At 38.3% G+C, this 72,089-nt stretch overlaps 3 protein-coding genes across 3 annotated transcripts; 2 read left to right on the top strand and 1 right to left on the bottom strand.

Moving 5' to 3' along the window:
* The first annotated feature begins 3,520 nt into the window (after window positions 1-3,520).
* LOC132604987 (uncharacterized) lies at window positions 3,521-5,844 on the top strand. The gene is made up of 3 exons (XM_060318326.1): window positions 3,521-3,591; window positions 4,186-5,001; window positions 5,645-5,844. The coding sequence occupies exons 1-3, from the start codon at window positions 3,544-3,546 to the stop codon at window positions 5,708-5,710; spliced, it is 930 nt and encodes a 309-aa protein (XP_060174309.1). The 5' UTR covers window positions 3,521-3,543; the 3' UTR covers window positions 5,711-5,844.
* Window positions 5,845-24,268: 18,424 nt separating this feature from the next.
* On the bottom strand, window positions 24,269-44,755 carry LOC132605874 (serine carboxypeptidase-like 51). Its single transcript, XM_060319138.1, has 13 exons — window positions 44,493-44,755; window positions 44,294-44,388; window positions 43,345-43,452; window positions 42,869-43,109; window positions 41,934-41,977; window positions 41,709-41,776; window positions 41,491-41,596; window positions 27,073-27,272; window positions 26,762-26,831; window positions 26,012-26,062; window positions 25,436-25,488; window positions 24,867-24,999; window positions 24,269-24,495 (listed from the first exon to the last, which is right to left on the bottom strand). Exons 1-13 carry the CDS (start codon window positions 44,638-44,640, stop codon window positions 24,424-24,426), a joined length of 1,389 nt encoding a protein of 462 aa, XP_060175121.1. The 5' UTR covers window positions 44,641-44,755; the 3' UTR covers window positions 24,269-24,423.
* Window positions 44,756-50,988: 6,233 nt separating this feature from the next.
* LOC132607658 (uncharacterized) lies at window positions 50,989-52,544 on the top strand. Its single transcript, XM_060321752.1, has 3 exons — window positions 50,989-51,191; window positions 51,338-51,721; window positions 52,451-52,544. The coding sequence occupies exons 1-3, from the start codon at window positions 50,989-50,991 to the stop codon at window positions 52,542-52,544; spliced, it is 681 nt and encodes a 226-aa protein (XP_060177735.1).
* Window positions 52,545-72,089: the final 19,545 nt, after the last annotated feature.

Below are 72,089 nucleotides of genomic sequence, written 5' to 3'. Positions count from 1 at the left end.
GATGTTAACTTTTATTTTTGGTCAACTTTAATGGTCATTCAATCATTTCCTCTCTTTTTTTTTTTTTTTTTAAAATCAAAACGCCAAAAAACAAAACAAAAGGGGAAAAAGTGCAAAAAGAAAATTGCATTTGTATGAATTAGGAAAGACAATTTGAGAATAATTAACGTATGTTTTTATGTTCAAGGTGTGCTAATCGTTTTGACTTGAATTGTTTTGCTAGCTACCTTTATATGTACCATATAGTAAACATGCATAGAATAAGTAATTTTGTGGTAATGACAAAATACCTAATTAACAGTAGGAAATAAATTTTAATTCCATGAAATGTTAAAGAAAAAAATCACAAAATCTGGAGAGAATTAACTTCTATTTTTTCAAGTAATGCATTTTTCTAGAAAGTATATTTATTCTCTTTGCGGTTCAGTATTCTACAAAGATTTATAATTTTTTTGTCAGTTTTATCATCTTATAACCGTTTGTACTTTTGTGGTCGCACTTAAAATTCTTGAAGCAACCTCTCTGCCCCGCGAAGTTAAAGTTAAGGTCTGTGTACATCATATCCTTCCCAGACCCAACATCTGGGATTACAATGGGTATGTTGTTGTTGGTGATATAATAATATGTACGAGACATCTAATGACATCCGGATTTCACTGAACTTTCTATTAATATCTTCATAATTAATTGAATTAGTTATATTATTGATACCAATACTTAAAAGATCATTGCTAGGATAATAGATAAATGAAATGAGAAAAATTAAAATTTTATGATAAATACTTTCCTCTTTCTAAATCTTCTAAACTTATTAGTTGAATATTCATGAAAGAAGATTATCTCAAAACTTTTGATCCTATTATCTCTGGGTGTTGATAGTAATCCGTATTCAGTGTTTATTTTCAACAAGTCATTTGAATAAATTGGAATAGATTCTTTAATAATATTAATAGAGGATACCTAGGGGTATTTATGTAATATGTAAATATTATTCCTATATATATATGAGGTCATGGCACCCATAGAGGGTGAGCAGTATTATTATTTCACATGGTATCAAGAGCCACGTTATTCTAGGGTTATTTTTTTTCTTCTCTTTTCTTCTTCTTTCCGCAGCCCTAGCAGTCCACTGCTTCCGCCCAGTTTCATGGCGTCGTCTGGCCCTTCTTCTTCGACAGTCCCAACCACCGCTGAGTCTGTCCTGTCCACACCACCCTTGTCGTCGGTGTCGCTGCCTGTTCATGGCGCCACCATGTCGCTACCCTTTACAATTGGCAGCCCTCGTGTCTCCTCGTTTCCTATGCGACCAAGTAACGGAGAGCAATACTCGACAACTCTTCCGTGGACTCCAACACGGTCTGTGGCTCCTTCTCCTCTCTTCCAGACCAGCCAGTTTGACCGTGGTCATTCTTATGGCGGTTCGACGTTTGCTGGCCAGCCCGTTCTCGTCTCCCAGCCACTCCCGTCTTCTGGTTTTGGCGGAACCTCTGCTTTTCATCATCATGGACCGTCCCTTGCCTCTCTCGCTGCTAGTCTCGAGCCATCGAAATTTAATGTCAAGAATTTTGTTACTACTATTCTCACTGTTGTTGAGGATTATTTACCATGGCGTACACAATTTGAATCGTTTCTTATTGCTCATGGTCTGCTTGGCATGATTGATGGTTCCATTCTGCAGCCTCCTATTTCTATATTGGACGTTCATCATCGTGAGGTTGGCAATACTGATTATCATTTTGTACGAGAGCGTGTTGCTCATGGTGATCTGGTGGTTCGCTATGTACCAACTCAGCACCAGTTGGCTGATATCTTCACAAAGAACTTATCCAGTCAGCGTTTTGAATATTTACGGTCCAACCTGCGCGTGGTTTCCCCTGCACAGTTTGAGGGGGTGTAATAGAGGATACCTAGGGGTATTTATGTAATATGTAAATATTATTCCTATATATATATGAGGTCATGACACCCATAGAGGGTGAGCAGTATTATTATTTCACAAATATATTCCTATATGATTTTTTCTATTCCATATAATCCAATTTGTTTCTAATAATATATAGCTTTTTATGGGAACCTACCTGTCTAAGATTGTACAAATCAATTACAAATTATAAGTCGATTAATATGTGCAATTGAATAAACTAAATCTAGAAATATAACATGAAAATTTATAATTGAAATTGTATATGTTAAATAACAAACCCTCATAATAATTTTGTGTATATTGTTTTTATTTTTTATTCTTCACTGACTTTCAAGTGCATTGATACAGTTACGACGATTGATATTGCTTCCACAGCCATGAAAATACTCTCCAAAGAAAAGGAAAAAATTGATGTGATGATAGTCAATGCCCATTCGCCTGATTTACTTTATTTTCAACTTTTGCCTCAAGCTGTAGCCTTGGATATTGTTTCACTCGGTAGGTGTTTATTCTAGTACGATTTGATCATTAACAACTGCTGCTATAGTGGGTAAAATTTTTAATTTATATAATACACTATTAAGAAAATTAAGTACAAATTCATCAATAATCTACCGCAAAATAGTCTGTAGCTAAATGGATTCATCGTGAATCTAACTAGTCACATAATATTTATGATATGGCATGAATATCTTTAATGACTTCATTGTTTTAGTGGGTAAAGTCAGTTGTTTTAATGAATATATTACAAAAAGAAGTACTATCTATGTAATTCATCACAAAACAGCCTGTAGCTAACATAATTTTTAAACATCTATAGCTGAATAGGATTAGTGACAGATTTATTTTGTAAGCATTAGAAGTTAGCAGTGGCTAATCCTTTTATTTTTGTAGTGATATGAGAAACAATTATCTTGTATCAATAATATTTATCATGGATAAAGTTCAGTAAAAATATGTGAAATTAACTCTACAATATATATATCAATCCTAACGCTAGCTTCTCAAAATAATTATGCAATTATATGTGATGAACACAATGAATCCTTAGAGAAGAAGGCTTTGGAAGATGGAGCTTACATGTACTTAAAAAAGCCACTTGACAAGGAAATTGTGGAATACTTATGGCAATTTGCAATGAGGAAAAAAATAAAAAGGGAGAAAGCGAGGGAAAGATTAGAAGAAAATGAAGATCATATAAATTTTCAAGAGGCTGAAAACAACATCACATCGAGTGAGAAATACAAGCTGAGGATAAAGAGAGGTAGAAAAAGCGCAAAACAGATTAATGATGGAGAGAGCCATGACAATGCTATTAATAAGACCATTAGGCGAAAGGTGTGCACAGAATGGACTTTGGATCTTCATGCCAGATTCATGGATGCGGTGCAGCAACTTGGTGAAGGAAGTAAGTTTACTTTCACATTTATTTAATCTTCTCTACATTCATTTATATAGAGCGATAGGAACAATGAGAATTCATACTTATGGCTAACGTCAACTTGTTTGGATTTAAGGCACATGTACCTCGACTTGATCTAGGAATATTGTAGTTATTAAATTATTGTTACATTCTTATGGAACATGTATGATGTTACCCGCAAGAGATTCTTGAGGTGATGAATGTGTCTGGTCTTACCAGGATGCAAGTTGCAAGCCATCTTCAGGTACATACTTAGAAACTTTTATGTGGTAATTATGTATAATATGTGTGTGTTTGATTTGGAGACAGATATTTTGCATAAAAATATTTTTTATAAAGTTTTTCTTGTATTTTGTTACTAGAATAAGTTTTGCTTGAACGATTTTTCACCAAATACTTGTAAGAGAAGTCATTTTTCTACTATCTTAATTTTAACGTTATATAAAACAATCATTTATCAGAACAAAAAATTAATTTTATACCACTTCTGCTAGTAAATTTTTGGACATTATTAGCCATCTATAATACTCAAAAGTTTTTTCAAAACACTCACCAATTAAAGAGGATTAATTAGCGATAGACTTTTGTTGCATGCTTAGTGACAAAAGTAATTTGTTGCTAATTTCTATTTTTTGTAGTGACTTTTCAATTAAATAATATTATTATTTATTCATATTGTTACAAAAGATTTTTTATCATTTACCAATTACAAACACCAAAAATATTTTCTATTAAAAATGACTTTCGGTGTTTCAAACACACCTAAATATCAACAAGTTCAGATGATAAATATATCCATGGTCCAACTCTCCTTTCCTTTTTGTCTAACACATCTCAGAAATATCGTAGCAACAATTGGAGAGCTCCAAAAGACCGAAAATCTATTCATAAGCCATCAGGTCAAGGATCCTCAAGTGGTTCTCCACAAAGACGTAGCTTTAGAAGATTTGGGACAATGCCTCGTCTTCAAACAAATGTTCCAAATAGGAAACAACATCAACATAACCCAGATCAAACCCAAAAAGGCCCAGAGTTTTCATTTCCCACAATCAATACCAACAGTATTTTTGCTAGAGGAGATAGTTCAACTCAGCAACAGCTCTATCGCCCACAACTTCAGATTCAACCGCCCCACCTCAACATTGACAACCCATTTTTGTTGGCCCAAAACAATGCTAGTGGTGAGCCACAACAACAGCATGGATCATTATTTGGAATGTCGGGTTCACAAGGACTACAAGACCCAATTATTGGGAGCATTAATTATAGATTTGGGTTGGCGTTTAACATTGAGGATCATCATACTCAAAATGACTACAACTTGGATCTCAATGTGGCCCATGTAGCAACATATTCAGGTAGTACAACAATGTCCGGTACAAGCATTCGAAATGCAACAATTAATGAATTAGGGGCAGTAAATGCTAATTTCCAGCAATATATTGGTGAAGCAAACATGTCTAATTCAAACAATATTATCGCGGCATCACATGCAAGTGATATTGAAGGAAGTGATTCAAATGAGAGGGAAAATTGTGATGCGTATTTCGATTTCAATAATATGGGTTATCTCTTCCAGAATCTTGTACCTCCAAGTGCTAACCTACCTAATGAACATGGCAGTGAATTTAATCAAATTTACTCTAATGATCAGGTTAGTGCTTCTATCTAACTTTACTTATCTCGCAAGGCTACTATATATATATGAATATTAGTTTGATATGATGGAAGTTGCTTTTCCAAAACATATTTTTCAAAAACTGACATATACTATTTTGAAAAATAAAATTGTCCAAAAAAATTAATATTATCTGATGTTTGATTGTAGGATTAAAATTATTAACTGAAAAACAGTTTCATTGATTGATAATAATCTTAGAGACTGTTTGGTTATCAAGATTAGAATATTAATCCCTCTATGAAATTTGGTGTTACCTTTATTTGTGTTTAGTTATTGGTATTAGCTAAAATGAGTATAAATTTTAAGTTAAATTTTTTGTACTATATATTCATATAGAACGCGGGATTAAATCTCATTTTCCAGTGTTTTGCTGGGATTATAATAGTTAGTATCCTTGTTCTGAGCCAAACTAGCCCTTAGCAAATTTGATAAATTAACTTTCGCCTAAAAGTGAAAGAAGTCATTTTCCTCCTTTTGGTGAAAAGTAATTTCCATAAAAGATGTTTTTTTTTACAGCTCAATACTGAATTAATGCTTGGTAATCAACGGTGTATTGAGCTCATATTGAACACACTCGTAATCTCCTATAAATTTAACCTTAAAGCTACATATGCAGGTAGCACCGACAACAAGTGTCCAGTTTCCAGGAATAGCAAATTGTTTTAACAAATTATCAACATGATGATCCAGTGCTATTAGAGAATATCAGCGACAGTGCTCATAAAGGCTTTTTGTAGTGACAAGGTTGTTTTTCAAGTGAAAATTGCCATCTTTCATTTTTCTGGAGACTATTATGTTTAATTTGATTTGGATTGTTGGAACTAATGGTATTTTATTTTATTTTTCCGTTCAGAACTAATGGCTGTTATTTAATTACAAGCTTCCTTTATTTTCTTCACTTGGGATTGTAGTTTCTTTTAGTATCCTATTAATCATCGTGCTATTACAGATTTTTGGTTGACTTATCATATATTTATAGTCTGAGGACTCTTTGTAGAAAATTAAGATATTTTTTGAAATGAAAATTGCGTCTCTTATTTTTTTGGAGACCGTCTAATTTCATTTTTAAACTTTTTATATTACATTGTGGGAGGAGGATAAAAGAGAAAAAGGGAAAGAGAATACTATATATACCTCCTCAAGTGCACCATATTTATAGAGAGCCTAATATGGTTCCGAGCAATCTAGCTAACTATGGGTAGACCAGTGATTCGCACAGTCTAGCTAAAGAGAATGTTGTATTTTGAAACTCTCCTCCATTTTACGCTTCACTCTTTTCTTTTCTTTTTTCTCAAAGACTATTTGAAATTTGGATCACCACGATAAGTTCTCTCGTACAATGAACATTTTGGTATTCTACTTTTGATTTAAGTCACTTTTACTAGTAAAAAAAGGTTCATTTTTGGCTTTAATTAATAGGAAAATAAAGTAGAGTCTGAAAACTCATCTTTATAAATCAAGAACTGCGAGATTAATCCTCATTCTGGGTTAACGGGGGAGTGTGTGTTGGGGGGGGGGGGGGGTAGGGGGTTTGTACCATTCGAGGTTCCCATGTTAGTTCTACAAGAGCCAATTTTGTTTTTGCTAACAAGAAGGGATAATTTAATTCTCAAATTGGATTTTATTTGGAAATAGTTATTGGTTCGGGTTTACCTATAAGATATGCTAATTTAATTTGTCTTCCTCGTAAACCCTACATATAACGTATAAATGTATCATTATGGGTGAATTTTTAATAGAAAAGATGTTCCACCATAATATGACAGCTAACGTTTACAAAGAAAACGTTCTACAATTTCTAGCGGATATCTAGGTTATGGACAAATTAAAGGGAATTCATCCGTTGCATGAGGATTCTCAATGATCGGTGACATGAGTCGTGATTGTTGTAGATTTTCTTCCGTAAAAGGAGAAACTCGTAAGTTTCCTAAACTAATATGTATGCTTAAATACTACACATTTAAAATGAAATGAGTTTGACTAGTTATAGCCAAGTGATATGGATATCGATTCCAACAACAAGAATTCAACATTGTAAATCTGCTTCCGTCAAAGGAGAAACTCGTGAGTTTCCTAAACTAATATGTACGCTTAAATACTACACATTTAAAATGAAATGAGTTTGACTAGTTATAGCCAGGTGATATGGATATCGATTCCAACAACAAGAATTCAACTCCAAATATCATTTTTCTGTATTGGACTTTTGAGGTAACCACAGCTTTACAATCTTAGAGATTGTCCCTAGTACATACCACCAAATTTTCAATTCGTTTATTTTCTAGAGTAAAAAGTCAATTGCACTCTATTCTTTTCATGGTTCATTGAACAGTTCAACCAATCTGATTTTATAAATTTGCGCGGTAAACGGTTCAATCAGTAATCTATGGTTCCACAGCCTATTTCAATAATAAAGTCACGGATGTTAAATATTTGGAAGCAACATTGTTTACCCCGAATTTAGGTAATCAATTGAATTTATAAGTGAGGTATATGATATGTGAATGAACTTTAATCTATTTTGGGTTTATGAGATACAATTATGGATTTGCGTGCTATAGCATGTGTACGTGAATATATACGCTAATGATTTAAATAAAGATATGGATGTTTATGATTAAGCCAACTATGTTAAATGGATAAGCATAAAATGCCACTAATCCGGACCAAAAGAGAGAGAGAGCTTCAATATATTTTCTATTCTAATGTTCTTGATCTCAAAAAAGCTAACCCTTAAAAGTAGGGAAATGCCTCCTATTTATAGTCTTGCCTTATGGGTCTTGCATACAACATAAAGCCTTTTTCAAAATAAAGTAAACCCTAAAAGGATAAGGTTGGGTCGTACAGTTTGACACCCGTACGGTCGTCGGTACAATGTGACAGAATGATGTTGACGCGTGGCGATTTTATAACTGATTAACCGGACCACGATCAACTCGGTCATGCTGAAACCGGACCAACGGCCACGATCAACTCGGTCATGCTGAAACCAGACCAACAGCCACGATCAACTCGGTCATGCTGAAGCCGGACCAACGGCCATGATCAACTCGGTCATGCTGAAACTGGACTGGCTGTGATGCGGAGTTTGGTCCGGTGATACCGGACCAAACAGATTCGTTTCACTTTTCTCAGGTCAACCGCAGCCAGTGCAATATCACCAGTTCTAAGGGAAGACTTGGTGATCATGCCTGTCTCTTCTTATCTCCGGTCCCCGGTCTCACCGGTCTTGCTTATATCCGGTTTTTATCGTATACATATAGTCCCCACACTTCCCGGACCGTAGTTTTACCGGAGTAACGATAAGTGGATGAATCAACAAACCGATGGTGCCATAAGCCTGTTCTTATCTTTAAATTTTTGGCGGGAACAGTTGTGTCACGTCCCTCAGCCGTCAGCCATGTGTCTCAGCCCGAGTGGTCGACTTTGGCAACCGCCGTAACGCACATCTCTTCAACTCACGTCTCATTAATTGTGGGACACGTGTCACCCTCCGGTTGGCTGGCTTCTATAACCGTTTTAGTCCCCCATGCCTATATAAGGCTTTTAACCCTCTCACTTTGCTATTTTGAAAATCTCTCAACTGCCTCTTCACTCTTATTATTTTTTGTAACTTGTTCCTTCTCTCTCATTCGAGTTCACCGAACCTCCTTTTTTATTATCTAATTAAAAGGTCTGCCAACACCGAAACGACCTCCCAGGATGTTCCCTCGGTTTCCTCTCAAGGGGCTGAGCCAACTTCACAACCCAGGGGCAAGACCATCATTGAGCCCACTGCTTTGGACATAGTATCGTCCAAACCCAATTATAACAAAGAGTTCGAAGTTGAGAAACCTTCTCCGATTGCGGATAGAGGGTTCGATGTAAGGCGATAACCATCGTCCATTACCGAGGATAAACTCGACCAAGTCCGGGCTGACTGCGGATGGGATAACCATCCGGTGCAAGTGTTTGCACCCGGGCCCGACGAATCGATCACCGATTACAGGAAGGGCTTCCTGTATGTTTATACCTATCCCTTTACACTCAAGTTCGACCCCTCAATCGACTCGGTTATATTGGATATGTGCCGGACATATAATGTGACCCTGGCCCGATAGTCTGGAGGACTGTGGCCTGCCTCCGGTTGTTGGCCAATGATGTAAAAAGAGAGTTTACGATGGCTCACTTCAACCGTTTATATTCTCCGAAGTTTTTCCGAGGGGGTGTGATCAAGCTCGCCAAACGAAGCCGAAATCCGATCTTTTCGAAGATGGACGAAGACAGGGACCGAGGTTGGCTAGAGCGCTACGTCTGGGTGAGGACCGCGGACATTATTTCAACCGACTATATGCCCTTTCCGGAGAGGTGGAATGATAATCGTAAGTTCCTCAGTTCCTTCTTCAATAATTACCCTTGAACGCTTTGTTAAACACGTGCCCCCTCGTATTAAGATGGTTTCTCCCCTTCTTTATATCAGCCATGGCATGGATACCTCCGGCTGTCCGGAACATGAATGAATGGGTTGGAGCTCTCCTCGATCAGCACACCCATGGAGAACTGACATGGGGAATCCTATCGCGTGGCCGATGGATCGCCCAAAACCACGGTAATATTTTGCTTGATTTGGAAAACATTGTATCCTCATCTTTTTCTTTTCCCTTTTATAACATTTTCGGTATTTAGGTTTACCCAAGGGCTCGGTTGACCCAAGACCGGAGCCAGCAGCCGAACCCGCTGCGCCGACACCCAAATTTGATTCAGCGGGTACATCTCGTATTATTGCTGCTGCCAACAAAAGGAAGAGAAACCCTTCGGACAAAGGGCAGAAATCGAAAAAGAGGGCAAGAAGCGTCGTTCGGACTCTAAGAGACGAAACAGAGCCCGATTTCCTTATTTGGAGGGTCGGTGTGACTCCCTCCATTGAATGTATGCCGGAGGAGGATACAACCCTTCCACCGTTTCCTTCAGCCGGGGAAGAACCGTCAGCTCCGGCATTGCACACAGGTGGGGATGAAGTTCTTTACCCGACTCTTCTAAGGTCAATTGAATATGTTGACATTTCAGGTGATGCTTCATCCGAGGAGACCCCCCTGCAAAGGACCAGAAGATCCGGGAATGCACCAACTGCCGAGGCCGAACAGAGGGCTGAGCCGGTCCCCTAGATCGAGGTTTCATTGGATACCCGGTTCAACACCTGCTGGGGACCCAACTACAACACCCGAGGCACCCGCTTCTATCGAGGCTGCCGGAGCTGTTCCAGCTTCTCCTGCTCCTGCTCCAAGGTCGGACAACCTCGATGATATGTTCTTGGATACCCCTCCTGCAACCGGGGAAGCTGCCGGTTTCGGACATCTCCCTATCCCTCGAGTCACGAGGGAAGCCAGCCGGGCCACCGATACTGGTTCGAGAGATAGCCTGGTGCGTATCTTCTCGGCCTCGAGTGTGGAACCTAGAAGGACCAGATCGGTCATGGTCACCGTCCCTGAGGATTGTATCTTTTTGTCTCGTCCGGTGGGAGTAGCAAGCTATCTGAGGCCCCTCGTCTCGGACTCAGATAAGCAGAAGATAACCGGAGTCCCCTGGCAGAGTCTCATTAACGAGGGCATGCACGCGGGCAATCGAGTTAGCTTATCAGCCTATCCTTGCATAATTCAATGTGAATTTTAGCTTCTCGTTTATCCAAGTTTAACTTCTCGTTTCTTTTACAGAGTGTGGTGCTTGTCAATAAAGCTTTCATCCGTGCTCAGCAAGAAATTGACGACCTTAAGGGCTAGCTGGATGCCCAGGGTCGAGAAACGGAGAAGTTCCAGCACCTTTTGCAAGTGAAGGAGAATGAATTGAATCGAGCTGTTGCCCTTTCCAACCTCCAATCCGAGCTCGAAACAGCGAAGGCCGAAAACCTTCGGTTGAATTGGCCAGGATGGTCGAGAAGAACCGGCTTCTGGAAGCGGACAAGGTCGGCTTTAGCCAAGATAATGCTCGTTTTTCTTCGAGGCTTGGTGAACTCGAAATCATTATCTCTCAACTCCGGGGGGAGCTTGACTTGGTCAAGACTGATGCCGTGAACATGGCCGAGAGGCATCGACTGCTTGAATCCGAGAGTGCTAAGTATAAGGAGAGGATGAGGGTATTCGAGCAAAAAGCTGAGGATAGGGCCCGGATATGCGACGAGCTAAAAACCGAACTCAAGGAGACAGCCGAGGCTAATGACATTCTCAAAGCCGAGCTCGAGTCGGCCACTCAAATCCAAAGAATCCTCGATGAAGAGAGAGATGAATTAGTGGCCAAGCTGGCCCAGGCTGAGGCAAATTTAGCAGAAGCCCTTAGGAGTGTGGAGGCTGCCGAGGCTCATATCACGATTGCGGTGGAGTATGAACGGTGGACATCCCGGAGGGCCACCCTTGAGCAAGCCAAGCATGGTTTTGCGAATCTCCCGGCCCTAATACTCGAAGCTAAAAGGATCGAGGAAGAAGCCAAGAGAGCCCTCGATACTGACTCCGAAGATTCCGAGCGGACAGTATCCGAGCATTCTGGATCCAGCCGCACCGGATAGATCAGGGCCTGCACTTAGCCTTTATTTTGTCTTTGCCTTTTTGGCTTGATTTTTGTTTTTCAACATCGTAGGAATTTCAGGTGTAAAAAACCTCCATATATGAAATGTGCATTTTCCGTTCCGATTCTCTTTATTATTTTGCTTGAATGCTTATTATGACTTTTGCCCGAATTGTCGGTCCGATTTAAGGACAAGCAGAGACTCGAAGTCATTTTTTTGGACTGTGCCTGAATATTGGCTTTTCTCTTCATCCGATACGTTTTGTCCTGGAATTTGATCGAGTGGTTTGCCCGTGGGACTTATTTATGCTTTGTGAGTTCAGACGTCTCCGAATCACGTTAGGCATTTTTAGGGCCGATATTTTTTTAGCCTTACCAATTTTTAATACAGCAGTCCCCATTTGGGGTGTTTACAAGATTTTGGATCGGTTTAATATGACCTTGTTGCCTTTGTCGAATTTCGACTATAATCCCCGGTATAGGGTATTTAATTAAAAATGATGCCGAATTTCGGTGGTAATCACCAGGATAGGACATTTTAACAAGAAGACACAACCGCAATAATTTTTTAATGATCTTAATATTGCAAGTATTTGCATGCACATGATATGAAGACTTCGTCCTTTTCCTTCTGTTTTTGCTATAGCAAGTACTAAGTGGACACTATTCGTTCTGATCGTTTGGTCATTACATCGAAACCTAATACAGAAGGCCTGGCTTTAGGAGAAGATGGGAAATACAAAAATCTTGAGGATTTTTCTGGGGTAGCATCTATTAGCGTTCACTTGCTTTGTTGAGCTCCTTCGTTTTGGACTAACCGGGTAAACCTCGATGTGGGCATAGTAGTCCCCTAGTGCTTATCCGAGCTGCGAGATCGGGTAAGCACTATCAAGTCCCCACTCGTAGGGTGTGGCCCCGAGTTTCAGGGCATTTGTCCTCGTCTTTATCTAGTAACACGTTGTACTTGTTGCCTCATTAAAAACCTTATCGGAAAACCCATTTTGGGACAAAACCGTACTAAGGAAAAGAGTGCAACACGTGTTTTCAGACCTAGCACCTAACTTTATCCGGTACTCGACTTCCTGCAAAAAAGAAAAGGTTAATAAATAAACACAAAGTGTCCATACCTTAGCAGTAGTATCTCTTCAAATGAGCCACATTCCAATTATTGCGCAACCGTTGCCCGTCCATGGATTCCAGCTGATACGATCCTTTGCCCGTTACCTTAGTTATCTTGTACGGCCCTTCCCAGTTCGGACCCAGTTTTCCATCATTGGGATTCTTGGTGTTCAAGGTAACTTTCCGAAGCACCAAGTCCCCAACTTGGAAATGTCGAAAATTGGCCCTCTGGTTGTAGTACCTTTCCATTCTCTGCTTCTGGGCTGCAATATGGACCAATGCGTTTTCGCGAAGTTCATCCGTGAGATCGAGTTTTACGGCCATGGCCTCCTCGTTTGACTCCTCGGTGGTGTACCTGAATCGGAGACTCGGTTCACCAACTTCTACGGGAATGAGGGCTTCGGCCCCGTAGACCAACGAGAAAGGTGTTTCTCCCGTGCTTGATTTCAATGTGGTTCTGTAAGCCCACAATACCTCCGGTAGTACTTCCCTCCAGTGATGCTTTGATGTTTCAAGTCTTTTCATCAGATTTTGAATTATTGTTTTATTCGTGGATTCCGCCTGTCCGTTCGCACTCGGGTGATACTGAGTTGATACGATTTTCTTGATCTTCAACCTTTCGAGAAAATTATTAACTTTGCCGCCAACGAACTGAGGACCGTTATCACAAGTTATCTCGGCCGGGATGCCGAAACGACAAATAATGTGGTCCCATATGAAGTCAATAACTTCCTTTTCTCTAATCTTTTCGAAGGCCTGCGCGTCAACCCATTTGGAGAAATAGTCAGTCATAAACAAAATAAAACGGGCCTTACCTGGTAGCCATGGCAATGGACCAACAATGTCCATTCCCCACTTCATGAAGGGCCAAGGTGATATCACCGAGTGCAGCAACTCCCCGGGCTAATGAATCATCGGAGCATGTCTTTGACACCCGTCACATTTCCGAACAAAATTCTTCGAATCTTCCTCCATCCAGTTCCAGTAGTAACTGGCTCTGATAATTTTGTGGACTAAGGCTTCAGCACCGGAGTGATTGCCGCAGGTCCCGTCGTGTACTTCTTTCATCACATACTCGGTTTCTCCGGGACCCAAACACTGGGCCAGGGGTCCAAAGAAAGACCGTCGATACAATTGACCGTCTACCAAGCAGAACTGCGCTGCTTTTGTCCTTAGTGACCGTGATTCTTTTGGGTCACTCGGGAGCTTTCCATCTTGCAAGTAGTCAATGTATTTGTTGCGCCAATCCCAAGTTAAACCCATTGTGCTTATTTCAGCATGTCCGTTTTCTATCGCCGAATTCGTCAAGTGCACCATAGTCCCAGGGTTGATTTCTTCCCCTTCGACTGAAGATCCCAAATTGGCCAATGCATCAGTTTCGCTGTTCTGCTCCCTAGGTACATGTTGCATGGTCCATTCTTTAAACCGGCGTAGTATCACTTGGATTTTTTCCAGATACCTTTGCATCCGTTTGTCCTTAACCTCGAAGACGCCATTCACCTGGTTAACGACCAAGAGAGAGTCACATTTTTCTTCAATTATTTCGGCCCCCATACTCCGAGCTAATTCCAAACCTGCAATCATAGCCTCATACTCGGCTTCATTGTTAGTCAATTTAACAGTTCTGATGGATTGTCGAACGACATCCCCGACGAGAGTTCTAAGGACGATTCCTAGCCCGGAACCTTTGAGGTTCGAGGCCCCGTCCGTGTGTAACGACCAAATACCCGAAGCTTTTCCCGAGGTCAGCAGAAGTTCTTTCTTAACCTCGGGTATCATAGTCGGGGTGAAGTCTGCCACAAAATCGGCCAAGATCTGGGACTTGATGGCTGTCCGAGGCTTGTATTCAATATCATATCCGCTAATCTCTACAGACCATTTAGTTAGTCTACCCGATAATTCCGGTTTATGCATGATGTTCTTTAGAGGGTAAGTAGTCACTACACATCGGATGGTATTGAAAGTAAGGCTTGAGCTTTCTAGAAGCACTTACCAATGCCAATGCCAACTTTTCTAGGTGGGATAACGGGTCTCCGCATCCCCTAAAGTTATACTCACATAATATATAGGGAATTGCGTACCTGATTCTTCTCGGACCAAAACACCACTTACCGCTACCTCGGATACGGCAAGGTAGAGAAAAAGCTGCTCGTCCGCTTTCGGTGTGTGCAGTAGAGGCGGGCTGGACAAGTACCTTTTCAATTCTTGCAAAGCTCTTTGACACTCCAGTGTCCAAATGAAATCATTTTTCTTCCTTAGTAAGGAGAAAAAACGGCGACTCTTATCCGAAGACCTCGATATGAAACGACTCAGCGCCGCTATCCTTTCGGTGAGCCTTTGTACTCCTTCGACGTTATTAACCACCTCAATATCATCGATGGCTTTGATATTATCCGGGTTGATTTCAATTCCCCTGTTTGACACCATGAAGCCCAAAAATTTGCCAAATCGGACACCGAAGGCACATTTTTCCGGGTTAAGCTTCATGTTATACTTGCGGAGTACATCGAAGGTTTCCTGCAAATGCTTTAAATAGTCCTCTGTTTCCAGGAACTTGACCACCATGTCATCAATATAAACTTCTAGTGTTATCCCTATTTGTTCTTCAAACATTCCATTAACTAGGCGTTGGTAAGTTGCACCGGCATTTTTTAATCCGGAGGGCATGACATTGTAACAGTAAGTCCTATACCGGGTAATAAAGGATATTTTCTCTTGATCCTCCGGGTGCATCCGGATTTGATTATACCCGGAGTAAGCATCGAGAAAACTTAACATCACATGTCCGGCCGTCACATCGATCATTCTATCGATGTGAGACATCAGAAATGAATCCTTCAGGCATGCTTTGTTTAGATCCTTATAACCAACGCTCATTCAGAATTTATTACCTTTTTTCGGGACTACTACTACATTAGCTAGCCTGTCCGGGTATTTTACCTCCCAGATAGAGCCTATTTTCAAAAGCTTTGTTACCTCATCCTTCATGAAGGCGTGTTTTGCCTCTGCCATGGGCCTTCTCTTCTGCTTCACCGGGGGGAACCTCCCGTCAAGGCTGAGCTTATGAGTCGTCACTCCTGGTGGTACACCTTTCATATCTATATGGGACCATGCGAAATAATCGGCATTAGCTTGAAGAAATTTAATTAACTTGTTCCTGAGCTCCGAGGTTAACCCTGTGCCCAAGTATACCTTTCTATCCGGTAGATATTCGAACAAGATGATTTTCTCCAACTCCTCTACTGTTGACTTGGTTGCATCCGAGTCATCCGGTAAGACCAACGATCTGGATACACTGAAATCATCCTCTTCATGGCCCGGGTCCGACCCATTCTGCTCCGTTGTCGAACCCGTGTACTTTAATTGCTATTTAGGGTCCTTGCCGCTGACTGATTCACCTTTTTTTTTATCCGTTTTTTTGGGAAGGGGTGATGCTTCCTCCACCGCGAACATCTCTCTTGCAGCGGGCTGTTCTCCCCAGAGGGTTTTATCCCCTCCGGGGTCGGGAATTTCAGCAGCTGATGTAATGTCGATGGCACGGCCCTCGTGCTATGTATCCACGGTCTACCCAGCAATGCATTATACTTCATATCCCCCTCGATTACATAGAACACCGTTTGCTGAATGGTGCCGTCAATGTTGACCGGCAAATAAATCTCCCCCTTCGTGGTTTCACTTGCCATATTGAATCCACTAAGCACTCAGGCTACCGGTACGATCTGATCGAGTAGCCTTAGCTGTTCAACCACTATCGACCAGATGATGTTGGCCGAGCTACTTGGGTCAATCAAAATACGTTTAACTTGCGATTTAAAAATATGAATAGAGATTACCAATGCATTATTGTGGGGTTAAATGATGCCTTATGCATCCTCGTTGTTGAAAGAGATGGAACCCTCGGGTACATAATCCCGGCTGCGCTTCTCACACACAATAGAAACCCTTGTCCGTTTTATCACCGACCCTCGAGGGGTATCGATACCCCCGATTATCATGTTGATTATATGCTGAGGTTCCACTAGTTCGACTCGTTTATGGGATTCCCTTTCCTTATAGTGGCCTTTAGCTCGTTCACTTAGCAATTCTCGAAAGTGGCCATTCTTCAGTAACCGAGCCACCGCCTCTCTTAGTTGGCGATAGTCCTCAGTTCTGTGCCCATGGGTTCCATGATATTCACACATCACGCTCGGGTCCCGTTGGCCCGGGTCTTACCTTAGTGGTCTCGGCCATCTTGCTTCTGCGATACGGCCAATAGCCGAGACGAGGTCCGAAGTGTTGACGTTAAAGTTGCACTCCGATATCCTTGGCAAGTCTTTGTTGCTGGCCGAGCTTCCGACATCACTCCTAAATGAGAGACCTCGACTGTTTGACGGGCGCTCGGTCCGTTTATCACCCCGACCGGAGGATTGGCTCGGGCCAACCCTAGATTTTTCCGACCTGAAGCTTGGCTTTTCGGAATGAGAGTATGGCTGATATCTTTCCCTCGATGGTCTTGACTCCGGATCGTAATTTTTTCTCGATCTCTCAGAGCTTTTGTTCATATTTACAGGCCTCGGGGGAAGTTCGAGTTGGTCATCCTCTACCCGAATATTTAATTCGTGTCTGTTATGGACATCCGCCCAGGTCACAGCCTCGTATTCCAGCAAGTTTTTCTTTAGTTTGAACGAGGCCGTCGAGCTCCGAGGATTAAGCCCTTTGGTAAAAGCTCGTGCAACCCATTCCTCCAGAACCGGAGGGAGCTCCATCCGTTCCCTTTGGAACCGGTTGACAAATTCACGCAATAACTCATCATCCCTTTGGGCTATACGGAAAATATCTGCCTTACGGGCCTGCACCTTTTTGGCACCGGCATGAGCTTTTATGAATGCATCCGTGAGCATTTCGAAAGAAGTGATTGAATGCTCGGGCAGATGGTCGTACCAAGTCAATGCTCCCTTCGCCAGAGTTTCCCCAAACTTTTACAACAACACGGATTTAATTTCATCCTCTTCAACATCATTGGCTTTTATGACATAGGTGTATGAAGTCACGTGTTCCTGAGGGTCCGTAGTGCCGTCATATTCCTGGATATCCGACATTTTGAACCTCTTCGGGATCAATTTCGGAGCCGCACTCGGAGGAAAAGACCTCTGAATGTACCTCTTCGAATCCGGTCCTTTCAGAATAGGCAGAGACCCCGGGATCTGATCCACCTGAGAGTTATATGTTTCCACCCTCTTCTCAGTCGAGTCTACCCGCTTCGCCAATGTTTCGAGCATTCTTAGAACTTCGGTGGATGAACCAGCTCCGGACCCATTACTCTCGACCATCCGTGTTTCGTCCCTTCTGGGTTCGGCAACGCCTTTCGTCCTCTCCGGGACCATTTCATCATTTTTGCTTTGCAACTGGGCTATTGAGACTCCTTGTTCGGCAATAGCTGCCCTCTGTTCCTGTAACATTTCAAAAATTAAATGTAAGTTAATATCATCCGGGGTATCCGGCACTTTTCGGCCTTGTGCCCGGGACAAAGTAATTGAAATGTGAGTATTTAAGGGATCGGTGGCCGGTGGGGCGGCATTCTCCTGGTTCATGGTGTTCTGTCGGTTGAGGCCTTCTCTCGAATCAACGGAGTTTGGGTCAATGGGTTCTGCTGGTAAGCCCCGTAGCCCACTGTTCTCATTCTTGGCCACAATCTCGTTGTTGTTGATGTGATCAGATTGTCCACTGCTTGCCATTTGGTCCGTTTTCACAGAGACGAACAAAAGATTTTTCAATCTTAATGGGTAAGAGATAGAAATCAAGATCAAAGACCACTATTATCCTAGCCCCACGGTGGGTACCAAACTGTTTACCCCGAATTTAGGTAATCAATTGAATTTTTAAGTGAGGTATAGGATATGTGAATGAACTTTAATCTATTTTGGGTTTATGAGATATAATTATGGATTTGCGTGCAATAGCATGTATACATGAATATATATGCTAATGATTTAAATAAAGATATGGATATTTATGATTAAGCCAACTATGTTAAATGGATAAGCATAAAATGCCACTGATCCGGACCAAAAGAGAAAGAGAGCTTCAATATATTTTCTATTACAATGTTCTTGATCTCAAAAAAGCTAACCCTTAAAAGTAGGAAAATGCCTCATATTTATAGTTTTGCCTTATGGGTCTTGCATACGATAAACCCTAAAAGGATAAGGTTGGGCCGTATGGTCATACACCCGTACGGTCGTCGATTCAATGTGACAGAATGATGTTGACGCATGGCAATTTTATAACTGATTAACCGGACTAACGGCCACGATCAAATCGGTCATGCTGAAACCGGACCAACGGCCACGATCAACTTGGTCATGCTGAAATCGGACCAACGGCCACGATCAACTCAGTAATGCTGAAACCGGACCAACGGCCACGATCAACGCGGTCATGCTAAAATCGGACTGGCTGTGATGTGGAGTTTGGTCCGGTGATACCGGACCAAATAGATTCGCTTCACTTTTCTCAGGTCAACCGAAGCTGGTGAAATATCACCAATTCTAAGGGAAGACTTGGTGATCATGCATGTCTCTTCTTATCTCCGGTCCCCGATCTCACCGGTCTTGCTTATATCCGATTTTTACCGTATACAAACATAAGTCAAATAGATAACATAAAGTGGTGATGGATATCCTGTCTTGCCAGGGAGTGTAGCAAACTACACTTGCAGAACATATTCTGAAGTCACTTTCTCTGCTAATTCTTCCTTGAGGAGCGAGTTAATAACAACCCAATGAGAAAGAACAATTTAGGGAGATGAATTCCACTATCTTACCTAATGGATCATCCGACAGTGAGCATAGCAATTGGAGAATGAGTATTTAGTTGTTGAGAAGGTGCCAAACAAAGATGTTACAGAAGGAGAGTTGAAACACACTAGCGATAATGCTGGACCAAGTTATCGAATCCGGGGTGGATCTTTGTTAGGTATAAATCTATCAGTTTTGTAAGTGATTGTCTAATAATATTCTCAAAACCTATATTCAATTATTATTGAGAAAATGATGTAAAATTATATGTTTCTATGTGAGTCTTGAAAAGTTACTAGTAACTGGTAAAATTGTTGTCATGTGACTGAGAGGTCACGGGTTTGAGCCGTGGAAACAGTCTCTTGCAGAAATGCTGGGTAAGGCTACGTACAATAAACCCTCGTGGTCCGGTCCTTTCCCGGACCCCATGCATAACGAGAGCTTAGTACACTAGGCTGCCCTGTTTTGAGTCCTGAAAAACACAAACCAGGTCAAACGAAATGGAACGTAAGATTTGAAGTGGCCGGAATAGTCATTTATTCATGGTTGTTTTGTTCACTAATATAACATTCAGATGACCATTGAGATACAACAATTTGGAATAGGTCGATTTACTATTTGTTTTATTCATTCCCATCCAATCAAAAAAGATTTTTTTCAAACTTTGTTATCTGTCCTCCCCTCCCTTTTCTTCGTAGATTATTAGCCCCGGGACATCTACACCAAAAGCTTAATGTGCAATTTGTGTGAAATCTATTTTTCAACTTCAAATGGATCTAATTGCACTTCACTCTACAATTTTTTTATGATTCAATTTATATTTCTATGGAGAAATGGGGGATATCTCGATCGATGGATAGAACGGGGAAATACCATATATTGAGTTCAGTAGCTTATTTTCTTGAATCGGGAGTCCAGTATCTTTTGATTAGAAGTTTGACTTAATTGGCTAAAAAGGATATCTCTTATGTGGGAATTCCTTGGTCTCTGAACCCTTTGACAGACAAATCCTAAACAGAAAAGAGTCTTGTACACTCTAAGCCGTTGAAAGTGGTGCACTTCAAACCCATGGGTGATAGAGTATACGAACATAGTTTCTGAAGACTTCGAATGACTTGTTGTCCAGTTTTTAGTAAATCTTCCGGTGTGAGCCTGATCGATTGCGGGATTTTTTAAATGAAAGCAAATAAAAGAAAAACTTGAAAATCAGTTGTGGTTGAGTATGGTGTGGAGCGATTCCAAATTCCTGTCCAGAGAGCTTTACTCTCATTGGCACCCTATCTCGACCGGCTGCCTAAGAAAGGTTCCACGTATGCTTCGGATCGATCTAGATCTAGTTTTGATCAGCCTGTTAATTTTCTTGGCGGCTTCAAACCTGTTTCAATCTGCTGGATAGAAACATGGTCGGCCCTCTCGGTCGGTATGATCCTCTTAATATGTTTGACGTCCACTCTTGCATGCCGAGCTACAAAAAAGTAAAACACTTTAGAATGATCCTCTCAACCTCAAAAATAAGTGTACTGAAGCAGTTCGAAGGAACAGGTTCTCAAAAACATTAACAAAGTGGTCAAACAACAGAAAATCTAGAACAAATAAGAATCAAGACTATCCACAAGAACAAAGAGGCTCACACTACCGGAAGACTTCCATACGCTAAACATGGAACAAGGAAGCGTCGTGAAGGAAAGCACATAACCAGCCACAAGACAAAACAAAAAAACCAAAAAATTAAGTGGAAACAAAAGGACCCGGTCCTTTAGTGAAAAAGGGAGAATTGCCTGGATAGGTCAAAATCCCATTAATTCATCCTCTATCGTACAAATGGCGACTCAAATTAACATGAGTTCCCAATTATCATGACCTAAAATTCTAACGTCGTGAAGGCACCATCTCCCATTATGTCGGTAAGCCATCCACAATCCATTTAAACCAATTAATAAGTAAGAACATGCAGAAGAATCATACAAATCATTTTAAAGTCTTAATAGGTCAGATACACATAATAAATACCGAATAAGTGCTACAAATCCCAAAACCTCGTGTCACTAGTACAAGAATGACTAAGATAGAATACAAGTATGGGATACATCCTGAATACACTGTCAAGAAATAGGAAAGACAAAAATAAAGATAGATGAAGAATTCGGTACCACGGATAGACTAATGGCTCACCCTAAATCCTCCGAACAACCTCCTCAATGATCGGAGTAGTCTCGAGATCCGCTCGTGCTAGGAACATAATTTGGACACAAAAAGGTGCAGCAAGTGTAGAGTGAGTACGATATGACGTGTACTCAACAGCATCGTCGACCGACCCTAAGCAAAAAGGGAGACGAGGGTTAGTCTTCGAATACTACTTCCACACTTAACTGTTGTTAGTCCATCATAATAAAAATCACAATAATAGCAGGTTACAAGCCTAGGTAATAAGCCTCTACATCCTCAAGTCCGTCTAAGTAACCAATAAGCAAGCGAGTACAATGCAATCAACAGTTTAATCAATACATCCAAACAAGGAATCAATGAGATGATATGATATGCAAATGCTTTGCAATGTAAGGCCTTTCCATTACTGGTACACACACATTCAAATACTATGAATCGTGACCCATAGGGGACTCGCGAGGTCCATAAACCACCCAGAATCATTTCCCTTTGGGTTCCTATCCTCTTTAGGCTTCCAAATCATCATATTAAGCACGTAGGATCATATTACATGTCTTTAGCCAATTCGGCGCTCATACTATCAGCATCACTCCATCCGGAATCATTTCCCTTTGGACTGTACATATGTAAAAGAAAAAACCGACCACATCAAAAATTTAAGCAAGGTCTTCGAAAGGTTAAGAAAACATTAATTGAAGATGAACCCGAAAAAATGTGCATTCGGGATCCAGCAAAGGCCAACAATCAGTAGGGCAATAGCATAACTATTATTGACCTGACCCCTATTACATTACTTAAGCCTACTCTTTCTTCAAGATACGAAAACTCCTCATCTAGTGAGAATTCCAAGTTCCTTGCATGAGAAATTCATATGTCATATCTTTGTCAAATGACTTACTTCCACAAAGTTAACAACTTCATCAGATCATGTGTAACACTCTCACAATCTGATGAAAGATGGTCGTAAAAAGGATAACTACGCTAATGATATATATGTAAGAGGGGGAAATCATTTGTCGTCTGTAGTACGGGATGCAGAGGTGGCTTATACAGGGATATCATTGGTTGTGCTTTGTATGAGGACCTTGGAGGCTTATGCGGGGAAAGGGACATTGGACGTATTCACTTATATTAGGCCTTATGTGGTTCATTTGTTCATATGTGAACATTATGCAGGGATTATATAGGGAATCATTTGCTACTAATTGCGGAACACAAGGGGGGACATGGACATTTGGCGTACTTGTATGTATTAGGTCCGACGTGGTGTATTATACTAAACATCGGCTAACAATTACTCAACATACATTCACAGGTAGTTCCTCAACTTACTATTGTATATTATGGTTTCCGTTTGATTTGTCTCTTCTATGAGCCTCGGTATTTGCATACATTATCCTGTCTGCCTTACATACGAGTATAATTCTTTTTGTACTCACGTCCCTTTTGCCGGTGGCGTTATATTCACATTGCAATTTCAGATGCACAGGTTGGAAGACTTCATCGCTAAGAACATGCGGGTATTCAACGGTTGAGTGGTGAGTTCCATTTCTATCTGAAGCCGAGTTGAGTCTCTTGTATTCCCATTGTTGTATAGAAACTACATGTAGGTCAGGGTTGTGTCCCGACAGTATGACATTTGTACAGTTCTAGTCATCGTAGAGGCTTCATAGACATGCATTGACAGTCATTTGTGTACACTTATGTATCAGTCATATGTTTCAGACTCGACAACCCTCTTACATACATATATACCAATGGCATATTTCATTTGTTCATACACAATGTTGTATCATTTGATTCAGGTGCATCAAAATTTGCATAGTTCACATATATGGATGATTCGCTCAGTCAGGTTAAGGTATCAAGTGCGGTCCGCCTCACCCAGGTTTGGGGCGTGACAGACATATTATAAGTTTATTACCTTGTGATTAATAGAAAGAGAGATAGCCCTTTTACTACGGTTGAGATTGGCGCGTGAGTCGCTGCAAGAAATATAAAGGTCTATTTGTTTTAGTTCTTCAATCATTAAGAAGCTTTGTTAGGTTGTTTGTTTGCTGCGAGAAACATTTTGTACTTGTTTCAAGTCAGAGTGACTTGAGGGGAGTATAGAAGTCAGGTGATTGTTGATGTCAAGGCTTAGAGTTGAGTCTTAGATTGCAACAATATTGTAATCTGAATTTTTGGTTCACTTTGTTTAGTGGAGTTTGATGATAAATCCTGCTGGAGTAGCGTGGTTTTTTCATCTTTTGAGCCAATTGCTTTTCCACATTAAATCACATGTTGAGCCAATTTATTTTCCACGTTAAACCACGTGTTCTTACTATTCTGCACTTTAATGTTTCTTGTTTCGTTAACTGATACACGTAAGAACCAAGCCCTGTGGTTGAGTAAGGCAAATTTGAAGATGTGACTAAAATTTGATATTCCCCAATTCACCCCCTTCTTGTGGTGCATTGCACATAAGCTAACAATAATTGACACCAATGCATTTGTACATAACTAGCTTTCACAATTTTCATGAATTCATTTATTAAACTGTTTAAATTTCAAATTTCTGATGGGATGTTTTCTCAGTTTAACTCACTTTTCAGTTATTATTTCCTATTCTCCACTAGGACTGAAATAATATACGAGTATTACCATAACATAAGAATGAGATGGATGATGTAGATTTTCTTTCTTTATTGACTTTTCTTACAACTACATAGCAGTCCAGGTTCTAGCTGCTGTTGAAGAACTATCTTAGAATGTTGTGTAAATTTTGAAATCAATTAGGTGTGCATTTGTGTGTGTTTCATTATGGAACAGCCGGTGACTGAGTGATGCTAGCTACCATATCCAATGCCAGACAAGGTTGATCCACTGGAACCTGCATTCCATCACCAAATATTTGAAATGAACAATAGAGAAAATAACAATTATATACTTTCCCAAAAACTAAGAGTTTCTAAATGTTTTTGTTCAAAAATTGAGAGGATGATGATATGGACAGGAGCTATTGACCATGGAAGTGATGAACTACTAAGCCTACACAAAGGCGAATCCAAAATTTAAAGTTTATGAATTGCGGCCTACAGCGACCTCAAAATAATATATTATAATAACTAAGTTCACATTCAAATAATTTTGAGATAATTAGTTAATATTTTAATATATACAGGATTTGAACAAAAGCTACTGATGTGAGGAGTCCTTTCGACGTCCAGTATTAAGAAACATCTCAAGACAAATTTGACTTACAAAATGACCAGCTCCAAGAATCCAATAGAAGTGAAAATTCTTATAAGACTTGGTGAAACCCTTAGTAATTTTGTCATCCCCACAATACATTGGACTCCTTTCCATATTCAAGAAAGTTTTCAGACCTTCCCACCTGCAATTTTAGACAATAATGACAATGCAAGTTGATATGAGGAGAATAAATCCTTCAAATAATAAGTAGGCAATTCAACAATATTAGGCTCTAGAAGAGTTTGGGGTTGCACATATTTTACAAGAGATGATTACTTCTAAATTGGATCATATTAGAGCTTGCTAGGAAGTAATATTTGAGAATTTGTGAGTGAAAACTGAAAACAGTATTTTTAATATAACTCCTCAAATAAGATTTTCAATATTTCACAAATAATTCAAATAGTATTATCAAATATAATGCAAATACTGATGGATAAACCAACTTGAAAATGCCGAATTTAAGAATTTAAAAATACTAAAATATTATTTTTGAGCAGTTACTTGTGTCCCCATATTATAGTTACTACAATTATGAAGATCTGAAATTTTCACAAAAATAGGGAGTCATTTCTTACTTTAGCTTCTTAACCCATGCTTCTGCTCCATTAGTCGAACAAATGACATCAAGCTGCAACATTTCATTCACAAAAGATAAACACCAATAATGATTATAATCAAACAAAAGAACTATAATTAATATTTCTCAACAATTTATTTTCTCCCAAATTTGTCTTTTATTAGCCAGAAAAGATAAAACAATTAGGGCCATTGAAACGATTTAGTAAAAAAAAGGGATAATTTCATGGATAGTCATTTACCATTTATTTTACTGCACTAAAGTTACTAATCTATTTTTCTCATAATAAAAGGTCACTCAATTTTGTCTAAGTATCATAGAAAATATCTCATTTGTTTCTTTCCCGTGATATTTATGATATTTTGAGAAAAAGTTGAGTGATGCACTGGTCACAAAAGAAGTTTATTGATTTTAATTATATTTAAGTAATGTTGAATGACTATTTTAGCATAAAGAATAATGTAATAATTTTGATGCAATAAAATAAAAGTTGACTATCAATGAAATTAATTAACGCTACAAAAATTAACTTTAACATAGTTGCATAAACTTTGCATTTGGGAAAGAGCCCTACTTGCCCATTGTACACAGTTACATTCACTCCTTTAGCTAATAGTTCATCAACCTGAAAAAAGGCAAAATCATATCTATTACAGCATTAGAAACCCAAAGAAAACAGTGTGCATATTTCCAATTCAAAAATGCACAAGATGGATGGAGAGACGAGAAGAGTACAAAAATTGCGTATAAATGGGTCTGAGTAATTACTGGTATAAGACAGAGGTATGATTAGATACAAGAGGATTCACAAATGCAAAATCAAAGTGTCAAAATATGAATTACCCGTCCATTTCAATTTATATGATCCTATTTTCTTTTTAATTCATTTAAGAAAATTATACATAAGTTTGAAAGTATGTTAATATAAACTTCTTATTTTATCCTTAATAAGAAGTTGTTTTAGCCACACAAATGTTATAATATATTTAAGATTATAAATTTCAGATATTTTTGAGTCGTATAAATGTGAGAGTTGGCATGTATAAAATCATAAGTTTCAAAAATTATTTTTTCTTAAATTTCGTGCCTTTAAATATATTTCTATACATTGAAAAGAGGGAGTAACACAATTTAAATCTTATTTACCAATACCAGAAACAAAAAAACAAAAAAAAGATGTCTTGTATCAAAGGAATTCAACAATCAGTATAAATACATAAATGGAATTTCTCTTTTGCACAATATAACTTGATGACAAAAGAACACTTGCTAGAAAATTAGTTTAAATATCAAACAACTCTAATAATACGTAAATCCACATTACCTCATCGATTCTGGGCCTCATAAAATCACCATATAGGGAATCAAAAACGGGATATGACTGTGATCCCCATCTGCAAAACACAACATTTAGCTTTTTCCTTTAGACTTCATTCTGGAAAAAGTGATTTTTACACTATATAGCCGCTTATTAAAATAAAAGCCGGAAAAATATGTAATATTTGTATATTAATGTATATATTCATATAATATACATATTTCATATATAAGTAGTGTATACTTAACTAGAAGATGTAATTATTTTTATTGACAGCCAAATGTGTAACTTTCCAAAAAAATAAATAAGAAACTAACCGAACACTTTTTGGAATGATTTTCAGTTTCTTTCTCACAGCACCATTCATCAAGCTTTCAAGATCACCATTACTACCTGGAGTATACCTCGAAGATTGCAGGTAGTTTGAGTATCTCTTTATTGCAATTGCTCGTGTCAATTCTGAATTTGTTAATGACACTGGGTCCATTCCTGAATCCAATAAGAAATTATAGAAATCCTGTAATCAACCAAATAATAATTAGAGTTGAAACCAGGATTTGGATTTGATGAATTCTACTTGTAAGGCTGCCAGCTCCGAAAATATCGTACTTTTGAAATTATGACTCCATAGCTTAATACTTTTTGTGTCTTAAAATAGTGTCGCTTTAGCAAAAAGTAATTGTTCCAAAATAACAGTTGTTTTAGATATTCAGGACAAAAATTAGTATTTTTTTCCAACTATATTCTTATATTGAAGATCTACTTCTTCTAAATAGTGATCAATCCTCAAGAAACAATTAATAGTCAAAATATTAGAAGTATAACAATTATTGGAAATAAAACACCATTCACACTATATAAATACTCCCTCCGTTCATTTTTACTTGTCACATTTCACTTCACGAGAATCAATTTGACGAATCTTCGGAGCTAAATTGAATTAGATTAATCTATTATTTTAAATTAAAAAATTTAGATGTTAAAAAACAATAACAAAAATAGTATAAGTTGCAATCCTTCTCATATTAATATGATGAAGAAAAATTAAATCTTAAACTATTGGTCAAAGTTCATACAGTTTGACTCTCGTAAAGCGAAACGTGAAAAGTAAAAGTTGTAACGACTAAGTTTTCGTTCCTGAAAAGTAATAATCAAGACAAGAAAAATAGCGACAAAGAATAATATTTGATTTCAAAGATTTGTGCCGGGGTTACAATCTTTATGAAATCTTAAATAAAAAGATGGATCCTCTATTCTTCTCCTTACGACCGTCAATCAAGGGCTTTGCTTGTTCTTGAATGGACGGATTACTTGTTGTTGAGATTTCACTACGAATGCGGAGTCGAGCTTTGATCATAGACGTGGAGTTATGGAAACTTGCGGTTTACCGCTTGGAGCGAAGACTTCTTAGTATGCGGAAGACTTGCGGATCACCGTTGAAGATGAGAGCTTCTCTATGTATTTTTGTTGATGTCTTTTGGCTTTATGAAGACCCCTATTTATAGTTGCAGGGGAGAGTTAGGGTATGTATATGATTGATTAAACCATGTCATTTGGACACTTGGCGACATTTGATTGGTTCTTCTATTGACTTGACATGCTGCGTCACTTATACACGTGACACGATTTTATTGGTCCTTGACTTGATACGCCACATCATTTGACACGTGGCATGGACCTTGGGCTAATAGGGTGGGCTCATCATGTGGAGTCCAATAAGATAGACTAGCCCAATTGAATTGGTCCTTCAATGAAATTCATACATGTTGGACTTAAGCAATAAATCTGATTATATTAGCCCATAATATTTGTTTGGACCAATACATCTCGAATTTAGAATATGATCCACAAACTAATTTGTGGATTTAAGTCCGACTAAATTTCAGTGCCTACAAATGACCTTTCCTTCAAGGCTTGTTGAGGTGCATGACTTGTCAGGCCTTTAAAGACGAGACTTGAAGTATTCATGAAGCAATTTTTTTTTGTTTGCATTGCGTCCTCAAGCTCAACTTGATGATGTGTCTAATAATCGATGATAGTTCCAACAGGCCCTTTAGCTTCTTTGAGTTGCCACGCAGACTTTACGACCGCAGTAGCTACCATAAGCCTAACCTGACTTTTCATACATAAGCACTTTTCATACACAAATACTTTCCATATATAACAGAAAATATGCAACAAGAACGGAAGTATCCTTTTCCTTTTTCTTTAATTTTTTATTTGCTGCACCCTAGGAAACATACAGCCCTTGACCTTGATATGCATTAAACTAGGTAAGGATGCTGCTAGTATTGCATGAGTTAGCCTTATATTTCATGTTGCAAAGTAGTCACTTTCCATATATAAGCTTAACCGCCACATATATCCCAAAGTTTCCGTAATTTGCATGGTATTCCTTTCTATATTTTAGGAGAGACTTTCCATAAGCTTAAATTTTCCATATATAAGCCCTTTCTCATACTAGGAGAGAATAGTGACTTTCCATAAACTTAAACTTTCCATACATAATTCTAAACCTTCCATAATTTGATTCCAACTAGAACGATGATTTCTTTGTGTAGTCCATGTAGGAACCATATTTTGACATCTATAAATACCCCGCATTATCATGGTGGTTTAATGTCAATTTGCAGCATCATCGAGTTGGTTCGAACGCCTCTCTTTCAGGTAATTCTCTTCTTCAATATGAATTTTCGTCACTTTCTTCACCCCTCTGCACGTCTGTGGTAGAAAATTAATATCTTGATGTAGAAATGTCAAAATCATGATCCATTTGATGTTTCAGAAACTAGACTGGTAGAGCTACATCATACAAGAAAACTGCAACCAAATTGCTTCTATATTTGCACAGATATTGATCGAGAATCAGACTTTGAATTCTGGTTCGCTACCCATCTCGATCAAAAGCCCCTTCTTTCCTCGTCCAAGGGAACTTTTCTTTAGAATTTCTTAATAGAAAGAGGAAATCCGCTGTTCAGAAGAGAATCCGTGATGGTTTATTAGTTTTGCGCTTCCTGACGAAAAATCTTATATCTTGACTTAAGAATATGGGAATCATGATCGGATTGCAGCATCTGAAAGCAGACTCGTAGGGCTACGTCATATACGAAAACCACAATCAAATTTCTTCTATATTGGCCTAGGTATATTTTTTTATTCGGCCGCAAAATCTAAATTTGCTTTCTTGGCTTTGGACATGCTCTACGAATCTTACCTTTCCTTTTTATTTCTTTTGTAGGTTTTCAGGTGCATCTATACGGCTTTAACCTCCTGTAAATATGATTCACTTTAGTGACCACAATAAGACACGTCCTCATCTAGAGATATTGATCAACAAATGAAATTCGAATGCCAAAGTACTTACCTTGGAGGTTCAACCTCCAGTGATCGACGCCTTCTCACTTGATAGAGAGCTATCTGTCAAATCGCTTCATCTTGCTGAATGGTCAAAAAAGGAGACCAAAGGCGTCATGAGCAACTTCTCGGGCAAGGACATTAATATAGATGTCCCTCTGTTGATTTCCGCTATTCATCGGGAAATCGCGCCTACCGAATCTTCTCATTATGATGGATGTTCCAATACTTAGAGTATTCCCCCTTCCGGATTTGGAGCCTATTTGGATTGGCTTATAAGTTGCCTATAAGCTGTTTTCAGCTTTTTTTGAGTGTTTGGTTGGCCAGCTTAAAGCCATTTTGTGCCTAAAATAAGCCCAAAAATTAATTGGGCCCATTTGACTTGGCTTATTTAAAGCAGCTTATAAGCTGGAAACAGCTTATAAGCCAAAAAAAAAAAGTTGGACTATAAGCTGCAAGCTGCTTTTTTTAAGGCCATTAGTGAAGTTCATCAGTTGAGTACTTGATAACAGAACCACCGAACATGCCGAAGCTGACGTACTAATAGTAGTGATATTAAAGACCGAACTATTGGCCGCAAGATGAAGCTTCATGATATTGGGGCCGTATTCACCATGTAAACTTGATTGTCATACTACAATCCATGTTTATCATGACAAATTGAAGCAATGTTCCATTGACACTGATCTGTATAGAACCAATAAGCTTCATGCAAGTAGCACTGTGGGTGTCGATTCATATAGAACCAAGAAGCTTCAGGCAGTTAGCATCACCGTGGGATTCGATCCATACAAGCATCATGCAGTTTGCACCGTGGGCATTGTCATCTACATCATCCTTTTTTTAAGGTTTATCAGGAGGTGCAGGTGGTCTTGGTATCAGGCCAAGAAGATGCGAGGGATGGTTGTATGATTGGTGAAGAGCCACTTGATATACCTTCCTTTGCAATTGCGGCTCTGGCGACGAACCACACTTGGTGCATCTTCTTTTGCAGTTGCAGCTTTGGCGACGAAGCACATGAATCATGGAGCTTCCTTTTCTTGAGTTTTCTGAAGGGGTACATCGTGAATTCTTCGTCCAAGCTTTGGCGAAGAAGTAGTCGAAGCACTTTCTTCTTCCAGATTCCGATAGAAGGACTAGATGAAGCATCTCCTCTTTGCAGTTCAGTGAAAAGCACTTGGAGCACTCCTTTGGTAGCCTTTAGCATCCCATGTTGAAGCTTGGAGAGCAAGCATGTGGAGAATATTGTAGGAAATCAATCCATGATCTGTATTGATGTATGAAAGTCATTATATACAAAGAAGGTATCTAACTATCAGCATAATACTAGGCTAAATTATAGGACCTAATTACTATACATAAGGAAGAGATCATGCCTAATATACATTTGCCAATTATGAAAAGATTATCCTAATATTTACGATATTTACGTAGACTATTAGATAGTCTATCACACCCCCGCAGTCGAAGCGGGAGGTTGTCGTACGCTTATACTGTCCCTGAAATCATCAAAGAGCACGCACGGAAGACCTTTAGTGAAGATTTCTGCGATCTGGTAACGGGACGGGACGTGAAGAACACGGACTTCTCCACGGGCAACTTTCTCACGTACGAAATGTATGTCCATCTCAATATGTTTAGTGCGTTGGTGCTGAACTGGGTTACCTGATAGGTATATGGCACTAACATTATCACAATAAACCAATATAGTTGTCCAGATGGGACAACGGAGCTCCAACAGAAGGTTGCGAAGCCAACAGGACTCAGAGACGACAATAGCGACGCCACGGTATTCGGCCTCGGCACTCGACTTAGACATAGTAGGTTGCCGTTTGGATGACCATGAGAGGGATTATCGCCAAGGAAAACACAGTAACTGGATGTGGATCGGCGAGTGTCCGGACAACCACCCCAATCTGCATCTGTATAAGAAACAAGAGAGGCAATGGAGGATTTGTACAGATGGAGACCAAACTCAATAGTACCTTGAATGTATCGGATTATGCGTTTAAGAGCATGCATATGTGCAACCTTTGGATCATGCATGTGAAGGCATACTTGTTGAACCGCATAGGAGATGTCTGGTCTTGTGAATGTAAGGTACTGCAACGCGTCGACTAACTTATGATATTGTGTGGGATCATCGCAAGAGGGCCCGGCCGTGGCACCAAGTTTGGCTTTGGTGTCGATCGGTGTCTGACTTGGCTTACAGGAAGTCATGCCGCACGCTCTATAATATCTGCTGCATAATTGTTCTGAGAGAGAAACATGCCGTGTGAAGTCCGGGTAACAGCAATACCCAGAAAATAGCTCAAAGGGCCCAAATCTTTCATAGCAAATTCGACACTAAGCAGAGACATGATGGATTTTCAGAGGGCATCTGAGGAAGCTGTGAGGATAATATCATCAACATATAGCAGAATGTAAGCAATTTCAAAACCTCGACAATAAATAAAGAGAGACTGATCAGATCGGCTATGTGAAAAACCAATAGTAGAGACATAGTCTGCAAAGCGTTGGAACCATGCACGGGGAGCTTGCTTAAGTCCGTACAACAATTTCTTCAAGAGACAGACATGATGGGGATGCTTTGGATCCTTAAACCCAATAGGCTGATGCATATAAACAGTCTCATTAAGATTACCATGTAAGAAAGCATTCTTGACGTCCAACTGATGAATGGACCAAGAGTGTGCAAGTGCAATGCTCAAGACAGCGCGAATAGTAGCCGGTTTGACAACCGGACTGAAAGTCTCGTCACAGTCAACTCCAACCTATTGAGACCTGCCATCACAGACAAGACGAGCTTTGTGCCTCTCAAAAGAACCATCAGATTTCTTTTTATGACGAAAAATCCACATAGAACGAATAAGATTCACATCAATGGGACGTGGAACCAACTCCCACGTCTTATTTTTAATTAGAGCATTATATTCATCAACCATGGCAGCTTTCTAATTGTGGTCATTTAAAGCACTTATAGGATTTCATGGGATAGGTGAGATGGTGGAAGTGTTTAAGTTAAACGGTTGTTTGGGCTTGAAAATCCCATGTTGGCTTCTAGTGACCATGCGGGTGGGCTGCTGGGCAGGCACGGGTGGGGCAGTGGGGGGGAGGGGCTGCTGGGCAGTGGCCGTACAGTTGGCCTACTGGGCAGTTGGGGGGGGGGGGGGGGGGGGGGGGACGGGCTGCTGGGCAGTCACGGGTGGAGTAGTGGGGGGGAGAGGCTGCTAGGCAGTCACGGGTGGAACAGTTGGGAGGAGGGGCTGCTGGGCAGTGGGGGGATTGGGCTGGACCGAGGGAACGATGGGTGGAGTAGGCTGCGACAGAAAATGCAGGGTGTATGGAGAAATCCTATGGTCCAAAAAATCATAAGAAGTTGGGGTTGGTGAGTGCAACTTTGAGAAGGGAAATTGAGTTTCCTCAAAGATGACATGCCTTGATATGATGATTTTGTTGGTGGATAAATCATAACATTTATAGCCTCTATGATTCAATGGATAGCCCAAAAATACACACGGGGTGGATCTTGTTTGCAACTTATGAATAGTTGTAGATGGGAAAAGTGGATAGCATAGACACCCAAAAACCCGGAGATGAGAGTAGGAGGGGGTTCGTTGGTAGAGAACTTGCGTTGGTGATTTATACCCAAGGACCTTGGTGGGAAGTACAATAAAGAGGTATGTGGCCATTTGGAGAGCATGATGCCAAAAGGAGGGGGCATGGAGGAGTGGACAAGAAGAGTGCGCACTATGTTGTTAATGGATTTAATTTTTCTTTCCGCTTTGCTGTTTTGAGGAGAGGTATGGGGGCAAGAAAATATGAAATTTAAACCATTGGAGGCGCAAAAAGATTGAAAATGCCCATTGGCGAACTCCCGCCCATTATCACATTGAATGTTTTTGATGTCTCTTTCGAATTGAGTCTGTATTAATGCCTTAAATGATAGAAAAGTAGAATAAACTTGGGACTGGTTAGAGATTGGAAAAGTCCAAAGAAAATTACTATAATCATCAAGAAAGAAAATATAATAGCGGTGCCCATTAGAACTCAAAACAGGAGATGTCCATAAATCACTATGAATGATATCAAATGGCATAGTAGTAAATGACAATGTATCATAAAATGGCAATTTAACGTGTTTCCCCAACGGACAAGAGGTACAAAAAGAAGTTCGGGCCATATTACATTCAATTAAGGCATTACTACGAAGAGAACTAAGGATAGCATTTCCCGGATGGCCGAGTCGGGAATGCCATAAGCTAGGTGATGCGGCAATGAAGGTTGATGGTGGAGTGCTCCGTTTTGTGGCGGTGATAGGATACAATTCCCCGGTGCTCTCACATCTCATTAGGTGGCTCCCCGTCGGTAAATCCTTCACAGAAAACCCAAGAGGATCAAACTCAACAGAAACATTATTGTCCTTAGTGAATTTACGTACGGAAATAAGGTTTTTGATGAGTTTTGGAGCATGCAAGACATTTTGGAGACTTAATTGGGGATTAGGTGGGGGTAGGGATGTATGACCATAGCCTCGAATTGGAATAGTGCTACCATTACCAACAATGATTCCAGAATTATTGCTCAAATTAAAATAAGACGTGAGAGTACCTAAGTTGGCAGTCATGTGGGAAGTCGCTCCGGTGTCCATGTACCAATTATCATCCGGTTGATGCATGGACAGAGTGTGCATGGTTGCCTCCACGTCTGTTGGAGTGTACCCAGAATAGGTCGGACCATGCATGGAATAAGCCTGCTGAGGTCATGGACCCGCACCGAGAATGCCATTGCCGGGCCGCGGTGTGGTGGGACGCTGCTGCCACGGTCTTGTCGGATATGGGCAGGGGGGCAGTGGCCACTGCTGGGGCGGCCAGGCAGGCCAGTAGTAGCCCCCTGCCGGTGGCTGTCCCGTCGGCCACTGGCCGTGGTTGGTCTGTCCGCCGCCGCCGCGACCGGATTTCCCACGGTTGTTGTTGTTGTTGTTGTTGTTGTTGTTGTTGTTGTTGTTGTTCCCCTTTCCCTTATTCCTGTTGGAATTCCTGCCACGATTATTATCACGACGGTTAGTTGAATTATTGTTGTTGCCAGGTGGCGAGGAGGGAGTATCATTATCAACAAGTAGAGCCGCGGGACTAGAATCGCGGGCACGTTCCTTGGCTGCGGCGTCTTCGAGCTTGAGTCTGGATCACACTTCAGAGAAAGAGGGTAGTACATCCTTCTGTTGGATGGTGGTGACAAAGTGTGCATATGTCTCCGGTAAGCCTGCAAGGAGGCGCAAGACCATACGTTGGTCGGACACCGGCGACCCCACGTTGGCAAGCTGATCCGCGAGAGACTTGAGCCTATTATAATAGGCCATAACCGAGCCGAAGTCGGCCATTTTTGTGGTGGTGAATTCAGTTTCAAGGTACGCTGCCCTTGAGTGCTTGTTATCTTGGAAAAATTGATCAACTCGATTCCAAGCCTTCTCCGCAACATCATCCGCCACGAGAATAGAGGTAAGAATATCATGGGATACGGTGGCGTATATCCATTGAAGGACCACCGCATCTAGCCGTTTCCAGAGCGAAAGATTAGCCGCCTTCGTTGCGTTGTACGCGGTGAGTTCAGTGGTGTCAGTTGGTGGTATGATGTGCTCAAATACGGAGTGGACGCAGGCTAGAACTTTGACTAGTGTCTCCCATTCCTGATAATGGCCGGTTTCCATGTCTAGAGTGATTGGGATTAAAGATTTCACATTCGTGACAGTTAAAGCAGAATGGAAATTTTTATTGTCAGCCATGGAAGAGAGAAGAGGGAGGAGGAAAGGGGGGAGGGGGGGGGGGGGGCTACGGCTAGGGTTAGGAGAGAGGGAAGTGGACGGCTAGGGTTTAGGATGCTAGGGTTTTTTTAGGAGAAACCTAGTCTGATACCATGTAGGAAATCAATCTGTGATCTGTATTGATGTATGGAAGTCATTATATACAAAGTAGGTATCTAACTATCAGCATAATACTAGGCTAAATTATAGGACCTAATTACTATACATAAGGCAGAGATCATGCCTAATATACATTTGCCAATTAGGAAAAGATTATCCTAATGTTTACAATATTTACGTAGACTATTAGATAGTCTATCACATATCATTATTGCGACTTGGCGAGGTTGACTCTTGGCGTATCCCTTTCCAAACTTTGGCTAGCAAGTACTTGGCGCATCTCTGCAAAAAATATTTATTCATTGATGTAGGAATGACGAAATGGATATCTTCTTGGTTCTGAAGAAACTAGACTTCAAAAGGTAGGCATATCAAAATATTAGAGCCAAACTCCTACAGGATCGACTTGAATTAAATTTGAAGTTGATCAACGGATCTGCCGCAATGACTTTCTAGATTTGCGTGCTTAGGCAGAAAAATTCAAATCCCGAGATAGAAGTGTTCAAATTGAGAGATACTTGATCGTACAGAAGTGTAACTAAAATATCTGCAACATATCCAAAATTCAAGGTGAAATTCCTTCTGGTTCAACCGAAATTAATTTCTGAAGTTGATTTACAAATCTGACATGTTTGCTTCACAAGTTTGTGTGCTTTCGTCGAAAATTCATATCTCGGGTTAAGACTGTCGGAATCGGTTCAACCGAAATTAATTTTTGAAGTTGATTTACAAATCTGACACCTTTGCTTCACAACTTTGTGTGCTTTCGTCGAAAATTCATATATCGGGTTAAGACTGTCGGAATCGTAATCCGTCTGTGTGATTGGAAAGTAAACTCATATTCCTGCAACATATTCTAATTTTGTGGCAGAACTCATTCCGGATTAGTTGCAGAAATTTCGTGAAGTCAGTTTAAACATTTTCTTATCTTGCTTTCCAGCTTTGCGCAATCTCGCTGAAAAATTCATGTCTCGAGGTTGGAGTGTTCAAATTTCGAGCCATCTGCGCCATAGGACAGAAGACTCATAGACCTATAACATAATCATATTTCATGACAAAAATCCTTTCAGGTTGGCTGCAACAACTTTTGAAAGTTGATCCAACTGTGCCGAAACTTCAAATTTGCATGCTTTCGGCCAAAAACAATAATCATATTATATGTTTTCAGAGTCCGAATTGCAATCCATTTGTTTCTTCAGCTTCCAGTCTTCAAAAGCTATGGTCATGCCAAAGTTGGAGATTGAAATTATCTTGGATTGACCCGCACAATTTATTTTTTTTCAAAATTGATTCGACAATGCAACACATGCCTACTTTTCATATCATGCTCCACAAGTGTTCACTTCTCTTGCAGGTTTGCAATGGAATGTCGAGGGTATCAAACCAAGGAGATACACAATATGTGGGTATAAGCAAAATCTCAATGCAAAAGAAAGATTTGTTGCAGCAGATCACCTTGCAAAGCTGCTTCCTTCTCCAGCATATACTTGATTTGTTTTTTGTATTCTTGAAGCCCATCAAAGGTGGCTCTCCAATGATTGGAGGTTTTTTTTTTTTTTTATGGAGATGACTTTTCACATATGGAACCTTCACTAAACACTTGCACAAAAGAAATAAATCACCATGCTCATGGCTTAACAAAGAGACCCATTCTCAAGCAATCAACACAACTACTTAGTGTGGACGCGTGTTGTTGAGGCTGATTCATCAAATGTTTAAACATCTAACGAATTTCGGAGAGGCATTCCAAATTTAATTGACAATGAACCTCAGATTTCAATCATTTACATGACTTAAGCTCTTTGTATAGGATGTTGTCTATCTATTTTCATCGTTGCTCCATTTTTCAGACGCATCAAAATCTTGTAATCTAATATTGAAGCAATGAAATGTCCCTTTCATTTTGATGCAATCGCCTTGATCCTTTAGCAATGTATATCTTTGTATTTGAAAGAATTAATGTGATGCCCTCAACTTTAATTTTGGTGACCACATCTTTCCACGCCTTTTGTGTTAAACATATGCAACTTAACTTAGGATATAACTCTAAGCGCCTACGTACCTCGGTAACAGGATCAATTCATAACGTAGTTCAGGAAGATTGATTTTTTTAGACGTCCTAACTTTCTCCTAGGCTACCTCATTTGAGGTCTTCAACCTAGCTGACGTTTATTTGTTGCGCCATACACAGTTTAAACTCAGGTAGGCCAGAAGTATTCAACTTGAAGATGGAGCTTTTGTAACTTCAAGACTCTGCTCGATTTTGAAGAGATTTGTAACTTGAGAATTTAGCTCAAATTTGAAGAGCTATGTAACTTGAATATTCGGCTCAAATTTGAAGAGCTTTGCAACTTGAAGATTCGGTCCGTATTTGAAGACTCGGCTTGTATTTGAAGAGCTTCGCAACTTAAAGATTTGGGTCGTATTTGAAGAGCTTCGTAACTTGAAGATTCAACTTGTATTTGACCAGCTCAGTGACTTGAACATTTATCTCAAATTTGAAGAGCTTTGAAACTTGGGAATTTAGCTCAAATTTGAGAAGCGTCATAACTTGTAGATCTAGCTTGAATTTGAGGAGCTTCTTTATATGAAGATTTAGCTCGAATTTGATGAGCTTGACGACTTGAGGATTTAACCCGATTTGAAGAGCTTGTGCCATACAGTTTAGACTCGTGTATCAAGGAGCATTTCAACTTGCAGATTTTGCTCGAATTTGATGAGCTTTGTGACATGCAGTTTAGGCTCGTATATCATGAAGCATTTCAAATTGCAGATTTTGCTCGAATTTGATAAGCTTTGTGACATGAAGTTTAGGCTTGTGTGTCATGGAGCATTTCAACTTGCAGTGTAGGCTCTTGTGTTGAGTAGCGTTTAAACTTGCAGTTTAGGCTCTTGCGTCGAGGAGCGTTTCAACTTGCAGTTTAGGCTCTTACGTCGAGGAGTGCTGTGACATATATGGACTCTTCTATTTCATCTTCGTGAGGCTCACGGACAGGAAACCATTGATCTTCATGTGTATCAATGCTTAATCCATATCATGTGCAAGGGTTTCCAACTCTTGAAATATCTTGGGCTTTATTCCTTGCAATAGGTAACGAAGACCACAATGCGTACCTTGGACGCAAATTTCGATCCTAGAAGTTTCACTAAGGCGGTCTTTGCAGTTAAGGCTCAAGCTCCTCCATCGATTGATGAAGCTAACAACTTGCTCACCATTTCTTTGGCGGTCATGTGTAAGCTCTATCATGCTCACAACACACCTTGTGCTTTAGAAGCGGTTGAGGAATTCTTGCTCTAGTTGCTCCCACCTATAAATGGAATTAGGTTTGAGGTCAATGTACCAATCGAAGGCATTCACTTTGAGGGATCGAACGAATTGTTTGACAAGGTAACCACCATATGTTCCAGCATTGTTGCAAGTTTCAACAAAATGTTCTACGTGTTGTTTCAGATTTCCTTTGCCGTCGAATTGCTGCAACTTAGGAGGATGATAGCCAGCAGGCATCTTCAAGTTATCAATCCTTTGCGTATAAGGCTTTGCATATGTAAGAGAAGATTTGGATGCGGACTCAGATTTATGCTTGACAACCTCCATAATGAAGTCCTTCAATTAGCCAACAGGAATCAGACCTTCGGCGGAGACTTGGACCTTCTTGATCGTTGTTTCTTATTTTGCGGAGGACTCTCCTTCCTTCTGTGTTTCATGAAGCTTCGCAGGTGCTTGGGTAGATTCTCCTTCGGCCATGCTCTCCAATTTATTTGTTAACTTGGTGATTTTAGCATCTTGATCTTTAACTTACTTTGATGGGCCTTCAACTGCTTTCGTTAAATTTTCAAGTTGTTCTTCTATGGTTGAAGCATTAGTCATCATCGCATGCACCACCATCGTAGGTGATGAAGAATAACATGAATTTTCGCAAACAAGGATGCGAACATGTTATGCAGAATAGATTCAGTGCTTAATACATCATTATCAGCTTGTGTGAAGGATTTCTTGGACTTAGATAAAGAAAGTTGGGCAAGAACCCTCTCGACCATTTTGGCGACATCCTCCCCTTCTTCTGTGGTGTTTGCGGGAGATCTCACGTCTTTTGAAGACGAATCAAAGACGACAGCAGATTCAGACTATGCTTGCGGAGTCCGTTGTCCTAGCAATTTGGCTTGGCTCCTTGTGAGGGTCCGACGCTCCCCTCAGTAACATCTAGGATGTTTTCCATAGCAATGGAGAATTTTGATCCGATAGTTTTTGCGAATGTGGATTTCGAGTTGACCTTCTTGGAAGTCATCTTGGGAGTTTTGAACTTCGATTGTTGGAGAGAAGATGAGAGGTAAAGATGGTCCCACTGGGCGTGCCAAATTTGTAAAGACTAAGTTTTCGTTCCTGAAAAATAATAATCAAGACAAGAAAATAGCGACAAAGAATAATATTTGATTTCAAGAATTTGTGCGGGGGTTAAAATCTTTATGAAATCTTAAATAAAAAGATGTAATCCTCTGATTCTTCTCCTTACGACCGTCAATCAAGGGCTTTGCTTGTTATTGAATGGACGGATTACTTGTTGTCGAGATTTCTCTACGAATACGGAGCCGAGCTTTGATCACAGACATAGAGGTATGGAAACTTGTGGTTTACCGCTTGGAGCGAAGACTTCTTAGTATGCGAAAGACTTGCGGATCACCGTTGAGGATGAGAGCTTCTCTATGTATTTTTGTTGATGTTTTTTGGCTTTATGAAGACCCCTATTTATAGTTGCAGGGGAGAGTTAGGGTATGTATATGATTGATTAAACCATGTCATTTGGACACTTGACGACATTTGATTGGTTCTTCTATTGACTTGACATGCTGCGTCACTTATACACGTGACACAATTTTATTGGTCCTTGACTTGACGCGCCATGTCATTTGACACGTGGCATGGACCATGGGCTAATAGGGTGGGCTCATTATGTGGAGTCCGACAAGATAGACTAGCCCAATTGAATTGGTCTTTCAATTAAATCCATACATGTTGAACTTAAGCAATAAATCTGATTATATTAGCCCATAATATTTGTTTGGACCAATACTTCTCGAATTTAGAATATGATCCACAAACTAATTTGTGGATTTAAGTCCGACTAAATTTCAATGCCTACAAAAGTGAACAGAGGGAGTATTTTTTCTTTTCAATATTCAAATTGAAATTTGTGAAGAATGTTTTTCAATGTCAAAACAATTTCAATTAACAAGAAGCATAGTATTCGAGAGGGAAAAAGTAATTCATTCTTATTAAATAGGTAATTAAGTAAATTATACATTATTTTTGTTGATTATTTTAAGGGCGGGAAAGAAACTAAAATGACACTCGTTAATACAGACTGCATCCGCCTTTGATAAAAATGATTTAGAACCATTTCGAATCTGAATTCACTATCTTAAAAATGAAAATTTTGGGGGATAAACATATAATAATATATACCACTGAGTTAGTGTTATCAAGTATGACGTCTTCGAGTTTACTCCATGATACCGTTGCAGCTTCAAACTGGCCGGCATCAATCTGCTGCTTTATTTTTTGGGTTAAACTGTTTTATTAATTAGAGGTGTTAGATGATTGAAATTGGAATTCAACAAGAAAAAATAAAATAAAATAATAATTGAAGAGCAATTTGAGAGGAAGAAGGTCAAAACATTGACCGGTTTGATTGTTTCAGGCCATTATCATCAAGCCTTGATACATCTTTCAGAAGAGGACCCCATGAGAACTGCAATTTAAAAGATGTACCAAAATAAAAATGAAAAATCAAGAAACACTTAGGTAGAGACGGATTCAGAATTTAAATTTTATCGAGTTCAACTTTTTAGGTTTTTAACATTGAACCGGTTATATTTCTAAAATTATGAGTTCAGATGAATCCATACCACAAAATCTTCAGGTGAGATCCAACTATCACCCAATGCCACTCCTACAATAACAAAATAGCTGAGTATTTCACAAGGCAGTTTTTTGTTTGTCATTGGACATGTTGATTCTTTTAATCATAGCATGAAAAAGAAGAAGTTAATTTACATTTCTAGTGAATTCAAGATTAACCCTTCTGAATATATATAATATTTTACACTGGGAATGTTATTGTTGTATAATAATATTTTCTTCAAATAATAAAGTTACATAATTGTTACTACTAGATTGTTTTGCCGGCCTAAAAAAAGTAAAGATATTTGTGTGGTTATAGATCATCTCGTTAAGAATAAAAGTAAAGTTTAAAGTTAAATTATTGTCAAATAAGGAAATGTGTCATTTCTTTTGAACTGACTAAAAAGAAAATTATGTCATATAAATGGGGACAGATGGGAGTATTAACTAATGTGCATTTTTACATTTATTATTGAGGAAAATGTATGTTATGATCACTTACAATTTGAATGAAATAAATTAAAATGGTCTTATTTAGATCTTCTATATTCTCTTCGTCCCAATTTAAGTGTCTTACTTTCATTTTTTATTTGTCCGAAATGGAGTGTCTCTTTCTATATTTGGTAAGTTGACAATTCAAACATCCTACATGACAAGTTTATAACCACAAAATTCAAAGAACATTTAGTACATTAAACACATCTTTAATTTAGGACCACAAGATTAAAAAATCTCTTTTTATTTCATAAACTCCGTGACTAGTCAAATTAAGATACTTAAATTGGAACTGAGGAAGTAACTTGTAAAAAGACATAAAACTAAAACATGTCTGTAATAGACTACAAAATCAATGGACCCGTTATTATTTGAACTATGATAAATTAATATAGTTTGATATAAATACCTACGAACGAGCAAGTGTTCTGGGAATCAATTTTACCTCCAAGTTTTAGCTTCAGTTTACCAGACTCTATAGCTTTGAGGGCTGAAAGTCCAAGAGTGACTGCAAATTTTCCTCCATATGACTCTGCTACTATATAGAGGGGGCTCTTTTGTAGGCTTTTGTTCCTATTAAATATTCTAATTAGCATTGTGGTCAAATCTGTTGCAGCTTCCACATCAGTCTTCACTAATAGGCTTTCATCCTCCACAAAGCTATATCCAGTTCCGACTGGATTATCCTGTAACAACCAACAAAAAACGAAATAAATAACCATATAGTTGAATTTTTCAAAGTTCAAATAAATTTTCATTAATTAAGAAAGTTGATCTCTCATATGGTCACTCAACTAATAGTTATTATATCAAAAAGTCATTTTCTTTATTGAAAGAACTTGAAATCGAAAATAAATGTGACTTTCTGATATATACTATCGAGTGACCATAAAAATCAACCCTAATTAAGACATGACTTACCACAAAAAGGAGATCAGCCTTTCTCAACCAAGTTGAGTTGCGGGGTTTTAGATCCCTGTCCAGTGGACCAATCTCTTCAAAATCTCCGATTCCAACACCCGAAGCTCCCTATATCATTTTTATTCCAAGAAGATCAGCATCAACTACAGAAACTATTACTGAAGTATTTCCTGCTCCAATTACTATTTCTAAACACGCTAAAGTAATAGCTTGGTCCCCCTTTGTGCAGAAAAGATAAAATTGAACAGTGATGGTAGTGTTAAGACGCAACCAAGAGATGCTGCTTTTGGCGGAATCTTTAGAGATGATCGAGGAAAGTGACTGTTAGATTAATCGGGTAGATAAAATCTGCTTCAAGCCTGACTGTAGAATTGTGGAGCATCAAGCAATGGTAAAATGTCGCAATCCGAATGAATTATGAAGCAATAGAAGTGGAATCAGATTGCTTAATAGTTGTCAAGCTTAACAATGAGTAGGACGTACAATACTGTCCGCTTAGACCTATTATTGAAGATTGTAGACATTTGTTGAAGGCCAACAAGGCTACTATTAGACATGTCTGGAAGGAGGCAAACTAGTGTGCCGATTTTTTAGCAAGAGAAGGCCACAATCATGAAGAGATGTTGATACTCTGGAGTACTGCATTTAAGGATATGAAATTTCTATTTCTAACAGAGTTAAGTCATGTTGCTTATGAACGATTGTAATATTTTTGTTTAGTTTGCTTTCCAATATACCAAAACAAGAACAATATGGTTTCAAATAGTAAAAAAAACAACCTCATAGAATTATGCAAGATAAAAGCAGCACACAACAAACCAGTATAGTCTACCCATCTCCATATTACGTCCATAGCGAAAGTTTAGTGCACCATACTTCTTTTAGACCAGGTAAGATATAAAATGGATGACTATAAATTTGAGCATTTTAATTATAATGCATCACTCACAGGCCCACCCTGCAACCAAAGTATTACTGGCCATGGTTCATTTGGATCTTCAACTCTGTATGGACTTCTGTAGTACCACCAGAACATGTGTGCCTCTGTATATATTTTTTTTTCAGAACAAAAATACAAAGAATTAGAAAAAAAGAACAATAAATGAGTCGAAGAGTTGTGCATTTGAACATGTAGAGGAATAGAGTACTTGGTCTAACTTCAACATATCCCCATGATTCTGAACCATCATAGTTTGTGGCAGCTATTGCTGTTCCTATTCCTCCATGAAAAAGTGGAACCAACAAAAAGGAAATAACAAGAAGATAGAGAAAGAGATGGGGCTTTAAGAGTTCCATTTCCCAAGCCAAAAGGGTTAATTCAGTATAAAGAAAAGCTGTTGTGCCACAGAAAAATGAGAATGTGATGAAAGAAATATATACTGACAAGGGGATTTGCCCTCTGTTTGTATTGATAAGAAATGGTCGATAGAAAACAACTGGGGGGCTTGACTAACTTCCAAAATTATATAAGAAAATTAATTTTTTATTCCACAATCGATGCGGGACAATTTAGTACTATTGCACACCTAGGCCTGCCATCTAAAGCATGGTCAAGATAATATGGGGTTAAATGCTCATTAAATTGAGATGGATTTGTCTTTGATATCATATTAGAAAATAAAATTTAGGCCTAATTAACTTTAAAAAGTAGCTCATGAGATGAAAATCGTGGAATATCATTTATCCAATCCACATCCCACAACTGAGGTGGGACATGAACTGAACATGATCTCCAACTAAAGATGTGGCCGCAGCAAAAGAGTTAAGAGACAAAAAATTGATTTACAGAATTTCACTTTTTCCGGATCACTTTATTTGAAAATCAGCATATGGAGATGAAAATTTCAAATATAATTTCAAGTTGTATTTGAAATTTGGAAAACAGCTAAAACTTTGTTTTCACTGCCCCCCCCCCCCCCCCCCCCCCTCCCTCGCCCTTTTTCACTTTCATTAGATTCAAACAAACAAATATTCTATGCAAAAACTATAACCAAACACAACTCCATCTTCAACTTTAGCTTCAAAATTCCAAAAAAGTGAAAAATATTTGATTTTAATGGCCAAACGCCTACTTAGTATTTTATGCATGCAAGTGGGCTGGTCAAAGGCGAAGGCAGATTATTGATACCGGATTCATTTGAATCTAGTACTTTTGATGCAAAATATAATTTTATGTGTAAAATTCACATAAGTTATTAATAAATACTCCTTCCGTCCCAATTTATATGACACTCTTTCCTCTTTAGTCCGTCGAAGAAAGAATGACACATTTTCTATATTTAGCAACAATTTAACTTTAAAATTTGCGTTTCATCATTAATGAAATAATTTCTAGCCACAAAAATTTCTTTGGCTTGTTTTAGACCACAAGATTTAAAAGTCTTATTTCTTTCTTAAACTTCGTGCTCAGTTAAACACCCTCATATAAATTGGGACAAGGGGAGTAATAGATATGAACTGATAACTTTAAAAACATAATGAGTTTACGCCAAAAAGCCTTAAAGATTGAACGTATAAAACTTAATTCTAAATCTTCCTCTGAGGCTGGTAATCTACATTAAGAATTTTTTTGACTAGCTAGCTATTACTGTTGGGATTGAAATAGCATGACGTCATGCGGAGGCTAATAATTGCAAACCTTTAAGGCAATAAATCAGACTACAAAGAACATATACTAAAAAGCATTATATTATAATATGATTTGGTCAAGTGACCTAAGTGTAAACTAATATAAAAAGAAAATATTAAAACTATGAGAGAGTAAATCTCCCCCAAAACGAAACTCTTTTTTTTTTTGGAAACTCCAGGAAAACCCGCAGCCGCTACCCTTCGGGTGCGCATTGGGTAAACCCCCCCCCCCCCCCCCCCCCCCCAACTGTGGAATAGCCTGCAGACCTCACAGGGGATGTAAACCGCACTAGGCAAGCCCTGTGCGACAGGCTCGACTAAGAAGGCATTAGGGGGGGAGAGGGGTTCGAACCCGCGACCTCCCTTAGGGAGGCCTCCCCTCAAACCAACTCAGCCACACCCGAAGGTGCTCTTTGGCTGACTATATTGTGGATGCTATGGTGTTCTCTAGTTGTGAGAAGGAGGTCTTCAATTTATAGATATCCAAAACTTTTCCTCCAAGAAAAGGTTTACTCAAATATGGAAAATTTATATTTTTCTTTTGGAAAAAGTAAAATCAATTATGGTAAACTCCTTGCTCTTCCTTCAAGAAAAGGTAAAATCCAAATATGGTACGAAAATCAGGACAAAACCCTAACAAATCTCCCCTTTTGGCCTGGATTTTCTTAACAAAACTTGATCTGCTTCTTCACGTAATCGTCATCACTATTGCTTGCCATTGTTAAAAATAAGATTCAAAATATTATGGGTTAAAAATTGGTTTAATTTTTTTTTTTTTTAAACAGCAGCAGTGATGTTGAAAATTACGGTTGAAATTCATCTCCACATGTAGTACTCCCGGATAAAATCTTCATTATCGTGAAATTGAATGCTCTTGATTTGAAACCGCCTTGAATATGTCCTGAACATCACCGAATCATTGGCTGAACTATTGGCTCGGATACCAATTGTTGTGATCGAAATAGCATGGTGTCATGCGGAAGCTAATAATTGAAAACCTTTAAAGCGATAAATCAGACTACAAAGAACATATACTAAAAAACATAATATTATAGTATGATTTGGTCAAGTGACCTACATGTAAACTAATATAAAAACAAAATATTAAAACTATGAGAGAGTAAATCTCCCCCTAAACGAAACTTTTTTTATTGACTACATTGTGGATGCTATGGTGTTCTCTAGTTGTGAGAAGGAGGTCTTCAATTTATAGATGTCCAAAACTTTCCTCTAAGAAAAGGATTACTCAAATATGAAAGATTTATATTTTCCTTTTGGAAAAAGTAAAATCAATTATGGTAAACTCTTTGCTCTTTCTTCAATAAAAGGTAAAATCCAAATATGATAAGAAAATCAGGACAAAACCCTAACAATTACTGTTTCCCTCTCTTTTGGGAGCAAATGAATAATCAAAGTTGTGGAACATTTTTTGCAGAAATGTATATGATGCAAATAAAGCATTCTTTTTCTTGTTGAATAAAACTAACGACGTATATTCTTAAACTTTTTAATTTTAAGTTAATAAATCCCATCCAATTGGCGAACTTTTCCAAAAAGAAAAAGAAAAAGCACAAAACACGATTAAGGTAGTTTTAAAAAAAAAGAGAAGTACATAAGAGCTCGCTTGAGAAATTTATTGTCCATGAATCCAACCAGACGACTTTTGCCATTGAATCCGACCGAATGATGAAAAAACAAAATGGGGTTTTTCGAAGTTCTTAAAAGTAAAAATTAACCGTTTACATTCTTTTTTAATTACAACATCACACAATGGAAGTTCGCTTTACGAAAACACATCTAGAACTAGAAGAAAACCTCTGAATTCGTAATAATATGTATACTTTAAATGTAATAATAACACTGAAGATGATTTTGGACAATCCGGTATTCCTATTCCATGCCCTTTTCCTATCCCTCATTACTCTGAGAAGGTTTATTTTAGTATTCTAGTATTACTTATCTTAGTTTTCTATTACTACTTCTTGTCTCTTCTGCTTCAATTTTCTTACTATCCTGTTAGTGTTACTGCGTATGTTTTAATAATTGTTGTTTTTCTTCTTTACTTGAGCGAGGGTCTACCGAAAACAACCTCTCTCTATTTGCTAAAATAGGAGTAAGGTCTGCGTACACTCTACCCTCTTCAGACCACACTCATGAAATTACAGTGGTATACTGTTATTGTTGTTAGATTACTCTAAGAAGGTGATTGCAATAGCCCATAAAAATAAGAGGAGAAATCCAAAAGATAGTACGGAGAAAGTTGCTGTGCAACAACCATGGTCTACCTAAGTGTATTTTTATTTTATACTAAGAAGCGACACATGAGAAATTTATACAAGGGATAAATTAATTATTTAAATGGGGAGTGATCAACAGTCAAGCTTGTCCCTCGTGTGATCAGGACTCAGGGAATGAAAGTCTGTCACATCTATTTAATAAGAACATTGTTTTCCGAATAAAATATTTATTTTTCAAATCATGGACCTTGATATTCAAACTATACAAATGCAATGAATAATAAAATAGATTTATCTAGAAAGTCTAGATGAAAATGCAATGATATCACTAAAAAAAAATGGATAATTTGTGGAGGTTAAAAGTTGGAATTCACGGAAGTTTTAGTCTCTTCTAGCAACTAGCGGAAGTTAAAACTTCCGCAAATTACCTATTCTTTTGCAGTAATTGTTTTAACGCCGGCTGAAGGTTTAACTACAAATTGATTATTATTTTTACAATTATGTTATAGAAAAATAAGTTCGATCAAAGGCCAGAAGTTTGAAGATGCAAATAACTCCATACTTTAGTGTTTTGATTGAGAGATTGGTGACAAGCTCAAAATATATACCAAAGTTAGAATCTTTTTCTAAAGGACAGCAATACTTCATTAATCACAATCAATAAAAGGGCTTGTTTAAAAAGTTTGGTATAATTACTAGGTAAGGTAAATAATTAAGGTACTGTATATTAATTGTACTAATGTTTAAATTTTAGTTATAGTAAACTTTGAATTAGAGTTGTGTCCATTTAAATTTTTAGTAAATTAGGGATAGACCATATTTGTTGGTGTTTAAATTGATTATGATATTCTTGTGAGACGCGAAAGGAAAAGTTATGGTGATCAAAATAGGAGTTAAATGTTTTGTTGTTTGGAATTATGTTTTTACCAATGCTTATTTTAGAATTTTATCCCATCGATCACTATTTGCGTTATGTCCGAGAGTTAGCAAGATTTCATTCTTTATTCGTTTAGCAAAGTATGACCAACATTAATAAATTTATTCGTTTAGCTAAGTATGACCAACATTAATAAATTTAAATAATTTACACATCTAAAAAAACATTTTATAATTTAAATATATTATTTAAGAATATTTTTTAATATACTCATTGATATAGGTACACGCACAAAGCGCGTATCCTAAAGCTACTAAGTGAAAATATGTTAATCTTTTCTAGAGTAAACTTTAGTATTTGAACCACAAGAACATTGTCATGTCATTTACCTTTACTTCAACCTTTTCCTCTTTAAAGGCAAAATCTTCTTTGATCGGTACTAGGCAGGTACTAGCCAGTCTAACATCGCAAGTTACAAGAAAGAAGGAAATTAATTATTGTGTATACCTTGCAACTCTGGAATTATTTTGTGGGACAATCCGTCACAGCTTGCAATGGAATTGCTTTTTATTTTGTTTTGTCCCAGTCGTTTTTAGTAATCTCCCATAGACAAAAATTAGCATATGACCTATTTTTGTATTAGAATATTTTAAGTGTTTCAAGAAAATATAATTATAATTTATTCTCTACTTATGGACAGTTTTAATCATAGTAAATTATTAACTCTTAAGAAGAAAACTGTGCCTAAACAAAAGCGATACTACTGCGTTAACTTTTAAAATTGTATAATCACAATATTAGGGGACGAGGAAAATTTATAAAATATTAGAGGATATTTAGTTATTTAAACTTCGGGAATTTGAATAAAGAAATTCTAATGGGGGGCCTTTTATTTTTATTTTTATAGACGACAAGATACATGGATTTTTTTTTTAACCATAACTTGTATATACGGACAATTATTATTCAATTTATTAGGTCAAAGCCAAAAGAATCAGAATATTGTTTGTTGAAAACTTGCCAAACGAAAAGTTTTATTGCAATACGACAATAGATGATAAATGACAAAAACATGGAAAATGAAATAGCAACTAACTTGGGGCTTTTAATTAAAGGTGACAAAAAGGTTTTAAAATTGAGTTGGGATAACTCTAGCTTTTTTAATTTGAGTAGGGGTGGTAAACTTTGGATTAGTGATTAGGGAGTTTTGACTTGCCCCAAAGTTATACTTTTAACACTTTGACCCCAAGCTTTGTTTTTTACACTTTGCCCCCAAGTTTTATTTTTAACACTTTGACCCAATTCATATAAAACCTACAGAGCCAAAAAAAGGCGCAAATTTTTTTGTTTGCTTGCGCCGTTTCTACCATTTTGGCTCTTCTTTTTTGCTTCATTTCTTCTTCTTATTCTGCTGCTCGTTTCTTCTTCTTCTTCTTCTTCTTCTTCTTCTTCTTCTTCTTCTTCTTCTTCTTCTTCTTCGTCGTCGTCCAATTGCTTTCTTCTTCTTCTTCTTCTTCTTCTTATTCGTCTGCCATTGTTGCTCAAGAAAGAAAAAAAATAAGACCACCCAATTTTGTAATTTTTTGACTGGATTTCATTCGTGTAGCACTGGGTATCACTTCATAAGTGTTTCCTCTCATTCCATTGTCTTCGTCCGCCATTGTTGCTCAACAAAGAAAAAAACGTGACCACCCGATTTTTTCAAATTTTTGACTGAATCATATTTTTCCAGTGGCATTTTTTGTAGTGGACAAGGAGTGTGATGCTTCATACAAATCTTTTTTTGAACAAATGAGAAGCTATATAGAGGATACCCCTGAGTTGTGCATAATTTCTGATAGACATCCAAGTATCAAAAAGGCGGTTTCAATTGTCTTCCCTACATGTCATTATGGTTTTTGCATGAGGCACCTAGGGGAAAATCTGAGAACCACCTTTCACAATGGAGCAGTCGTATCTCAATTTTATAAAGCAGCAAGAGCGTACAATATTGATGTCTTCAATGATCATTTCAATCAAATAAGAGATTTGGTTCCTGGGGCCGCCGAACATCTTGAACGTGTTGGATTCCACAGATGGAGTAGGGCATTCTGCCTCGGAAAAAGGTATTTGCATATTTCTGTTTCCAACAAGTAACATATCTGCTGCAACTAATAGGTAACTTGTTGCGGCAGATATTGTACTTGTTGTGATTTTTCCAACAGCTGAGCCTCAACCACCTGTTCCAACACTAATATGTTTTTTTTGTCAGGTATAATTTTATGATGACAAACGCTGCTAAGTCGGTGAACTCAATGTTAAATGTTGAAAGAGAATTTCCCATTACTGCTCTATTTGATTCCATAAATAGGAGGTTTACTGAGAAATTTCATGAGAGGCGTATGGAGTTCATCGACTCACCAACCATCTTTGTTCCCTCAATGGAAAAACAAATATCAAAATGTGTCAACTTGGGTAATAAGTTATTGGCCCATCAAATTGCCAACTACAAGTTCAGCATCATCGGCCACGGTTCAGTTGCAACAGTCGATCTGCAAAGACGATCATGTACTTATAGAGTTTTTGACCTGGACAAAATACCTTGCCCATATGCTATGGCAGCGCTTCAAGTCCAATATAGTGAAGACTTTGGAAGGTGGATTTATTACTACTCATCTCCATATTATAGGGTGGATAATTACATAATTGCATACTATGAGGAAATAAATCTTGTGCCTTCTGAAGAATCTTGAAAAGTTCCTATGGAGATTTAGAGAGAGAAATACCTCCTCCACATGTTGATCCGAGCAAACCGGGATGAAGACGGACAAAGAGGAGGCGTGGTATCGGGGAATCATTTGCAACGAGGAAAAACAAATGCTCCATATGCAAAACAGCTGACCATAAAAAAACTGCATGCCCAAACCGAATTGTTCCATAGTTGTTAAATTTGCAATGTCTTGTTATAATAATTACTTTTATTTGTGTTTGTGAAATTGGATTTTATGACATTTTTTATGTTGTTTCGGTTAGCGAACTTGGTTTAAATGATATGTTGATCTTGTTCAAATCACCAATGTATGTTCTGTGGTTTCGCAATTTCTGAACAGTTTCCACCAAGTAAAACTTCTGTTGCAACAGTTGTGTAACTTGTTGGGATTTTCCCAACCAATAATCGGACTTGTTGCAACAACTAACTTAACTTGGTTTTCCAACAAGTGACATGACTTGTTACAGTAAGTTATTTGGTGTTTTGAGTTTTTACAACAAATGGAATGAGTTGTTGCAGAAACTCCTTAACTTGTTGTGTTTTATACAACAAGTGATATGACTTGTTCAACAACTATGTTACTTGCTACAACAGATTATGCAATTGCTGCAACAGGTTATGCAATTGCTACAGCAGATTATGTATTGCTGCAGCAGATTATGCAATTGCTGCAGCAAATCATGAAATTGCTGCAACAACTAGGATATGAGTCACATATATTTAGTGATTAACAGAGGGAACCAATGATATTTATTGTTAAACAAAGGGATTCAATGATATTTAGTGATCAATAAATTTATCTACTAACATCCTTAATGGATTAGACTGTAATTTCATTGATTAGATGGGTAATTCTAAGCGTATACTTTCCAAATCGAGTGATCGTGGAGTAATTTGATGAGAACTACTTGATTCGCCCATATTTAGATGTAAACAAAGAAAATCAATGATATTTATTGTTTACTATATGTACCTAACCAATTGGATGGTATTCTGAGTCGGGACATATGATCAACTAAGCGTATTCTTCCCAAATCAAGCGATCGTTGTAGTAATTTGATGAGAACTACTTGATTCACCCATATTTAGATGTAAACAAATAAAACCAATAATATTTATTGTTTACTATACGTACCTAACCAATTTGATGGTATTCTGAGTCAGGACATATGTTCAACTAAGCGTATACTTCCCAAATCGAGTGATCGTTGGAGTAATTTGATGAGAACTACTTGATTCGCCCATATTTAGATGTAAAAAAAAATCAATGATATCTATTGTTTACTATATGTACCTAACCAATATGATGGTATTCTGAGTCAGGACATATGATCAACTAAGCGTATACTTCCCAAATCGAGCGATCGTTGGAGTAATTTGATGAGAACTACTTGATTTGCCCATATTTAGATGTAAACAAAGAAAATCAATGATATTTATTGTTTACTATATGTACCTAACCAATTTTATGGTATTCTGAGTTAGGACATATGATCAACTAAGCGTATTCTTCCCAAATCGAGCGATCGTTGGAGTAATTTGATGAGAACTACTTGATTCCCCCATATTTGGATGTAAACAAAGAAAAAACCAATGATATTTATTGTTTACTATATGTACCTAACCAATTTGATGGTATTTTGAGTCAGGACATATGATCAACTAAGCGTATTCTTCCCAAATCGAGCGATCGTTGGAGTAATTTGATGAGAACTACTTGATTCACCCATATTGAGATGTAAACAAAGAAAACCAATGATATTTATTGTTTACTATATGTAGCTTGTTTAAACAGGTTACTCATTTGTTGCAACAGATAAGCCACTTGTTGCAACAGATTATCATCTTGTTGCAACAACTAACCAATCTATTGCAACCGATTACAAACTTGTTGCAACAGATGTGTCAGTTATTGCAACTTCTTCGACAACTGCTAGATTTGTTACAACAACTGACTCATCTGTTGCAACAGATCAAAAATTTGTTGTAACAGATTATCAACTTGTTGCAACTTCTTCAACAACAGTTAGATTTGTTGCAACAACTGACCCATATTGTTATAGCCCGTATTTTGTACGTTCGGATAATTCAAGATAATTGCCAGAAGTTAAGGGCAAGTCCATATTTTGATCTTGTTTAATACACAAGTTGCTTATGAAAATTATTGATGTGGAAATATTGAGAAAGACTAAGGGTAAAAAGGGAAATTCGCAAAGAGGTTCATGGTAATATTGTGGAAGGCTAGGGGCAAAATGGGAATTTGACAAAACTTCTTGAAGGTTCATGAAAGGGCCCTTGGCTGTGTGAAGTGTGTGTGTGGGTCCCACTCTTATATGTGCCATGTATATATATATATATATATATATATATATATATATATATATATATATATATATATATATATATATATATATATATATGTGTGTGGGTGATGACCAACCAAGATTTATTAGTCATCTTTCTAATTCTAGAACCTTGAAAAAAAAAAGAGAAGAAGAAGAAAGAAAGAGAAGGGTATTCGGCCATGGCTCCAAAAATTGGTGTCCATGGAATTGATCAAGAAAAATTATTTTCTTCTAGCAATTCAACCAAGTGGAACGCCCTTAACAACATGGAGTGATTGTTGGAGTAAGCAAAGCATTTGTTATGCAAGTTGTAAATCTAGCCGAGTAAGAAGATGAGTGGGAAAAAGGTATGTGTTTAACCTTTTCTTTCATATGTTATGGATGATTCGTGCATATGTGGTATGTAGAAATGGATGAAATTCATGAACTATGTGTGTGTAGGGATGTGGCCGAATAGGGGTTGAATTGGTGAGATGTGATGAATTGACTTTACTTGGTATTTTAATTGTTGTTGTGGTATATTCTATGATGTAAAATGAGGATTTAGTGGTTTGAAATGAAGTGGAAATCGTTTGTGGATTGTTGAAGAAGTTAATGTGATATTAGTATGGTTTCTTATATTGTATGAATGATATTGTTAATGTGTAGGTTGTAAATATAATTCATGAATTTGGAAGGGAGACATGTGTTTGGAAAATTGTAAGTTGGGTTATTGTGATTGAATTTGAAAGAAGGAAATGTGTTGTTATCGTTCTTGCTGAATTTGGAAGGTTTCGGGTGAAGTGGTATGTTGGTTGGGTTGTTTGAACATTATGTGAATTGTTTAAAAGTTCTTGGACCATGTTAGAATATATTTTAGATTGATTGTTGAAGTTGTTAGTATGATTGTTGGTATTGTTGTTGATAATTTGGCCGAGTTGAATTCTCGGATTGTTGTTGATAAATTGGCCGAGTTAGATTCTCGGGGATGGTGTATTTACAGGGGAAATGCTGCCGAAATTTCGGCAGATTATAAATGAATTCATTTGAAGGACTAAGACAAATATATAATGATGAATCTAATGATTATGTAAATTCTTTTGAATGTAGACTAGCAAGCTTGGGTAAACAAGCGTAGCTAATAGGACGTGGAACAGGTATGTAAGGCTTACCATTTCTTTCTTTGGCATGTCCTAGAGCCGAATAAGGTATGATATGCACCTTGGGGTTACTCTATTCTTTGATTCTGAGCTTGTTTACGATTCTTATTCACTTCTTGACATGAGTATACTTAGTATAGTCAAGCTTATTGTATGATTTAATATCAAGCAAAGCATAAAGGGTTCTTGCTCCTAAAGGAGTTCTATAAGGATTAACGTCCCTAACTTTCATAGGCGATCTTGGATAGCTTTGAAATGTTTGTAAAGGTTTTTTTGTAAGGAACAATGTCCATAACTTTCATATACTAACTCGGATTGACCCGAAACGTGATTATGATCTTATTCTATGTCCTCTTAACGCTGTTATTCGTTGCTAGTCTCATCTTATAATAATTGCTCCTTCAAGGTGGGACAAAGCCATGGTGATTATTCCATAATATATTCGGAGGTTACCGACCTTACATCACTCCGATAGAGGCATAACATTCTTTGGGCTCTCCTGCATACTGCTTACATGATATATGTATATGATTTACGTATATGATATACGTATATGATACACGAACATGATATATGTATATGTATATGGGGTAAGGGGAAAGGTGAGGCGCTATAGACGCATAGCCACCTGATCAGTTGGTATAATATGATATCGTCCCGGACGCGGGATATATGGATAAATGGATCGGGCTTTACGTTCCGCAGCAATATTATTTATATAAATAGATCGGGTTGCACGTTCCGCAGCAATATAGTATATAAATGGATCGGGCTGTACGTTCCGCAGCAATATAATATATATATATATATATATATATATATATATATATATATATATATATATATATATATATATATGGATCGGGCAGCACGTTCCGCAGCACTAAGCATGCATGGTACTCGCCAAAAGGCACTCATATGTACAGGTTGCTCTTTTATTTCACGATATGCTCTACATTTCCTTCGTGTCTTTATTCATGCTATGTATCCCTCGTATGTTATTATTCATGCCTTACATACTCAGTACATTACTCGTACTGACGTCCCTTCTTGTGGACGCTGCGTTTCATGCCGCGCAGGTACACCCAGATGAATAGAAGCCATTATAGAGGATGTTCCAGCGGAGTTGGCAAGCTCCATTTGCCCCTAGAGTGTTGCCGGGTCAGAGTATTATGCTATGATGACTTGTTCGGAGTTAGAGACTTTGCAGACAGAGTCGTGGGTATAGGATGTCAGTTTTGTAAGCGGCTCCATCAGCCGATGTGTCTTATTGTATTATGTTACAGGTCCATTATGATTACAGATTATACTTGATCTGAGTACGATGAAAGAAAAGTTTCTGAAGGCTTTACTATGTATTTCATTCTTATGTGATTTAAAGGTCCAAAGAGATTATATATGTAATAAGAGTCAGCGGGTTCGCTCGGCTCCGAATATGGGGTCGGGTGCCCATCACACCCTAGTAAGGTTAGGGCGTGACACATATATTGCAACAACTAACTCATCTGTTGCAACAGATTATCAACTTGTTACAACAACTGATTCATCTGTTGCAACAGATTACAAACTTGTTGCAACAAATTATCAACTTGTTGCAACTTCTTCAACAGCTGTTAGATTTTGTGACTTGTTTAAAACTACTGAAACTACTGAACATAATATACTGAACACAACTTAAATGCTGAACACCTAATATATACATGTCTTAGAAAGATACTGAACACCTAATATATACTTAAATTACATAATGTCATTAAAAAACACCTAATATATACTTAAATTGTTCAACAGGTCACATTTGGGCTCCAAAAAATGCAAAATCAATAAATTGTTTATCAGCCCATCTTAGGGCTCCAACACCTTTTCAGTGACACCTAATACCCATCTCCATTGCATCCTCCCCACAGAGTTGTCGCTGATTAGACTTTTGGGTGTTGTCACAGTTGTGCCGGTAAGCAAAGCCTCCATAAAAGCAATTGACCACGAGCCACATGCCCTACTAGTGACATTGCGGGGGAGATTCTTTATCCTATTGAATTCTCACGGTTCATTGAGTAACTTTGCAGGTAAGTGTGCGAGCATGCCACTCGGTTTCAATAACTTGGGCTACAATTCCATTACCGACTGCATGAAATAAAAGAAAGCATCATCTTCGTAGACAGGAACGTTACAGTCATACACATTTACCACTCCCTCTTCAATCTTGAACTCGAGAGTGACAAAATATGTGACCTCAATATTCATCACTGTTAAAATCCTCTTTGCACCAGCCCACGAGCAGCCACCTGGGTAGGGTCTGACACTTCTATAATAATCGACCATATCATCGTCCCACTTGAATTCAGCAAGTCTAACGTTCATAGGCACAACATTAGGAACTGTACTCTTATTTGTCAATTCTGCATACCTCTTGAGAATGTTGTTGTAGAAGTTGAGGTTCAGGATTATGTCAGTGGAATCATAGTACTCAGGGAAATTGATTTTCCTCATACGCATTAGAAGCAGGACTTCATCTACATACTAAAGTAAAAGTAGTAAAACCGTTAGTTACTTGTTGTAAAAAATAAGTAACTTGTTGCAACAGATTATCTACTTGTTGCAACAACTAGTTAACTTGCTACAACAGATTCAACAAAATAAAGGACCTATTGCAACAACTAGTTAACTTGTTGCAACAAATTATCTACTTGTTGCAACAACTAGTTAACTTGCTGCAACAAATTCAACAAAATAGAGGACCTGCTGCAACAATTAGTTAACTTGTTGTAACAGATTATCTACTTGTTTCAACAACATACTTAATTAGATAGATATATACAAGTGTTGAAACTTACCCAATCCTCCCACCAAATTTCCATGCTGGTCAAAGCCTTGAAGTCTGATGCTCTAAATTCATGCATTGAGTACATGGTTTTCCCACTCTTTTTGGATTTGATTGCAGTCTCAATCTTTTTCTTTCTTTGGGCATGTACAAGCTTGAAAATGTCCACATTCTTTAGCACTTTTGGCCTAATATCAAGAAGAGGAGTCTTAATTGACTTACTGGGAGTAGCAACAGATTTTCTTGATCTAACTAATGCAAGTGCCTTGACAATTGCTTTGCCCCTCCTCCGAACATGAACATGAGTATAAGGTGAGGAAAGATTCTTTGATGGATTGATACCCTTCTTGGATATCAACCTCTGGATAGAAGTGTTTGTGCCTTCTTGGGTCTACACCAATTCCTCCACCTTTCTAATCAAATTATCCATTTTGTCCTTGCAAGTGGTGCACTCACAAGCACATGAGGGAACCTTAGAGGTACTGGCACCAACATCAGCAAATCTTCTACCACTCAATCCACCACCACTAAAATTACCACCAAATCCGGAAAACCATTAAATCAACCAATATTAGCATCATCATCTCTTAAATTTTTCCCAGCGATACTTGCTGAGATATCATCACCAACACCACCACCACCACCATTAACAGGCTGAACAACACCACCAACAACATCTGCACCACCAACAGCATCAACAACAACATTACCACCAGCACCAACAACAACATCACCACCAGTAAATTGACCACCACCACCAGCAACAACATTATTAACCCTAGTAATGGCTGTCACTCTAGCCAATTCCCCTTTGAATCCATCAATCAATCTATCAGGCACAAATTCTATGGGCACAAAGGTGATAAGGCATGGCATCTCCAACTCTCTTATTATTGGGACAAGCCATGGGTTCACAACCTACAACAAGAAAGTAGATATATCAAAATGGTGCTAAATCATAAAAGGCAAAACCTATTTAAAACAAGTTATCGGGTTGTTGCAAAAGGTTACACATCTGTTAGACATTTTCCAATAGATAGGTAACTTGTTGCAGCAGGTATCTCATATATTAGACATTTCCAACAGATGGGTAACTTGTTGCAGCAGGTTACTCATTTGTTGGATATTGTCCAATAGATTAAATACTTGTTGTAAAAACTTACAGTAACAGATTCAGAAGTTATCAAATTAGAAAATAAAGTGATCTGTTGCAATAGATGTGGTACTTGTGAAATTGTCCAACGGATTGGTAACTTGTTGCAGCAGGTTTATCACCTGTTGGACATTTTCCAACAGATGGGCAACTTGTTGCTGCAGGTTACTCATCTGTTGTAAAAAACTAGTTGCATGTTATAACAGATTCATCTGTTGGGTAACTTGTTGCAACAGGTTAATCATCTATTGGATAATGTCCAACAGATGATTAACCTGTTGCAACAGATGCATGTTTTGTTGCAACAGATTATAAAAGTTGTTGCAACAACTAGTCATCTGTTGTGTTCTAATGCTTACAACTTCTTTAGGGGGGTTGAAAAAGTCAACACTCAATTTTGTGTTGTTCCTGGCAGTGAGTCATCCAAGAATTCTTGGATAGGTAACTTCTTCGGAGTATTCCTTGACTTGATGCCTGAGGTGAGGAATGGCTTCAAATGCCCAAGCCTAGAAAAAAAGATGCCATCAAAAATCAAAATATTGATTGAAATACTAAAAAAAAAAAGATAAAACATTGAAGAAAATTTACCATAAAAGCCCAAGGGAAGCCATATAGGTTTTGTGTCTTCCCCGTTGGCTTCAAATCCTTCATCAAATATTCAACAGTCAAGCTAAAGCTTTTAAAACCCAAGACATAGTTGTTGAAGGCATCATAGTCCTCAGCAAGTTTAATCAATCTAAGCGGTACGTTGGTGTTTACGTCTCTTGCCCAAAGAACACTGTGCACAAACCAAACTAAGCACAATGCCTCCTTGTGCTTTTTTGAGAAAGTTTTGGACTCTAAATCTTGCAACAATTTCTTTTGAATGTAGCTCTTTCCCACTAAGTTTACCAAAGAGACATCATTCTTAGCTTTGGAACCCTTTGCTTTCTTGGCTGCCTTGGGAGTTCGGGCTGCCTTGGCTAATACAACAGTAGGAAGAGGCTCACAAGGATAACATCTCAATCCGGTAACTATGGGAAACTCCTTCATGCCAAAACAAATCGACATGCCACAGTCATTGATCCAAACTTCATCCTTTCTATCATAAATAATCTTACGCTTCAAAAGCTCAGACACCATTGTCATTTGAAATCGGGCATCGGTATCTTCAGGAAAATCTAAATAAAGCCCAAAGCAGCTAGCCTAAAGAAATTCTCCAACCCCTGCTGCCAAAGAATGCCCCTAAAGGTGTCAAAGCCCTTGCCCATGCTTGATCTGACCATAAAATCACCGGACAAATCATTATTTCCATTCAGCGGCATCGTCACGCCGTACTTTTCAATGCTGAAACTCATGACGACCTCATCAATGGAAGGTCTATTGGGATATGTGGCAATACTAGAAGACTCAACAAGATTGGGATCCACATTATGTTTCATTTTTCTTCTTAACTTGGCCAAGGTCTGTTCTGTTGATTCTTCTTCTTCTTCATTGCCCCTTTCAATTTCTGCATCTTCTTCACCTCCTTCATCCCCTTCATCTCCTTCAGCATTTTCTTCATTTTCTTCATCTCCTTCAGTAGATTTTTCATTATCTTTTTCACTTTATTTTCTAGTTTCTTTACTTTGTTTATTTTTATCACTTTCTTCTTCATGTCCAACAGAGGTTTCGTGGGTTTCCTCTTTTTCTGAAGCCCCAGTTTCACTAACTCTTTCCTCTAGATTTGTTAATTGACAAATAACAGTCACAAGTTTATCTAATGGTGTTTGTACCTTGGCTCTTTTACTACTTTCTCCCTCAGTTGGTTTCTCTCCTTTTCTTTTAACTGGAGCCATTTTATCTACACACAGGAGATAGAAAAATAGTTTTAATTGATTAGTGCAACATTCAAAGTAAAAAGGGAAAAGAAATATGTTGCAACAAGTAATTAGTTGTTGCAACAAATTAAGAATATGTTGCAACAAGTAATTAGTTGTTGCAACAGATTAAGAATATGTTGCAACAAAATATAAAGTTGTTGCAACAACTTATTACTTGTTGAAGCAGAATCTTAAGCTGTTGGAAATAGAAAAACAATAGCAACAGCTTAGGAAAAGTTCTGATTTTTTACAACAACTTGTTAATATGCTGCAACAACTGCTTCAGTTGCTGCAAAAACCTCAATAATTGTTTTGATTTTATCCAACAGCTGTTGGATAAAATCAAAAATTTTCCTAAACCATACCATGACAGCAACAACAACAGCAAAAACATCTAAATTTAACTACAAACCATTTATATTTCACTGCAAACACACAACCATCACAAATCTCACTCACAACTTAAACAAAATACACCAAATAGGGGTTTTTTAACCATGCAATCTCAGCAGATGTTTGCAACTGTCAAACAAGTGCTGAATTTGCTGCAATAGCAACAACAACAATAACAGCATCAACAACAACAGCAAAAACATCTAAATTTAACTACAAAACATCTATATTTCACTATAAAACACACAACAATCACAAATCTCACTCACAACATAAACAAAATACACCAAATAGGGTTTTTTTTTTTAACCATGCAACCTCATCAGATGTTAGCAACTGTCAAACAAGTGCTGAATTTGCTGCAACAAGTAACCTCAGTTGTTGGAAAACATCAACAAAATTGCAATCCTTTTTTTTGAAACAACAAAGATAACAAGAACAAAAACAACACCAAAAACCATAATTTCACAACCACAACCACTATTTCCAAACTCACAAACCCCAACAAGTGCAACAAATACCCGAAACTACAACAAAACAAACAACATTCAAGACAAACCCATGTTCTTCTTCATTTAACCAAAATCATCATTTTCACATTCTGATTTCAAAACCCTAACTTTTGAACCAAGTGAAAGAAAAACTTTACTTGAGAATGAATAGAGAAGCAGCAGCAATGGAGAGAGAGAGAAACGAGCAACAACAACGATGAGGAAGAACAATGATTTTGAAGAGGAACGCAGCAGCAATGGTGGGGGTGGTCGCCGGTTTATTCTGCTTTGCCGCCTCATGAACTGCCTTTTTTTTTTTTTTTGAAATAAAATGAAGTTGTTGGGGTCGTGGGGTGGGTTGGAAGAAATTTTTGTATAATGTGTGTGGGCTTTTGTGTATTTTCTATGAGATTAGAAATTTTAAAAATTATAATTCAGTCCCAACTTAAGTTAATCACATTTTTAAGACAAGTTTGACCTTAGCTGCTCAAACTTGTCACCATTTCTAATTAGGAGACTTTTTTGTCACCATAAGTTAAATTTTCCAACTAACTTGTACTCACCTCGGAAACTAACTTAAAATAAAGAGAATAAATCCAATTTGACTTGGATGGATATGATTATCTGGGGCAATTTGCATGATTGTCCTTATTGGGGGTGGTCTTTAATTTTTGTCCCTCAAATTGCTGGTCTTTAATTTTTTCCTTCGCCTAATACCCCAAGGTTCAGGATTTGAACTCTGATTCAGTAAAAAAATAATATTCGCAAGACAGAGGTTTGTAGCAAAATTAGGCCTATTCGGGCAAATGTTAGGCTTTAAGACAAAGTATTACCCAAAATTAGGCCTATTCGGGCAAAAGTTAGGCCTTAAGGTAGAGGTTTGCCTTAAGGTAAACTTTTGCCGAAGCTCTGCCTTATAAGGCAGAGTTTACTACCTTAAGGCAAAGTTTGCCTTCAAGCATAAGATAAAGTTTGCAGATAGAGTTTGAATCCAAAACTCTGCCTTGCGATTTTTATTTTTTATTTTTTTGACTGAGTGGGGTTTGGAACCCGGAACACACGGGTTTTTAGACGAAAGGGAAACATTAACGACCAACAATTTGTCACGACCCATTTTAGTCTAGGCCATGCGGGCACCTATCCTTCCCACCTCGGTAGGCGAACCCTTAACTCAACATTCACAGTCAATAAAATAATAGCGGAAGAAGTAAAATGATGTAAGTCTTACAATATGATATAATATAGATAAGTGCGGAAGTAAATGAATCCACCCCAGTATCTGGTTTGGTCATACAAGAGCATCTAAGGTCTGAATAATAATACATAAAATGTCTCAAATCATGTCTTGAGTGAAAAGTAAGACATAAGCAATAGAAGAGTCTGCGAGGTCAGTGGACACCATGCTCACCCTGGAAAAATCAAGTAGAAGCTGAGGAGTCGATCAACCACGAATCAGAGAAGTAGATCCGACCTGATACTCTGCATTCATAAAAGAATGTAGCAAGTGCAGGTTAGTACAAACAACAATACTGGTAGGTATCATAGGCCGACTAAACATAGTTAACACAATTCAGAAAATAACACAGATAAACAAGTAAACCAATCACACATGAAACACTATAATCGTAACCGAGTATCCGTTAACACCTATGTAAGTATCTAACCCTAATATGATAAGTCTGAGTATATCTAATCCTGAAACAATCACCACAATAGAATCATCACAGTCCAATCATCAACAACACAATCGTCACAATACGGTCATCACAACATCTCACTCAAGTCATAATGCAATGCAATAACAGTATGAATGTGATGCCATGCCATGCTATGCAAATGAGGTGTACACATGCACTTCGGATGAAAATATCGACGTCTCGATAGCACAACCCAGTGTGACTCGCGAAGTCTAAGTGTCACCCGTCCCGGATCTTTGCCAAACAGACAGACGGGACCCTAGCTAATTGCTCACAGGGGAGTCTTACCGGCACCACCCTGGGGGACCCACGGAGCCCATGTACTAACAAACGATTTCGGAATAACATTGGAATCGGCCATGCAACAACAATGCCCGAATATAACCATCGAACATCAGCCTTTTCACAATCACTCAAAAGAGTTGTCAAATATCAATTTCATAAATCAACGATTCCGGAATTGAACCTCGGACATCGGTCTTCTCACAATCACTCAAGTAAAAGAGTTTATCAAGTGTCAATTTCATATAAACAACCATTCCAGAATGGATCTTCAGACATCGGCCTTTTTCACAATCACTCAAGTAAATTTTTGATCAAATATCAGTTTCGCTCAATCAACGATAGTGGATCATCACCGGATATCGGCCATGCATGATAAATATGAGAGAATGTGTGTAATGCATATGTCAATCACCAACGGTCGAATTCAATATCACTAATACCACAATGGTTATGTCCACAACGTATCACATCACAATACCAACATTGGGTATGCCAATATATAGCAATAACTCAAGTACCAAAAGTGGGTACGCCAACAATATATCAAGTACAAGTACCAAAAACGGGTATGTCAATCCTATTCCAAATCAGGACATCGAGCAGAATTATATATCTACCAACTACACATGGAATCAAGGCAACACAATTGAATAATCAACACGCATAACGGGGTGGCTAGTCACAACACACATCAGGGACTAACCTAAGGCAATATCCATCCCAACTCCACAGCCGAAGGTTCACATGCTGTCTCCGACATTATAATCTAAATATGTGATTCGCTATACGAAGTCTCACCAAAGGTAAACCATAACCTACCTGGACTACCGAACCGCAACACCAACAAGTCACTCTATCATCTTGCCCTTCCTCTGAAGCTCAGAACCAAAGTAGTCTAAGCATAATCGAATTCTAAATTAGAAATCATGAATAATGATACTAATATTGCTATGATATCAATTAGGTCCATTTTAACCCTAGAAATTGGGGAAACAGGCCCACAAGGGCGAAACGGGAAATTCACGGGTAAAATTCCAAATTGAATCCTAGGTAATCATAACCCCATTATTAATTGTTGATTTAGCTCAAGAATTATCCCCAAATCTGATTTATAGTAAAAGCCCCCAAATTGGGTATGAACCCTAATTCTCCAAATTCGAAATTCAACGTTAAAAGTGGAAGATATGGACAACTTCAGAAATATAGAAGTGGAACATCTTGCAGGAACTGGATCAGACCATGCTCCACTTATGTGTACCTATGGGGATAAGCATCAGAATCTGGTCAGACCTTTTAAATTTCTATCATTCTGGATAGAACATGCATCTTTCATGGAGACAGTCAGGCTGAATTGGTCCACTTGGAAGCATGATGATCCTTTCATAAACTTCAAAAGTAAGATGAAAAAGCTGAAAGGGGTGTTATCCAAATGGAGCAGGGAAGTGTTTGGTGATATATTCAAGCAGCTGATCATCAGGGAGGAAATAGTGAGATTAAAGGAACAATTGTTTGAACAAAATCCAAGCCAAATAAATAGAGTGGTTTTGCAGAAAGCTCAGGCTGAGACTAAGAGATATTTGCATTATGAAGAAGAGTACTGGAGACAAAAAGCAGGCCTGGATTGGTTTGTAGAAGGAAACAAAAATACTAGATTTTTCCATAATCTAGTAAAGGGAAGAAGGAAGAAATTCCAGGTCAAAAGAATTCAAAACTCAGATAGTTCATGGATTGAGGATGAAGATCAAATGGCAGATGAGGCTGTGAACTTTTATTCTCAACAATTCTCACAAGAAGATTTAACTGGAGATGAAAATTTGCTGTCATTCATTCCTGTTTTGGTTGACCAAAACAGAAATGATCTTCTTTGTCAAATGCCTAGTGTTGATGAAGTCAAAAAAGCTGTTTTCAACCTTAGTGGATCAAGTGCTAGTGGTCCTGATGGTTTTTCTGGAGTTTTCTACCAGACATGTTGGGACATTATTAGCTTGGAGGTATACAAGATGGTGGTGGCTTTCTTTCAGGGTCATACTCTTCCAAAGTTAGTCACTCACACAAATCTTGTTTTGCTACCAAAGAAGGAGTTGGTTCAAAGTTACTCAGACTTAAGGCCTATAAGTTTAAGTACCTTTATCAACAAAGTGATGTCAAGAGTGGTTCATGATAGATTGGAGACTGTACTACCTCTGTTGATTTCTATTAATCAAGCAGGTTTTGTTCAAGGGAGGAGCATTATTGAGAATGTGCTATTGGCACAGGAAATAGTGACAAACATCAAAAAAAGGGGCAAACCAGCTAATGTAGTGATCAAATTAGATATTGAAAAAGCCTATGATAGAGTATCTTGGTCATATTTGATAAAGGTACTCAGCAGAATGGGATTTGCTAGTCAATTCATTGACATGATCTGGAGGTTGATTGCAAATAACTGGTATTCCATTCTTTTTAATGGTCAGGCCAAAGGATTTTTTCATTCAACCAGGGGTGTCAAACAAGGTGATCCACTTTCACCTGCATTGTTCATTTTATCAGTAGAGGTGCTATCAAGAGCTCTAAATGCAGAATTTGAAAATTCTGAGTATGTGGGCTATGGCATGCCTAAATGGAGTCAAAATATCAACCATATGGCATATGCAGATATACTATAATATTTGCATCTGCAGAAGGGGGTTCATTGAAGAGAATTATGAAGATACTGTAGGAGTATGAGGCAATTTCAGGTCAGCTGATCAATAAAGGTAAGAGTACCTTTTATATGCATCATAAGATTTCTGGTGCACTATCTCAGCAGGTGGAACAGATTACAGGCTTTAAAAGGGATCAATTTACATTAACATACTTGGGATGTTCTATATTTCATTCAAAGAGGAAAAAGTTATATTATAATGACCTTATTAAGAAGGTGAAAAACAAGCTGCAAAATTGGAAAGGAAAATTGCTCTCTTTTGGTGGAAAAACAGTTCTTATCAATAGTGTGCTTCAGAGTATTCCAATATACATGCTGTCAGTTGTTGTTCCCACAAAATATACCATTAATGAGCTTCATAAAATCTTTGCAAGGTTTTACTGGAGTACCAAGGAAGAAGGTAAAAGCAGGCACTGGTCCTCTTGGGACAAGATATGTTTACCAAAAGATGAAGGAGGATTAGGATTCAGATCTCTAGATGATGTGTCTAAAGCTCTTTTTGCCAAATTATGGTGGAAATTTAGAACATCAAATACATTATGGTCAGCCTTTATGTGGAATAAATATTGCAAGAAGAAGAAGCCTACTGAAGTGCAGTGGAAAGGTGGATCACAAGTGTGGAAAAGAATGATAGAGGCAAGGGATCAGGTGGATCAACAAATATGGTGGGACCCTAAAAATGGAGCATGTGATGTATGGGAAGATAATTGGACAAAACTTGGTTCACTTAAACAGGTCTTACCACCAGATTTTCAGATTGACACCAGCATTGAAGAAGTATCACACATTATGAATGCAGAAGGATAGGATGCACAGAAATTGCATGCCAAACTGCCAAGTAATGTGTGTGATCATATCCTACAAGAGTTGAGTATAGTGGAGCATTCAGAGGAGAAAGATAAAGCCTGGTGGATGGCTAGTACTACAGGAGATTTCACTGTAGGGAGTGCTTGGAATTTGCTCAGGAGAAAGGCTCAAACAGCAGCTCACATTTCAAAGTTGTAGCACGAAGGAGTTCTATTAAAAATATCATTCTTCCTTTGAAGACTGTGGAAGTTCAAAATTCCAGTGGATGATGTACTAAAGAGAATGAATATTAGCATTGTATCTAGATGTAGATGCTGTCTGAACTCTTATCAGGAGGAGACAGTTTAACATCTGTTCCTCACAGGTGATTTTGCAGCAGAAATTTGGCACTATTATAATACTGCTGTGGGGATAGTTGTGCCAAGGATTCAGATTCATCAAAAAATGGTGCATTGGTGGTCTATGCAAGGTCCTACAAAACTCAAATCAGTTATGCAGGCAACACCAGCATTCATATGCTGGCAATTATGGAAGAGAAGAAATACTATCATGCATGGGGTAAGATGAATAAACTAAAGGTGATAAATGGGATCAATTATAATCTACAGCAACTGGTGAAGACATTATATCCTTGGCTGAGAAATATTCCACATGATTGGCCTCACATGGTGAAATATTTGGAGGATTACAGGCCTAGAATAGGATATAAGATGGTGCAATGCAAATTTCCTGAGGCTGGATGGTTCAAGTGCAATACCGATGGGGCTTCTAGGGGTAATCCAGGGTTGAGCTCAGCTGCTTTCTGCATTAGAGATGAGGTTGGAAACCTGATATATGCTAGGGCAAGAAGAATAGCTGATACAACTAACATCACAGCAGAATCTGTAGCTATTTTGGATAGGATTGAGTACTGTATTAAAAATAATTTGGTGCTTGTAATGATTGAATCAGATTCTCTGTCGATGATAAACATTATTCAAGGAATATGGGAGATTCCATGGAAGATCAGTATGGAAGTTAATAAGATCAACTTCTGGAGGAACAAGGGCCAAGTGCAGTTTGCTCATATCCTTAGGGAAGGCAATGCACTTTCTAATTTTTTAGCTAACCTGGTTTTTGATTTTGCAGGTACAGTTCACTTTCATTCATTTGCTGAGTTGCCAACAGGTGCAAAGAAGATTCTCAATGCTGATAAGATGATGATGCCTAACTTCAGAAGCAAGATCTACAGAAATAGAGAACCAGATTGATCATATGCTACTGATCATGCCAACAGGTGATGACACAAGATCCAGTTACACAAAGAAATAAAGGATCATGATAACAGCTTCATAGGATTGTTGTAGTCCTGGTTAGATGACTAAGGTTGTCCTTGTTAGTGTGTGGTATTAACAGTAATGATCATCCTACTAATAGGATTTCTTTAGTTACCTAATCCAGCTACAAACATTCAACATGACTGAATGTGTAAGCTTGATCAGCGACAGTGGACAGCAATTACGAGGAGCTTCATACTACACTTCTTCTTGAAAGATTTTTAGTGAGATTAGATACCATAGCACCTGGTGAGAGCTTGAGGTGGCTGATAATGGAATCAATCCAAAGAAGGAGTGTTCTTGTTTGCAGTTTATCATTGTTACACTTCGCTGCTCATAAAAGGCCTAGACTTTTCTTTCATTTCCTAGGATAGAGTAGCATAGACTTTTACATTTTTCCTTCAATTCTTTTCATTTTATTTCTTTTTTCTGTAAATGCTTCTATTTATTTTAATAAAATCCAACAGCATCAGGCTGATTGGCTTTGCTTAAAAAAAAAATTATCAAGTATAATCTTAGACAAAAATCTCCCAAAACCCTCCTTCAAACTCCATTTCAAAGGGATTGAAAAGGGAAGGGGAAAGTCTAAGATGATTGTGATTAAATAGAAGTAAAGGATTAGACAAAGTTTTACCTCCAAGATTTCCTTCAATTTGTCTCCAAGAACAGCTTTCCCAACCCCCAATATCGAGATATGAAATAATGAGGGTTTAAGACTCATTTAATGAACAGTTACTGCCCGTCACCGCTGTAGCGGTAACTGGACCACCCCAGCGGCCACCTGACCGCTTCAGCGGTCAAGCCAAAATGGCTGGGACCGCTTCAGTGGAAGGGTTACCGCCCTAGAAGTGCCGCTGCTGCAGTGCTGGTGCCGCCAAAGCGGGCACCAGACACCAGAAACATGGCCCAATATTTTCCTTCGATCCAATTTTTTGACTAACTCCCTAGGCTATCTGCTCACATACCAGATACCTAGTCCCATATAAAAACGCGCTACGAAGGTGCTGGTGGCCTCAAAATTCCCAACGGAGGTCTCGTTCACCGAGTCAATCACCGATGCCTTAATTCTCATTTCCTATCCAATGTCTCGAAATGCATCCAAATGCATTGGGAATCGAATCAAATGCACACACAAGTTCTAAACGACTATTCGGACCTCTCAGAATTGACGAAATTCCGAAAAAGGTTCGTTTGCCCAAAAGTCAACTTCGGTTAAACCACTTTCACTTTTAAGCCTATATTTTCACCCAAGTTACCGAATCCAGTCTAGACACCTCGGGAAGCATGTCAACGGTCCCCTCGGGTCAAAAGGGAGCTAATCAATGCTTGGGAGCGGACGAAAGTGCCAAAAGAACTATAACAACCAAACGGGTCGTTACACAATTTGAGGGGAAAAAATTAAAGACCAGTACATTTAAAGGACAACCCGCGCAAAAAAATTATTATCTGGTCGTTTACATGTCCAACCCACATTGGAAAAACATATTGCAAAGTAATAATTTTGAGGCACTCATATGATATAACAATTCAATGTTATTGTATTTCCCCTCCATTTTAATAATACCTCCTAGTATTTCATTGTAAATAACGCGCCAGGACAGCTCCGAGGACAACGCCTAATCAGGTTGGGAAAAATGTCATGGGGTGATTTTAAACTATGCCCTATGACTACTTGGTCGCCCTCATGGCACCTTGACAAGCCTCTGAGTGCCTAGTGCCATGGATTGACCCGTGATAGGTAGCGCCAAGTGAGTAGTGCGACTGTGCCTACGTCGCCCCATTAGTAGCTCCCGTCGAGCCCACACACAAGCAATCCCCACAATACCCACCAACAAGCAGTTGTCTTGTAGCACGTTCTTATGTGTCCGTATCCGCCCACAGCGCATATTTACTAACGCTAAATAGAAGTGCACATACTTTGTAAATGCCGCACCAGACCAGCTTGCCTTTGCTTTCTGCCTTGACACTGTATTGAACAAGTTGCTTGGAGTCACTTGCAAATCAGGTGTCATTCCCCAAACCACATGATCCGACACTTGACACTGCATTCGCACCGAGTGAACTAATCTCATATGCTACACCTCAACAGTATGCTTTTTAAAACAACATCAACCCGTTTATTGATCATACAAATATAGTCGTCCCTTCATATTCTAAAAAAAAGAGGTTAAAAACAACAATATTTCATCCCTGCATTCCATATGAGTAACTATAAAACAAACAAAAGTATCGTTTATGGAACCTCTATAATAAGCGATGAAATATTCTCGATACATGACCATCATGACCCAAAAGTATTCCACTTAGGCCATGATGGCACCTAACCCTACCCATGTCACAACCCAATTTACTAAGCCGTGAAGGCACCAATTCCCACCAAGTTGGTAAGCAGCCATCCACAACTGATTAGAACAGTTTAATAAGGAAATTTTGCGGAATAGAATTCATACAAGTCATTTTTAAAGTCTATTTTAGATATGATGATCATAAAACATAAAGAGAGAGTTACAACCCCCAAAATCTAGTGTCACTAGTACAAAAACTTACTAGAAGGAGTATTGGTCTATGGTAAACCTGAAATTCTGTCTAGAAAGTAAAAGAAAAAAATATATGATAGAGGGAACATTCGGTGCTACAAATCCTCATATAGCTCACCTTGAACTCTCCAAATGGCTTCCTCAACGACCGGCGTAGTCTCGAGATCCATTGGTGCTGGGAACAGAATCTGCACACAAAAAGGGTACAACAAGTGTAGCATGTGTACGGGAAAACATCGCGTACTCGACAACATTGGTCGTCGATCGACTATAACAAAAACGGAGACAAGGGTTGGTCTAAGATTAATACTTCTGCGCTTAATGCTATTAGTCCACAATAATGATATTCACAGGTAGTAAGCCTAAGTAAGAGCCTCTAAATTCTCAAGTCCATCAAGTATCCAAATGAGAATTTAAGACAAACCAGACAACAATTCATTTAAGTCATACAACAAGGAACCAATGAAATAACATTATATGAAAATGCAATGAAATGCAAGTCCTTTTCCATCTCCCGGTACACACACGTTCAAATACTATGAATTGTGACTCATGGGGGACTCGTGAGATCCATATACCAATCAGGAATCATTTCCCTTCGGGTTCCTAGCCTCTTTATGCTTTCAAATCATCAAACTCAGCTCATACGATCACATTACATGACACTTGCTCAATCTGGCTCAAATCATCAGCATCACCCCGTCCAGAACTATTTCCCCTCGAAATTTACACACGTATCCTCAAAT

The sequence above is a fragment of the Lycium barbarum genome, chromosome 8 (assembly GCF_019175385.1).
Source record: "Lycium barbarum isolate Lr01 chromosome 8, ASM1917538v2, whole genome shotgun sequence".
NCBI classification, from domain to species: Eukaryota; Viridiplantae; Streptophyta; class Magnoliopsida; order Solanales; family Solanaceae; genus Lycium; species Lycium barbarum.
Note: the sequence above shows the minus strand (reverse complement) of the source record. Positions and strands in the feature narration are given on the sequence as shown.

What these genes read in the sequence shown, in the direction of transcription:
- LOC132605874 (XM_060319138.1), bottom strand. Translation starts at nt 44,640, where the DNA reads ATGGAACTCTTAAAGCCCCATCTCTTTCTCTATCTTCTTGTTATTTCC. An exon ending in ACTGAAGCTAAAACTTGGAG is followed by an intron (nt 41,978 to 42,868) that starts GTAAAATTGATT and finishes TTGTTATTGTAG; the next exon opens with GAGTGGCATTGGGTGATAGT. An exon ending in GGCCTGAAACAATCAAACCG is followed by an intron (nt 41,597 to 41,708) that starts GTCAATGTTTTG and finishes TTAATAAAACAG; the next exon opens with TTTAACCCAAAAAATAAAGC.
- LOC132607658 (XM_060321752.1), top strand. Translation starts at nt 50,989, where the DNA reads ATGAGGCACCTAGGGGAAAATCTGAGAACCACCTTTCACAATGGAGCA. An exon ending in GCATTCTGCCTCGGAAAAAG is followed by an intron (nt 51,192 to 51,337) that starts GTATTTGCATAT and finishes TTTTTTTGTCAG; the next exon opens with GTATAATTTTATGATGACAA. An exon ending in TATAGTGAAGACTTTGGAAG is followed by an intron (nt 51,722 to 52,450) that starts GTGGATTTATTA and finishes TTGCTGCAACAG; the next exon opens with GTTATGCAATTGCTACAGCA.
- LOC132604987 (XM_060318326.1), top strand. Translation starts at nt 3,544, where the DNA reads ATGAATGTGTCTGGTCTTACCAGGATGCAAGTTGCAAGCCATCTTCAG. An exon ending in AAGTTGCAAGCCATCTTCAG is followed by an intron (nt 3,592 to 4,185) that starts GTACATACTTAG and finishes AACACATCTCAG; the next exon opens with AAATATCGTAGCAACAATTG. An exon ending in AAATTTACTCTAATGATCAG is followed by an intron (nt 5,002 to 5,644) that starts GTTAGTGCTTCT and finishes CTACATATGCAG; the next exon opens with GTAGCACCGACAACAAGTGT.